Source organism: Polypterus senegalus, chromosome 17 (genome assembly GCF_016835505.1).
Source record: "Polypterus senegalus isolate Bchr_013 chromosome 17, ASM1683550v1, whole genome shotgun sequence".
Classification (NCBI taxonomy): Eukaryota; Metazoa; Chordata; class Cladistia; order Polypteriformes; family Polypteridae; genus Polypterus; species Polypterus senegalus.
This window is the reverse complement of record NC_053170.1, coordinates 24283853-24354582: the sequence shown is the minus strand read 5'-3', so window position 1 is coordinate 24354582 and position 70730 is coordinate 24283853. Positions and strand designations below refer to the sequence as shown.

Here is a 70730-nt window from a genome sequence, read left to right as displayed (position 1 = left end):
ATAAAATTATATGGATTACACCACTTCCATGTGTTATGACTCGGAGCACTCAGAAATGGCTGTAGGTGAAGGGTTTCCAAACCAGAGCCAAAACAGTTTGCCCAGAACAGGCTCACTTTCCCACAGCCCAAGTGACTAATCGAGTGATGCTTTGGGTTCAAAATGTCTGAACACTTATATATTTCAGTAATGCAAAGTATAGCTCAGGCAAAAGGGAAAAAACATTGAAAACACTATAAGCACAAAGAATAGTAAAACACAAGTAAATACTCCACTCCCTAGTGCATTCGAACCGAACCACCATGAATTGCCACCCATCCTATAAAATGAAGGGTTTCTGGTGGTGGATGGCAGGGGGGCCCCGCCTCTTGGGGAACCACCCCTAAAACACATGGTACATAACACCATACAGAAACATAGATAAAACCAAAAATAAAGAATGGACATTAAGTACATAAATTAACAAAACAAAAAAGACACCTTAAACATGAATCCCAGCTAGACGAGGAACTCTGCCTGAGATATGACACAGACAAAGACAGCAATACTTCACTCTCCCAAAGTGCATTCAATGAAACTGAAAGGAGCTCACACTGCCAGCCTCTCGTTAAAGGTTGGGGGCGGTTCCCTGTGGTGAGGTATTGGTGGCCCTGCCTCTTGGAGCTCCACCCACAAAATACATGAAACACAGGAGAACAAGATTATTAATATAGAAACTAAGCAATCAGAAAAAATAAATACATTGGCATACAAAATTTAGAAATAAATTAACATAAAAGAATCAAAAATGAACAAAAAAGAGATGAAAAAGGAAATTTAAACATAAGCCCAGGGAGGACCACTGCCTTAAACATAACAACATGTCATTGTATAGTGATACACCAATGCAGCTCTCCAAAGGAGCAAAAAGTCCATTTAGAAACAACAGTTTGTGGATCTATGATTGCGGTTAAAGGAACACTAAACCCAAAAATGATATGTTTTCATATTTTACTTATCCCATGCACTTTGTAGTGGTGGCTGAGAAAGAATTATAATCTTATGTTTTAATGAAGAATGGAGAGGAAAAACGTATATGACATAATAGAAGCCAATAATAACCAATTATGTACAATGGCATATGATGTAAAAAATGTCCATGGAAAGTAAAAACAAATCTCACATTACTCATGTTACGTAGTCCACATGTCCCCTCCCTGTCTATTCACATGTTCAGAACATACAAAATATATGCTTTTTTGGTAAAAATTTGTGAAATAGCTACTTACGGAATGATTGGTACACATCATAAACAGTAAACTAAAGCCTCATGGGATTGACTTTTTAATTGAAGACAGGACTCTTGAGCAATGAATGACAGGAAGACAAATGCAAATGAATGAATGCACATTTATGTCTATGTGTGTATCCACCCATCCATCCATTCGCTGAACCCACTCATGCATTGTATGCTACTTTCTATCTTCCAGTTTTAAGGCCTGCATGAAACTATACAAAACACCAGAGTTTAGAGTGCTACCTTCTTATTTTACCAGCTTCAGAGCAGCAACTGAATGTAAGGCATAAAATGAAAGTTTCAAATATTCTGCATTATTGCCAAATGAGCACTAGGGGGCAATAGAATGCAAGATTGTGTAGCACACGCTTCCGTAGGAAAGTTTTATGCACCTTGAAATTTGAAAAATGAAAAGTTCAAGCAAAATTTAAAGAATGATTTCATCATTAGTATTATCTATCCATTTTTCTGAACCTGCTTTTTCATTGCAGTTAATTTGAGCCAGACAGACAGCAACCCATGTTGGGCACACTTCTGCACACATGCAAGCATTGAGGACTATTTTAGAGCACCTATGAATCTAACAGGCTCATACTTAGGTTGGAAATCAGTATATCTTGAGAAGAGCCCCGCAGAATACACTACGACCATAGAGACACTGAGTACTGGAATTGAACCCATGTTCTTAGAGTTGTGAGGAAATAACACTGACAACTTCTGTCCTACAGTGCAAATTATAAACCTGTCAAGAATCACTCCACATATTTAATTAAAATTCTTCTCAAGTCTCTCTACCATTCCATGTAGCTGATGTGACAGATAGGGGGCGCTATCGCTCCCTTGAACCCCTGTCCAAGACTCCAGACACCAGGAAAAAGTCCAAAGGTTGACTTTATGTTTATGCAACAGTGCACAAAGCACCCTCTTCTCCACAATACTCATAAACAAACTAATAATAACTACAATAATAATCTCCACCACTCCCAGATGCGTTGCCCTCCTACCACCCTGCTCAGCTCGCCGTCTGGGAGCTCCCACAGTCCTTTTATATTCCCTGACCCGGAAGTGTTCCCAATCACCAGTCCACGTGATTCTTTATCACTTCCGGGTCAGGTACAGGTCCTTTTCTTCACCCCGGAAGTACGTCACTTCTGCCGTTGCTCTGCCTATGGCGCTCTTCCGGATTATAGGGCACATATGACTCTTTGCTCCTCCCTGCAGCTCCCTCTCGCGGCCCCTGTGGTATCCAGCAGGGCTGTGGATAAAAACTCCATTGTCCATGATTCCCTGCTGGTCTTCGGGGGACCTCCATACTGCAGGGAGGGCTCCATCTGGTGGCCTGGGGGTATTGGCCGGGATGACAAGCCGGCCATAGACCACACTGCTCTTCCAAAATGAAAGTAGAACTTACCCTATTGTGATAGCGTTGAGTGAAAGGGAGCAACAATGAGAGAATGCCAGTCCATCACATGGAACACTTATGCAACTATCCATTTTTATGCAGAACTTGCATATTTAGATTTAGCACTTAACATGAATGTCTTAAACATTACATCTAGAAGGTGTAATGCAGCATTATCTACTTAGAATCCTTCTGTCCTTCTGTTGAAATAAGCATTAGATGAATCCATGAGAATTTGCATGAAACATGTTTAGTGTTTACAGTGGATTCAGAAGTATTCAGACCTTTTTATTTTCTGCTCACTCTATTGTGTTGTAGATTTCATTTGCAATGGAGAAATTTGCCATGTTTCTCAATCAGTCTAAACTCAATAACCCATAATAAGATTTGCAAATGTATTGAAAATCAAAAACTGAACTCTCTCTCTCAGATCCTTTGCTGTAATACTCCAAATTGTGGTCAGGTGCATCCTGTTTGCTTTAATTCTCCATGAGATGTGTCAAGAACTTCATTGGGGTCTATCTATGACAAAAATGAATTGATTGGACAACATTTAGAAAGTCACACACCTGTGTAGAGAAGGTCTCACAATTCACACTGCATGTCAGGACAAAAACCAAGCCATGAAGTCCAAGATCAAATCGTGGTGATGCATAGATCATGGCAAGGGGGTCGAAACCATTTTTAAAGACTTGAGTGTTCCCTGGAGGTCAGTGGGCTCAATAACTGTGAAGCATAAGATGTTTCAAACCACCAGGGCTCTTCTGTCTGGCCAAACTGAGTAACTAGGCTAGAAGGGCCTTGGTCAGGGGGGTGACCAAGGACCCAATAGTCTTTCCAATAGAGCTTCATGAATCCTCTGCTGAGATGAAAGAACTTGCCGGAAGGAAGACCATCTCAGCAGCACTTCATTAATCATACATTTATGGGTGCATGGCTAACTCCCACTTGTAGTTTGCCAATTGGCATTTAAAGGACTGTGGGAGCATTAGGAAAAAGATTCTCTGGTCTGATGGGGCAAAAGTGTAACTCTAATCCAAGCACTATGTCTGGCGAAGACCAGCCACTGCTCATCACCTGTCTAGTACCATCTCTACAGTGAAACATGGTGGTGGCAGCATCATGATATGGAGTGCTTCTCAGTTACAGGGACAAGGAGACTGGTCAGAACAGACAGAAGGGTGTAGATGTAGATGTAATTATGATGTACCTTCTCATCCCCCTGAAATTAATTCTTGACTACACCACCACTTCAATTATTTAAAATATTAACTTCTAGAGTCCATCATGTAAGCACCAGCACTTATTTACAGTCAGTCTACACTAGTGATTTGGCTTTAATGTTGCATGTTTTCTCTAATACAGGTTGTATGTTTACATACATGATATCCATTTATGTATTTATTTTTAGTGAGGAATATTATGTGAGTGGTAAGGGGAGTTGGAGATACAACAGGCTGCCTTTTAGACATTATTACACTCTAAGCAAGAATTGCCAGGCTCATCCCTGGTGCAAGAATATAAGGAAAAATTAGTGAAGACAAGACAATCGTGCTATTTATTCCTGACTATTTTTTCAAGCAAGACATTTCAATTATTTCCAGACACCCTAATTTAAAACATAGCTTTTTAATGTAACTCTCTGATTCTTTGGTCGTAAGGATCAGAACCTTGCATGCAGCAACTATAAAAGTGAATCATTCATATCAGTCTAAAGTCGAAGAAGTCACAAGGAAAGGGATATGCAGCACATGACAGTGAGACAGCTGACATGGCAGAGGTGAGATGACATTTGAGCAATCAGACATGTGCAATATAAAGCTGGAAGTGATCTTGCTTAATCATCTGTCAATCCACCTCATACTCAATCTGATGAGGTCGCAAGAAAGATTGTAAGGTGGTAATGCTGCCAGTTTCATATTTTAAAAAGTGTTTCACATAATTGTGGTGGAGTGGTTTAAACCTTCAGCCTGTTGTTTATGCGATGTTGAAATGACAAACCAACAGTGAAGCAAAGCAAACGTCTTCAGACTTCAACCAAAGTGATCTTCTGCAATTACTGTTACATAGAAAAAAATACAAAAGCATATTCTTTTCCAATTCACCAGGCTCCATGCTAACCCATAAGAATGAAAAATCAAAAAAGGGATCTCCTCAATTTCTTTTTGGTTTCTCCAAGACAAAACAATGAGAACAGAAGGAAATAAAATGGAGGCATGTTCTTTTGTTTGATGTTTCTCGGTTTTTTCTCCTGGGAGATAATTGGTATTCTCACAAGTATCTCCTCCTGAGCTTCAGCAGAGATCTCAGCAAAGGCTCCCAAAAGGCTTAGATTTTCCAAGTAGTTTCTTGACATTTTTTTTTAATCTAAAAGTATTTGCATTGTCTACTCAGTAATATGTGATGAAATGTATGGACAGCTATCTGTGGTAATAAAGCACTTTATTTTGATTATAAAACTGAAGTCCTTGCTTCTGAATAATATTAATAGTTGGTCTAATTTATAATTGCTGTGTTCCAATTAGAATATAGTCAGTCTGGAAATAAGGAAGTAAGTATGACATTTAACTTCAAGCCCTAAGGTTATTTGTTTAAATCCCACTGCTGACACCATGTAACTATGAACAAGTCGCTTCATCTGCCTGTGCTACAATTAGAAAAACAAAAGAAATGTAACCAGTTGCATCTCAAAGTAGCTGTCTTCTGTAGCTCTGCCCACATAGTAGTGAAACAGTACAAACTTTAAAAATCAATAAAAAAAAATGTAATTCTGGCCAAGCGGAAGGTAGGTACACTCCAATGTCAAACATTAGCACTGTATCTGATCGTGTTCAGCTCTGATGAGAGAGCATCCCTCTCATGGAGAGAAAAGCACGTGGCCTTGATATCTCTGCCAGTGAGAACCTACCCTCGAAAACCAATGTAGCTGTAATCTCTCTCTCTCTCAAAAATGTCAAATGTTACTCCTTAACCCTCAGTAGATGATAAAGTCTGCTGAACAAACAGGTATTGCTAGCTAAGTGGAGGCAAGGTACACTCCAATACGTGGTGAGAGGCAGAGCACAAGTGAGGATTGTCTCGCCCAGCTTCCTATCCCGCCTCCCCCTCTCCTCGGCCCGCAGTCTGTCTCTTGGATTTGCGCAAATAAATTGGTGCCACAACCAATCTATAATACTCAACGTGATGAGAGAAGTCACAAAATCCGTTAAGTAGTTCTCTCGTGAAAAGCAGACAGACATTGGATTTTATAATATATAGAGAGATGTATACAGATCTACACCCTGTCAAGAAAGTGAACCAGCTGCTGTAGCGCAATGTCTAAAGCTTTGCCTCAGGCGCTGATGTCCTAGATTTGTTCCCCGCAAGGGGAAGCAAAGCTGCATACACCTCATCAGCCCCAATTAGGTTGACACGCGTGCCGTGTACTCTTTGCATTACTAGACAGGTGCTCTATAATATGCCTATGATCTGCTTCTTGCAACTGCATGGGTGGGCAGATGTTTGCTGACTGGTCAACCAACCACAAGTGTTACCCGGTAGGTGACCACATATACATATATATATTTATATGCAGGGGTGCGCAAAAGTAGGTTTACATTTGTGAGTTTGCTGGAATATTCATAACCTGCATGTCTTTTTCAATACAAACAACTGTAAACCTACTTTTGCCGACCCCACAGGGGTCAACTGGAATGTTCAAGCAAATTATAGAAAAAAAACCCAATCTAAATCTGAGCAGTTACATGCATTCAAATCAGTAAAATTACAAGGGTGCCCAAATTTTTGCACAGCCAGTTTTTCACATTTGATTTAATTTCATACAACTAAATACTGCTCCACTAAAAAACTTTGTTCGGAAAACACCCCAGTAACTCAGATGTTCCTAGGAAATGAAAGACATACCACTGATATCTTAATTCTTTGGAGTAGTTCTCTCGTGAAGAGCAGACTGACTTACAGACAGACAGACAGATGTTATAGAATAGATGTTGTATGTCACCTCAGATAAAGGCATCAGTCCAATAATAAGAAAAAATAAGAACTCTTCAGAGCTTAAAACACATCCAGAAAGAGATCTCAAAATATATAACATGCTTTTCAAACCAAATTCTCAAGTTTGACTTCTTTTACCTCAGTTATATCTTATGTCTCCTTTTTGTCTAAAGCTATTTCGGACAAACATCTGTGGCAAACTGCGGTGAGCTGGCGCCCTGCCCAGGGTTTGTTTCCTGCCTTGCGCCCTGTGTTGGCTGGGATTGGCTCCAGCAGACCCCCTTGACCCTGTAGTTAGGATATAGCGGGCTGGATAATGGATGGATGGATCTGTGGCTTAAATGAAACATGAATGAGAATTTCAAGATTAACCTTTGAGCAGTAAACGTTTCCTATGCATTGCTGATCCACTCAGTTTGAGGTGTGTTCATCTTACTCTGTTCCATTATTTCCAGTTGTCAGCAAATGGCTGGTACTCTACCTGTTATGTGTGTCTGCGGCTATGCAACCCTAATTAGCCAGTAGTCACATGATGGGAAAGACAGTAGAAATAAGAAGGAGGCGCTCGGTTAGTGGCATTGCATCATGTGAACACCTAAGTTAGTCCATTGGCAAGTTCTTCTGGCATCTGATTTCAACTTACCGCCTTCAAAATTGAGTTTATAAAAATGGTTCCAATGTTTATTACAATAAGATGATTGGATTCTTGCCACACTCTTGGATGAGAGGGCATTAACAGTCTTAACTTGGACTATTTGTTTAGTTAGGCTTGGTCAGTACTGGAAAAAAATGTAAAGGTTATTTCCGTGCTGAAAAGAAAAGAAGATAAATGATCAAATGTTGTGGCTGTATAGCCTTCATCAGATGTTTCAGTACTGTTCATGGCCAAAGATTGGTTCTGATTATCACAAACACTTGCACAACTGCCACTGCATTCAGAATCCCGTGACTTGATTACTATTAATTACTATTGAAATAGTTCAAGGAAGTTTGATAAAGTGAGGAGGCAGATCTGGAGTGACATCATATTAGCATCAGATAAACAGGCAAACTGTGACATCATATGATTCCATGTCTGTGCATTTAAAAATCAGCTGCATGCAAAATGTCCATCCTGTAACTATTCCAAGAATTTTCCATTATAGTTTCGGAGCAGAATGGGGTGCAAGCAGGAACTAGACCTGACGGGGATGGCTATCTGCTGCATGGTACATTGAAGTGCTCACCTGCTGCAGTTTGAAGTAGAAAATTCATCAAAGTCAAATGTGTGGGATGGGAGTGGAAACCAAAGTATGCAGAAGAAATCCACACAAATACATAAGAAGAACACGCAAACCCAAAACAGGCAATCCAGAGCAGAAATCACATCTCGAACTACCTGGAAACACAAGGCCATAGAAATAACCATTTCACTGATGTGCTGCACACACAAATTAAGAATCATGCTTTTTTAGGGTGTCCTTCATAGCAAAAACACCATCACTTTCCTTTAAATCACCACAAGGAGAGCATCTGGAAACGAAAGGGGATAAAGGAACTAAGCAATAGCTATAACACAAGCCATCTTACAGGACAGAATATTGGAGAATATTTTAAACCATGGTTAGTTTACAGGATAGTTGAGAGATTTATGTGATGAATGATACCCTGAAAATCAGCACCTTTTAGACTTGCTTTTAAAATAAGTGAGTAACTGCAAGTGAAGTAGATTGCAAGCCATTTTGTTTCATTTGCTTAAAAAACATGAGAGAAAAGCAGAGAATTGTATGCTTTTAACCTATCGAGATCTGGGTGACTGCTGGTGCTATAGAGTCAATAGATATGGAATGACAGGCACAGCTGGTGCTCCCATCCGGACATATTTACACTCTCGACATGAATTCTTAAAAACTTATTTTAACATTTGTTTAAATGCATGGGTTTCAAATAATAAAAGTTTTCATAATTAAATTTAACTACATAAAAATTACAGTTTCATAAAAACACCTCTGAACAGCACTGCACTGCAATATTGAGTAGCACAACTAACGCACGCTGGCTGATGTCCATCCATCCATTATCCAACCTGTTATATCCTAACTACAGGGTCACGGGGGTCTGCTGGAGCCTATCCCAGCCAACACAGGGTGCAAGGGAGGAAACAAACCCCAGGCAGGGCGCACACACACACACACACCCACACACATACACTAGGGACAATTTAGGATCACCAATGCACCTAACCTGCATGTCTTTGGACTGTGGGAGGAAACCGGATTACTTGGAGGAATCCCACGCAGACATGGGGATAACATGCAAACTCCATGCAGGGAGAACCCGGGAAGCGAATCCGGGTCTCCTAACTGCGAGGCAGCAGCTCTACCCACTGCACCACCGTGCCACCCACTGGCTGATGTGTGAACAACAAATATGTTCGCATTCAAGGGCAGATGTTTAACTACTGAGCTCACCATTAGAGGAGTTGAACACGACAAGTTTAGAAACTCAGTCTCACTCACCTTGTCTGCCAGGTATTCAAAATCAAGTTTACTAGAATGTCTGTGAAACTGCCTTTGCAGCAGCACAGCTAATGGGTTGCTTTTTCACCCCACACAGTTGTTGTGGAGAAATTAGCAGGAATTTAATTTAGTGGGCAATTATAAAAACAACAAAAAATGTTCATCTTCCCTTAAAAATGTTATTTGCTTTGATTTTCATGACATGCCTGCTGCCTTTAAATGGATGCTTTTTCTCCAGAGCTAGAGGTGTGCATATCAAGATATGTCCAGCTTAACCAGTGCATGTTACAATTAAAAAAGACATACGGACAGGAGCCTCTTTTAGTCATTTTGTGAGACTTTGCACATAAGTCGTCACTATAAGTTGACCAATGCAACATTCCTTTCATTAACAGTTTTGCACTTTTTCTCTCCATTTATGAATAGTTTCTTCTGATATGATATGTTTGGTTTTGCCACATTTTAATTTTTTACTTTTATTATTTTTATTAAAAAAATTCTTGTAAATAATTCAAAGGTAATATCACAATTTGTGAGATGCTCATATATCATAATTTAAATTATATTTATTCTAGCTGTCCCCCGCGGCTCCACCCACATAGTAGTGAAACAGGGCAAATTTAAAAAATCGACAAAAAAAATGTAATTTGTGTTGACAAGAATTTATATTGATAGCTTTCTTATCCGAGGGCCTCTTGATATGCAATATTTTTGATTTTGCTATCAGGGGCGAGGACATATAGGTTTCTTGGGAAACTAACCCGGGATCAAGCAACATAAAGCTGACCATGAGAGAATCACGGTGAGCTAAGATCAACCCCTGACAACTTGAGTGTCTGTCTCTGAGCCTTTTTAATTGACACTGCAAAACAAAGGTTCACTGAGAACTGTAATTTCTTGAATTGAAAGGGCATGTCCGTCACGATTAGAGGAATGTGAGGGATTAAAACCCTCTCGTCACTGCCACATGAGACCGACTCGAACGAAGGCTGGCATGTGAATGAGGAGGGCCCCGGCCACTTCCCGCTCCCCTCGACCCACAGCATCTCTCTCGGATTTGCGCAAATAAATCGCTGCGGCATGCAAACTATAATACTTAGCGTGATGACAGAAGTCACAAAATCAATCGGAATGATCAAGCAAATAATAGGAAAAAACCTGGACTACAGGTAAATACGTTAAGTAGTTCTCTCAAAAAAGTGGACAAACATAGCTATAGACAGATGCTGGATTTTGGCCTCCATTGCTCGCCTACAGCTGGTGCAAAACGCTGCTACTCGATTTTTAACTAGCACAAGAAAGCATGACCATGTGTTTCCGATGGGAGTGTTAGCTCCTTGGAAATATGTTATTTTATATTGCGACATTTTAATAAACTTATATTTAAATAATTATAAATAATAACGGCGATATCCCTCTTTTCAGCGATAGGCGGCGACAAAGTCACAGAAAAGGCAGAATATACTTAGCTTGTTTAATGCGGCTTACGTTGCTGTACAGACAGGAGAAACAGGCCAGTTTCATTTCACCAAGGATTTCTTTTTGGGGACCCGATCGTGTAGAAACTGCTCTTTTTTTGTCACAACGGAGGTGGATTTTGGACCAATCTCTTTTGTCCACACAGTTTCTCAAAGTTGACAAGGCTCCAGCTTCTTTTATATTGTTTTCTACACGATCAGGCTCCCATTACAATTCCAAACAAGGCAAACAATTTCGTGCTGAACATCAAACAGTAGGCTCAAATGACACTTAGTCCTTCTTAGGGCTTACAACACAGCCTTCCAGCTGTCTCTGTCTGTCTTTATGCTTTGATTGGCCCAGCAATTCTGAATGCTGACACTCTATGCTAAATCTGGCTCAGCTCTTCATGGCATGTTACACAGAAAAAGAATGAGAATACATTTAAAAAGATCTAAAACAGACACAGTGACATAATTCTTAATATTATAACAAACTTATTATAACACCATGTTACCCCAATTTTGGCTTCCCTTCACTGGCTTCCAATTCGTTTTCAAATTCCATTTTAAGTTCCTTGTATTTGTTTTTAAATCTTTTAATGGTTGTGCCCCACTTTATTTGTCAGAACTGCTGCACCCTCACGTACCGTCTCGCTCTCTCAGGTCAGCAGACCAGATGCTTTTACGTGTTCCCAAGGCACGATGCAAACTCCCAGGTGATCAAGCTTTTTCAGTTGCAGCCCCAAAACTTTGGAACGATTTGCCATTACACATTAGGCAGGCTCCTTTGCTAGCTGTCTTTAAATCCTATCTAAAACACATTTTTATTCTCTGGCTTTTAACCCAGTATGATATGTTGGCTATCTGTATACTTTTTATTATGAATCTCTTCAGCTCTTATGTGTTTATGTTTCTGTTTAATTTACCCTTCGGTTTTATGTGTCTGATATGTTGGGTTTTTATTGTACAGCACTTTGGTCAGCCTTGATGTTGTTTTTAAAGTTCTTCATAAATAAATAAAACAAATAAATAATAAAATATTTCATATGTGATGAAAAATTATTACTAAGGAAGTTTACTTTATGTCAAATGTTTAAACACTACTGAACATATTTGTCACAGATGGATGTGCTTTTGTGAGTGTGCCATGATTTTCATTACATAACTTTGCAGAGATTCAGTTTTCTGACACATTGTGTCAAGGCTCCTGATAGACAGATAGATAGACAGATAGATAGATAGATAGATAAATAGATAGATAGATAGATAGATAGATAGATAGATAGATAGATAGATAGATAGATAGATAGATAGATAGATATGAAAGGCACTATACAATAGATAGATAGATAGATAGATAGATAGATAGATAGATAGATAGATAGATAGATAGATAGATAGATAGATAGATAGATAGATAGATAGATAGAGTACTTTATTAATCCCAAGGGGAAATTCACAATTAAATGGTGAAGTCAGTGGTTTACCATCTGCCTTTTTGATTTGCTGTAGCAGTATTACAAATCATCCTTGGTGCCCTTTAACTTTATCTCCAGTGAAGTGTTTTGATTACCAAATAGTAATGGACAGTGCATTAATGCTGTTATTTTAGTAGTCTTGTTAGTTGCTTCAATGGTAGTTTAAGCAACAGAAAAGTCATTGTTATATCTTTATGGATATGTTGATTTTTATTTTTTTTTATAATATTTCCATTGTTCTGAACAGTATATTCAGTGCTGTGTGCCTTGGGTTTCTTGAGAAACACTGCTAACTTGTGATAACATATCATATGTTGATGAAGTTTCTGCTTGATGTAGTCTGCTGCTGTATTTGTAGAAAATCAAAAATAAAGTCTTTTTTTTTTGTATTTGGTTTTTCACTAATGCATTAGCAACCCATGAAAATCCAATGATGCACTGCTCAATTTGTTTTTTCACCGACCTTCACGACAAACAGGATTTTCATCAGGTTGGTGTGGATATTCAAACTGGATATGCCAGGTTTAAGCTAGATCAATAACAAGTCTGTGGTTCTTCCACTCCATGACATACTAGACTCAGCATCATATCGGCTGCTCTTAATGGAGATTCTAGGGTTATAGTGGATTTTCTGTAAGACTTGAACTCAGATTTCTTGTCTGTGGTTGTTTTCTTTTACAAGTTTTACTCCAACTCTCTGACCAGCCCGTCTTGATAAACAGGGCCGTAGCTGCACACTTTAGTTTTGTCCAGCATTCTGTTATGCTGAGATAGATCAAGTGGGTGCTGAGTACTCCTGCAGTTGTTTTGGCCTGAAAAGCTCCCCCTATTGAACATGTAACACTGCATGACGGAATTAAGAAAGTTTGATGGCCTATTCCAGATGACAATGGACTTGATGGTAGAAAAGTATGGCAATAAAATCACGATAGGTCAGTAACAAAATAGAAGCTATCCATCCATCCATCCATCCATTTTCTAACCCGCTGAATCCGAACACAGGGTCACGGGGGTCTGCTGGAGCCAATCCCAGCCAACACAGGGCACAAGGCAGGAACCAATCCTGGGCAGGGTGCCAACCCACCGCAGGACACACACAAACACAACCACACACCAAGCACACACTAGGGCCAAATAAAACTAAAGGAGAATATAAGGTTGTTGTCAGAAATATTACAAAACTGAAGCCCAAAGGACAGTCTTAGGTGGAGGTTAAGTTTAAGCAATGGGTAAATACAACTAAACATCTGAGATAACCTGAAACAAGATTTGTGAGATTCAGTAAGAGAGCTCTGAACGACACTATGAGATGGCTGGTATGAGGTAGTCCACTTACACTTATGAATGTGTCCTACAATAGGCTTCCATTCCTCCCAAGACTGGTTTCAATGTCACTGCCCACAACAAATGCCAAATTCCCACAACCCATTAAATTAATTCAGTTTTCCTAAAAAAAATGGATAGATAGTGACAGGGTGCCAGATGTGTTTTGCAGATGACTGTGGAATGACTTTCTGGCAAATAGTTCTTTGATGATCAGTGAATGGTTAAACAATTCAGCAGTTCTCATCCAGCTCTGTGCAGTCATCTCTTCAAACATAAATAGTACCAAATCACACTATTCCTAAATGCAAGTCTACAGACATGAGGAGGAAGTTGTCCTATTTAAAAATGGGATGTATATTTTCACAGAATTAAAAATTATCTTGAAATTTCACAACATACTGTAACTGGGAAGAAAGTGGGCAGAAACAAGTCATTTCCTCTTTTCTTTTTTGTTTTCTTCACAGTCGAATGTGTCATTGAGTTCCCTATATATAGCGAGCATTTTACCAGATGATCCGAGAGAGGGGACTCCAGCCATGTTTGCAGACAGCCTAAGGTGAGTGTTGTTGGTCGTTTCTAAAAATGAATTTCTTCTGGTGTCCACAGCACACTGACGGTGGTACCATTTTCTTCCTGCTTTATTTGGGGCCATTTTCCATTGATGCTGCTCCTTATTGTTTTGGTATATTACCCAGTCTCATATTTTTTCTCTATTATTTTTGCAAAAGCGAAATTAAGGTAGCGTATTAGGTAGTTTTGCTTTGTCTTTGTGGATCCAGCTGTTATGAAAACTCAGAACATCACTTGTTCTTAAGATGTTTTAAAAACACAAGAAGTAAAATGAAGGAAATGAATAACATAAAGAGGATAGTCAAAAACCAGCTTAGTATGAAAAAGTTAACCAAACCAATCATCAAAGGCAAATTACTAAACAAAAACTAAGTTGAAACAAAGACATTGTGAAAAAGCACTGACAAAGCTTGTTTTCTTTGTTTCCTGCTAGATTCATTTTTCATAAAGTTTTATGTTTTGTTTTTTTCTTTGGGAAATCGATCTGAATTTAGTGTAAAAAATTGCTGAAGCCCACCATCTTATATAGGTGTGGTATGATGACAAGGAGTGTTACATGATCTTTAAACTAACTCACAAAAGACAGTAAGGAAAAGTGAAAAGAACCAGGAGACAAACGTCAGTCAAAGTAACAAGGCGAGGCCAAACTAGTGAGTCACACCCATTAAACCAAAAAGGGAAACTGAAATTCAGAAGTCAGGAACCACAGCAAGACTTTCATTATTGATAGGTCAATAAATTAAAGGGTTTTAGTAAATTGCAAAGAAAAGGTTTGATCTGCAAAAATCGTGATATGTAATAGCAACTCCTTCACATAATTGACATTGTCGCTGGCAACCAGAACCTCCATCCTGATGACAGGATCACAAAATAGCGGCGCTCACAAAATATTATGATGGTGCTAAAAATATTCAGTTTAGTCAGTTCATGTTAAACAAAAAATCAAAGTCATAAACCTCTGGTCTTAAAACCCCAAAATTGACATACAGAGTGAATCAATTGCTACAAGATGAGCTGCATAAAATATATAAAACCAACAGATTATAACAATCTTAGTGTCATATGAGTGGTACCGGGTATGGCAACAATAAGCAAGATGGCCGTCAAAATCTCCACAAAATGGTGGCATCTGTGAAACATCCATCCATTATCCAACCCACTATATCCTAATTACAGGGTCACGAGGGTCCACTGGAGCCAATCCCAGCCAACACAGGGCACAAGGCAGGAAACAAACCCCAGGCAGGGCGCCAGCCCACCGCAGGGCACACACACACACACTAGGAGACAATTTATAATCACCGATGCACCTAACCTGCATGTCTTTGGACTGAGGGAGGAAACCCATGCAGACACGGGGAGAACATGCCAACTCCATGCAGGGAGGATCCAGGAAGCGAACCTGGCAACAGCACTACCCACTACACCACCATGTCGCCCTCTGTGAAACATGACCTTTCTAAAAAGCTAATGAAGTGACATTACCATTAAAACAATAAAAATATGAAATTATATTAAAAATAGTAAGAGATCTGTCAAAAATGAGACATTTAACTCTCTGCGGTGTCTTATGAGGATTCAGTACAACAGCATTTTGAGTTAGAATTTTGTCTGGCAGTGTTTTCTGTGAGTACTTCCTGTGGCCATACCAGTTTTTCTAGAGCTACCCTGGATTTCCTTTTCCCAAACTAAACCAGCATAGGCACGGTGGTCCTCACAGCTCCAAGCGAACCTGGCTCTGTGGTAGTGGGAAAATGTTTCAAGACCTTCACAGGGGCTTTCTCTGTAAGTCTATGGAAGGGGTCTCCACCTCCAGTCCTGAAGTGCTACTGTGGCTGAAGGTGTTTTTTATTCTAACCCTCTTTTTTAAAAACATTTTATTAATTTTCTTAAAATCAAATAACATTCCTTACAAACAAGTCAAGTTTAACAACACTAGGTTCGAAACGAATCAACCCCCATCCATGAGAAAGAGAGCTAGGCCAGCAGAGTAAAACTTTAATAACAGTAAAAATATGTAAATAAATAAATGAATCAAAATAAATAGAATAAAAAAGAGGGAAGCGAATCCGCTCAATTTAAATGCTTACCGGTATTCTAAAATGTTATTGATTAGATCCTGCCAAGTTTGGAAAAAGTTTTGTACAGATCCTATAAGTGAGAATTTAGTTTATTTCCAATTTAGATAATACAGATCATCAGTTACCCACTGACTTAAAAGAGGTGAGTTAGGATTCTGAGCAAGATAAGTCTACGTGCCAATAGTGAAGTAAAGCTAATTACAATTTGTTCATACTTCTCCACTTCTCCATCTTGAAGTACACCAAAAACAGTTGTTATTCTAACTCTTTTCTTAATTAGTGACCCGTTTTTGCTACTGATTAACTTCTCTTTCCCTTCATTTTAAGCAAAAGAAGATTAAGAGGTAATATGAAGTGTGGAAAATTATAAAGGGAATTAGTCCAGTGGTTCGAGACTGTAACTTTAAAATGAGTTCATCAAGAACACAGGGACACAGTCGGAAACTTGCTAGGAGTAAATTTCACACAAACATTAGGAAGTTTTTCTTTTTACAGAAAACCAAAGAAACATGGACTAAGTGACCAATAGTGATGAGCAAACATTGCTGAGTTCCCCAAACTTACGGAAATGTTTGCGATATTTGCCAAGCTTGGCGAACTGCATTAAAGTCAATAGTGAAGGACTAACTGAACCAGATTTGACAGGATTATCATAGTGTAGTCATCCTTAAAGTGTCTCTGGGGGTTGGGAAAATGTCTACCAGCTATACCGGGCTGATTATTGTGGCCAAAAAGGTGACTTGAGATGTACAGCAGCCGTGCCAACTGCAGCACCATCGTGCTTCCATGAGATCAAAGAGGAGACAGATCATAGATTTTGTCAAAACAAAGCAGAAATTCTGAAATTGTAGCCAACAGTCTGAAAAATATGTAGGACTTTTAAAGGCAGAAAATTCAAAGTGGCATGTCATGATTGAAGCTGCTGGCTCATTCTGTTTTTTGAAGCTGCACTAAAGCCTCACCAAACTGTCTGTGCTAATGTTTTGTACTTTTGCTTCTATCAAAAAGACACAAACGTAAAAAGTAATAAACCTTTCGTAATTACTGTTATTTCAATAAGTCTCCTGTGTTTTTGGGTGGTGGGTGTCAGGCGCCTTCAAGGTTTCTTTTCACTCTTGCTGAAGCACATGGCTAATTATAATGCACTCATAGGGCATGTGCCTCCTTCTCTTATATTGATGTGGAATTCAAACATCAACCTGCACATTTTCTACAACCATAGATAAAACTCATTGCTCAGAGACGTTAATGCAAATGATCAGTGTTATATATATCTGCGGGTGTCAGTCCCATAAATGTTGGCTGTTACAGTTCTTGAGGATGTCGTACTGGCCTTGCAAAGCATTATGGAGTGCTGGTATTAAAAAAATCTTTTAAACTGGCCGAATTATCAGTAAGTAATTCGAGGAACAAGGGCAAACGTGAACACAACAAATTCACTAAGAATAACGTTTTGGCGAAATTCACTGATCCAAACAAGTGAGCAAGTATTGTGGTAGACAGTAGGACTTTCGACACTCGACTTGATGTTATTTTAGGGGAATTAAATAGCTAGGTTGAATTGCCTGCTCTTGTCTCGACTGTCCTAATGTTCTAATGAGGTCCCCGGGACTGAGTTTGAGAACTACTGGTCTAGTGTTAAAGTTACTTCAGCTAGTCATGTTTGGATTTCATTATTCAGTTTTTTTTTGGAACTACTTACTTAATTGACATGGAAGTTTTATGCACAAATGAAACAAGTGCAGTTTTTTAAGGCATAACTTTTAATGGTGTCCTGCTACATCCAGGCATATTTCCAACAGCCACCGTGACCTTGAATTGGATTATGCAGTTATCAATACTATTGAAGTACAGTGGTAGCACTGCTGCCTTGCAGTAAGAAGATCAAGGCTGCTATCACTTGTCCTTCCTGCATTCAGTTTGTATGTTCTCTCCATGTTTATGTGGATTTCCTCCAGGTACTCTGGTTTCTTCGCAGAGTCCAAAAACATACAGGTTAGGTGAATCGGAAAAGCTAAACTGGACCTAGTGTGTGTTTGGTACATCAGTGTGGTCGTCCTGTCCCATTATAAATATTATATTCATAAACCATAGTGTTCACATGTAAACCAATATGATTTATGTCCTGTTTGCCCCTCATAGTAAGGACTGTCTTAACGTATGGGCAAAATGGGAATTAGCCCGGGGGCCTAGGAGAATAGGGGCTCACAATAATTCTTATGCCTATGTATATTTCTGTTTTGCTATCAAAACAGGGGCCCCAGCGCACTACTTTGCTAGGGGCCTATGAAGCTGGTAAGACGACCCTGTAGTCGTAGGATAGCCTTGCAAACGTATGAATACACATGCAGAGAGTGTGAGAGAGAGGTGCACATTGAAAGAAAAAGAAATGTGGAAACGCCAACTGAGATATGTAAGTAGGATTTAAACAGAACAGAACTTATAGCCAATAAAATGTATTTTTTTAGAGACAAATGCATCCTCTGAGGTTTCTGCAGGAATACTCTGGAAAACTCTAAAGGCATTTTTAAGAAGACCGATTATCTCATATCTCTCCAACAAAAATAAATTGGAACCAAGAAGGCCTCAGAGTTAATCAGTGAAATTACTAGAATAGATCAAGAACATGCCAGGACTCCAAATGAAGCACTTTTTGGGAAAAGACAGACTTTGTATTTAGAACTCAACCTTTTGACAGCCATAGAAACAGAACAACTCAAATTTTAAATCATGACATCATTACTATGAACACAGAGAGAAGACTAATGAGATCTTAGCTCAACAAATCCACAAGCAGGAAGTTCACAACACAATATCAGTAATCACCAATACAGGCGAAGATAGAATCATTTTCCATAATATTATAATGAACACAATTAGAGACTACTATAAGTCCTTATATTCTACTCAGTTTAAAGAATACAAGACACAATCTAATGCACTATTTGATACAGTACAGATACCACAGCTAGATACTCTTAGTGCAGAGGAATTTGATAAACCTCTGACACTATCAGAATTACTAGACACAATAAATTCACCTCAGAGTGGAAAAGCACCAAGGGCCTCATGCATAATGCTGTGCATAGAATTTACACTTAAACATGGTGCAGGAATGTGCGTATGCACAAAAAAATCCAGATGCATAAATCTGTGCGTACGCCAACTTCAACGTTCTTCCGCTGCATAAATCCTGGTCAGCGTGAAAAATAACGCACTTGCACGTGCCTGCCGCCACTTCCCAACTCCTCCCAGAATTACACCTCTTTGAATATGCAAATTAATATAAATAGCACCTTATGTTTTGCCTTCTGTGAAAAGACAATGGCAAAAGCACGGGGAAAAAGAAGAATTTCAGTGAATACCAAGTAGAGGCAAGGTAAAACATACTGTTTATTGGTTTAAGCAGTGATATAAACAACAAAAGAAAGTTGATTGAGTGACAGAATGGCGAAGAAACTCAAAAGTTCAAGTTTACAAAGTTGTGCAGTGCCCGAAAATAAAAAATGGTCAGATATCAAAGTCACTGTGAAAATGCGAGTCGTAGCCCACCGTCTGAGTTTCATATTGAAGCTTATAAGGGTACAGAGAAAAGAAAAAAAAATAGGCACACAGTGGAAAAAACAGTACAGAACTTTAATCTCGAAATTTCCACTTTAACGACATAGTTTATTTTGTCATTAAAGTAGATCATCATAAACTTCATCTTAAACTCTTTAATTTACTAGTTTCTCAAATACCATCGTAACTAAAGTAGCACATTAAATGCTTTGTATTGTATGTGTTCTTCCATGTGCTCTATGTGTGTGAATCACTACGTGCTTCTTAAACGGGCTTTGTCTTCCTCCAGCAGGACACAGAATCCATTACATTTGTGATATTACAGTTCTCTGAATAATTTATATACTAAGATGTATACTTGATACAATTTCCATGATGATTGGAATTAAAGCATGTTATTAAACATGGGAACACAATGGCACAGTGATAGTGATAAGCTGGCACCCCCATCCAGAGATTGTTCCTGCCTCCCGCAAGATGTTTGCTGCACTGTGTGTGACCTTCGATTAAATAATTTACTGCAGCAGTACTATCTTTTTGAAACGTACTAACCCCCAATTCCTGTCCTTCCTTTCCTTTATCCAAGTACCCAATCGCCACACAATCAGCTCTGTAATAGATGTCAAGCCTTCTGTAAGCTTAGAGCACCAATTATTCAAAACTTTTAAGGAACATTGAAATATCTTTGTAGTATATGTTTAATTATTCCATCAATCTATCCATCCACTGTTGCGCCAGTCCCAGCAAGAATACAGTGTGAGGTAGGAACAATCCCTGAACGGTGCGCCAGCTCGTCGCTAACGCTGTGACACTGTGTCCTCATGTTTAATTATTAACAATATAGATTATTTAAATGAAGTTAAAGTTTTATCTGTATAATATAATAAACATATTTTGCTGCATTTCATCTTAAAAATGATATCATCATCATATCTAAATACGAGCTTTATAAAGTGGCTTAGGTTAGGTTGTGCAATATTATAACTGTATCGAAAGTTTACAGTGAGGTGATTATACTTATAAGTACAAAGCGTTCTACAAGGGGTAATTGAAGAACTGATTGAGTGTGTTTAGAGCTCTTGGGATGAAACCGTTTCTGAACGGCGATGTCCCTATAGGAAATACTCTGAAGCGTTTGTTGTATGAGAGAAGTTCAAATAGCGCATGGCTGAAGCAGTGTGTGCTTGATGCTGTATACTGATAATTCTCTTTCTGATCAGCCGCTGTAGAGCTGTGATTCCACACTCAGATACAGTGGAATAAATACTTGAGAGTAAAAATGCTAAAGCAGCTATGGTATTTGGAATAGTTTGGCCATTCTGTGGACCATTATATTGTTGCAGGTTAACTGAAATCAGATGCCTTAAACTAATAAACAATATGTGGTTAATTTCAGTGTATTTGATAAAGCTGCATCACGGATGTGGATCTAAAAAAGAAAGGGAAACCACACTGGAACAAAAGCACTGCTTTGACTCTGGGTGCCGCCTTTTTGCAAAACCGAGCAGAGAACTTGCATACACCAGGGATTGAGCTAGCATGAAAATGTCTGTGGCTTTACACTAAGTTTAGTCTTTATACATCGCAATGTGAGCATGGAAACGGGCATACGCAACATTTTAGTGTGTACACACTGTTTATACATGAGGCCCCAGGTCCTGATGGCTACCCTACTGAATTTTATAAAAAAATGTTCAATCAAGTTAGTTCCCCTTTTATTAGCAACATTTATAGAAGCCAGAGACAATACCAGGGGGACAAGCAATAAGTATTGTTTTTCCTAAGAAAAATAAGGACATATTACAATGTGTATCATACAGATCAATATCACTTCTAAATAATGATGTTAAGATATTCTATAAAGTCCTAGCTAGAAGGATTAGTAAAGTGTTCCCTTCAGTAATATCAGTTTTCCTCACCTACCACCTATTTCTATTCCAGGAGAGATATTGATCAGTCTTGAAGACTCAGACAGCATTTATGTAATATATAAAACAATTTTAAAGTCCCCTCCTTTTAAAGATCCCAGCGTACAGTGGGAAAATGATGTCTGAGTCAACATTTCAGAAAAGGAGTGGAATGCAGCCATGTACAGAATTCACTCGACCTCTATATACACTAATATGATCTCATTTAAAATTGTCCAAAATGTTTCCAGGGCAAGGTCCAACCTATGAACATTGCAATCAAGCTCCAGCTTCAGTAGGCCACATGTTCTGGATGTGCACCAAATTAACATCATTCTGGACAAAAATCTTTAAATATCCATCAGACAGCCTTGGTGTCACAATCTCTCCTAATCCATTAACTGATGTGTTTGGTGGGCTTACAGAGGGGCTTACTATTAGCTCGTAGACTTAACTTGGTCAACTGGAAGAATCCTAACTCAACTCTGTTAAGTCAGTGGGTAATTGATATTATATACTATTTTCATAATATACATTTTCGTTTTTTCTATTAATAAATTTGTTGGAAATTACAAGCCAATTGTGTGTGTGTGTTATTTTCTTCTAACTAAACTCACTGTTCAAAAAATTATCGGAACACTGAATCATCCCAATCTAACACCAAGTCAATGAAGTTTCAGGAATATCAATCTGGATAAGCGACTGTGAATCAACTTCACCTTCTCTGGTACAAAGGAAAGTGACAACAGGTTCACTGGAGAGGCAACAGCAAGATAACCATAAAAAGGGAATGGTTTTCAGGTGGTGGCCACTGACGGTTGTTCTTTCCTTATCCTTCCTGACTGTTTTTTTTTTCTAGTGTGCTTGTAACTACTGCTAGCATGAGACGGTACCAGCAGCTGAATCAGGTTGCACAGGTGTTCCAGCATCATAATAGATGACACATCCATATGTGCCATCACAAGAAGGTCTCGAGCATGAAGGAGATACCAGCTTAACTGACTTGTTGTTAGACTGTGATGATTAAATATTCCCTTAATTTATTTTTGAAAAGTATATATCAAGGACTACTAAAGATAATTAACATTAACATTGGACATTAAGAAGCACACCCTAAAGTTTAAAGTTCTGTTTCATAAACTTCTGATCCACACCTCACTTCACAGACAAATTCCTTACTAGACACTTTGTGCTGTAAAAGAAGCCACTGTGTCACTTGCAAATATGTCACCTACAATACCCTAGTGTGTGGTCCCCCTGGCGAACTCATCATTAAACAACGGGCCTCTTGTCAGTCTAATAATCTCATTCATTGTATTTCTTGTAGGAAGTGTCCGGCTGTCTACATACAGTACATGAAACAGGGCGACAGTTTCAGGAAGAACATTTGAGACGTTAAATTCCAAGACTTTCCACACGGGTCTCTTTGTTTGTGTTCTTTCACAGGGTCTCAAAGACACTTTTCAAAGAAAATAAGAGGAAGCTGTAGCTCATTCTCATCCTGGGGTTCTCCTGGTCTTAATGAGCAACTAACGTTTGAATCTCTCTGATTACTTTTTCTGCCAGATTTTTCTCACCCACTCGCACCTTTTCACCTTCCTTATTCCCACTTACGAGTATGTGAACTGCTTTTCCTTTTCAGTTGCTCACCTGATGAAAACAATACAGCCAAAACCTTGCATCCTTAACATTCTTTTCTTTTCAGTATGAAAACCATTAACCTTTTTTTTTTTTTCTTATTGTCTTTTTATACATGTCAGAGATTTGGAGTTTCCATGCTCTTCCCATTAGCCTAATTTTCATCCCATATCACCAGATTAGCCCGTTCTATTGACTGGTGAGGCTATATTGTGTAAACTGGCACAATGTCAGTGACTGGTTTCTGTCCTACATCCAAAGATGCCAGTTTTTGCTCCTCCATCCAACCCTAATTGGATTAAGTAGGTTTTGGAGTGATTGTAGCTTGTAGTTTTCATACTATCTGTTTTGGAGAGTAAATCCTTTTGGAATAGTGTGTGATATCAATATATAAAATGTTGATTGCTTGCTTGAATTGTTAATGAAAGAAACAATGGCAGAGGACAAAAAGTTTTCTATACGGTAACTCAGTTTTAAAGCTTTATTTTATGAACACGCAGAACATAATGGATTTGTGTAGTCTAACATTTGAAGGCCAGCAGTGAAACTTGCATGAACATTTCAATTTCTTTTTATGTTTCTTCTTATAGGGTGAAGTGCCTTGTGCTTGCTATAGCACTCCTGGTGGCCGTCACTGCTGACTCCGTGTCAGTAGAAGATCAAGAGTTCTATGAATGGAAGATAGAGCATAGTAAGATTTGGTTTGGATTATAAATATATTAGTCCATAGATCACTTTACTCTACTTCTGAGCTATAATTTGCTTTTAAACCAAACTTCAATAAAAAAAGTTCTTGAGTTGTGAACCTGAACACTTAAAATTAAAAATGCAGGTGACATTAAAAATTAAAAAAATTGACTTCTTACAAACTCTTCTGTGGTTCGTCCTGTGTGATGGGTAATAAATAAGTGCATAGATATCTGCCTGATATGATGTGACAAAGTTTAGTACCATGTTCATATGTTCAAAGAGTGTCTCCTCTGCCTTAAAATGACTCATTTTTGGATTTGTAGGTTAGGCCGAAGAGCATACTAGATATTGTGCTGCTCTTCTGCTGATTTAAAATGACTTTTAGTTTGAGTATTAGAAGATGAAATGAGAACTAAAACAGATTACACGTTGGTGTCAAAACCAAAGAGACAAACCGATCTTTCGCCAAGCCAGAAACACAAGACAAGAATCAGAATCGTAAGTCAGAAAACTGAGAACTAAAATACTGAGGCACACTTAAAGTCTTTTAGAATTATCCAAAAACAGCTACCAAAATGTCACATACAGTAATATGATCTTATATATGGCGCTGCGAACAGAGGTGGGTAGTAACAAGTTACATTTACTCCGTTACATTTACTTGAGTAACTTTTTAAAAAGAATGTACTTCTATGAGTAGTTTTACTGCACCTTACTTTTTACTTTTAATTGAGTACATTTGTGAAGAAGAAACGCTACTCTTACTCTGCTACATTGGGCAACACGCGAATCATTACTTTTGATCTCTGCTAAACGGTCACAGTTTCACTGCAGGAAACTTGAGAGCTTGCTGAAGCTTAACCATCACTTCACTGAATGAAGAACAAGCACATTTTAACCAAACATGCACAGACACAGACATTCAGTGTAAAGTGAGACCTCTTGTACGCGCACAAGCTGTCTTGTTCTAGTGTCATTTTCTATCCGCTATGCTATTTGGAGGGCAAGTGAATATGCAGTATTATACTGTCAGTGTACAGGATATCTTGTCTCTGTAAGTAGTTTGCACTGTTCAAACATACATGTTACCTACTGTAGGTATCGGCTTCAAAAGCTTTGTTGTGAAAAACTGAGATTTCAAACTTTGTGTTATTTGTGCATCTTTATTTTGTAAAGATGTTATTAATTTTGGCTCATTTTTTATTTTGTTATTAGGAAATAGCAGAATTTGCACAATATTTTATATTTTTGTCTGTCATTATTACATTTCTAAAAAATAAATCATTTATTATGATCAAACAGTTACTCAGTACTTGAGTAGTCTTTTCACCAAATACTTTTTTCCGCTTACTTTTTTGGGTGACTACTTGAGTCATATTATTTTGAAGTAACGCTACTCTTACTTGAGTACAATTTTTGGCTACTCTGCCCACCTCTGGGTGCTGGTGATGTCATGTAAGTGCACTCCAGGAGAATTGTTATCTTGGCAGTGGTCAATGCGAAACTCATCCAAATGGTGTCGCCCATCCATTGCACCTTGATAAAATGCTTTCTCAGGAGTTAAGATACAACAAAATAAATATTTGTATCAAATTCCTTTGCCTCAGAAGCTCCAGAGTAGCCATCAAGAAGTCCCAAGAATTCCGTAGGAGAGCAAATAAAAATGAATAAGAAAACACCAATCATAATAGCTGCCAACTCCCAGGAGTGCTTCGTCAAATAAAAACTTGAGTGATATTTGTGCTTTCAATTGATTCTTTTAAAGAACATAAATAATCCCTAATGTATAGGAATTCTAAAATGGTTTTTGGTCTATAAATTTTAAAACATATTTTTAACAACTATCTCACCCCAGTTGTTGTAATCTTGGTTTTGGAAGCTCGTATTCTCATTGTCAATCTCTTGACACTAGTAGTTTATTTTAGTAGATAATTTTTTATTTATTTTGAGACTGGCATGTTGTGTTTTGCCACTTTTTGGTGGTCATGTGGTGAATTGTGCCACTTGACCTGCCTATGAAAGATGGAGGTACACAACATTTGTGTAATGGATCCCTTTTTCAGATCTTTTTCAACTGCTTTTGTAGGTGTTAGCAGAAACTAAAAAGCACATCCAAGAAGACATTACTGTTTAGGGTCTCTTGTTAATCTTTTTGATGATGATTCTCTGACAGCTTTTGGTATTTTCAGTTTTCGTTTTTTTTTTTACTACACCTCTGCCTGTTCATTTCCTGGTCGTTAACTTTCATTTGTCTCACTGAAATCTTAACACAGGCAAATTTAGACTTGCTAAGCAAACCAACAAGATGTTTACTACAAAAGAAATCCTTGTAAATGAGTTTCACATAGGAACATGTAAATTTTGACAAATGAAAGGAGACCATTATGTCCCCCAAACTCATTTGATTATCTAATACCTAAGATATCCAAATATCTTGTCAAGATATCATTTTCAAGTTTCAAGGACTTCACCTAAAATACATTACTTGGTAGTTTATACATAGCTTTACTTAACTTTTTGCAACAAAATATGTCTCGGCCTCTGTCTAAATGCATTTCCCGCTACTCTCCACCAGGTTTCCTTGAGTATGTGATTTACTATTTAACTGAAGCAGGATTGATCTTTAGTGTGGACTCCAGGAGCCCCGAGACCACAGCTTTGCTCTTTGTATGCCATGCTATCCATAATCTAAGAATCCATCCTTCTTTTGATTATCTCTCTGCTTTTTCATTACAGTTGCACAGAGAGGAGCCAATCCCACTATTAATGAGCAGAAGGCTTGCACAAATTAAAAAACGGGATGCCGGTCAATCAAAGCCACACTCACTCATGCAATTATTCTAATACATGTGTCACTGTGTGATGAAGTTAGAAAACCTGGATACAAGTCATATGGGTTTTGACTTCCCAACACAGCAAATACGCATAGATTCATTACATCAGGAAGCACTTGAATGGAAGTGAAGCTGGAGATGAGCTTGGATGAGGAATCTGAACCCTGAAGCATTAGTGCTTCTTGAGTGTGGTCAGCATGTGCATTAGATAGATAGAGAGAGAGAGAGATAGATACTTTATTAATCCCAAGGGGAAATTCACATAATCCAGCAGCCGAATACTGATACAAAAAACAATATTAAATTAAATAGTAATAAAAATGAAAAAAATCAAAATAAAAAAGCAGACAATAACTTTGAGTAATGTTAGCATTTGCTCCCCCGGGTGGAATTGAAGAGTCGCATAGTGTGGGGGAGGAATGATCTCCTCAGTCTGTCAGTGGAGCAGGATGGTGACAGCAGTCTGTCACTGAAGCTACTCCTCTGTCTGGAGATGACACTGTTCAGTGGATGCAGTGGATTCTTCATGATTGACAGGAGTTTGCTTAGTGCCCGTCGCTCTGCCACGGATGTCAAACTGTCCAACTTTACTCCTACAATAGAGCCTGTCTTCTTAACAAGTTTGTCCAGGCGTGAGGTGTCTTTCATCTTTATGCTGCCACCCCAGCACACCACCGCGTAGAAGAGGGCACTCGCCACAACCGTCTGGTAGAACATCTGCAGCATCTTACTGCAGATGTTGAAGGACGCCAACCTTCTAAGGAAGTATAGTCGTCTCTGACCTTTCTTACATAGAGCATCAGTATTGGCAGTCCAGTCCAATTTGTCATCCAGCTGCACTCCCAGATACTTATAGGTTCACACCCTCTGCACACAGTCACCTCTGATGATCACGCGGTCCATGAGGGTCCTGGGCCTCCTAAAATCCACCACCAGGATTATACCAAGTCACCAAGTTCTTTTAGGAAACAATAGGGTTAATCCAGCTCATTTTTTTGTTCAGTTACATATTAAAAGTCCTGCAATATCTGTGGAAATTGGTGAAAATTAAGTGTCAATGTATTCAAGACAGAGATCAGGTAGACCCTCTTTTTAAAGTCTTGGAGAAATCTGAAACAAATGAGCCTTCTATCTATCTATCTATCTATCTATCTATCTATCTATCTATCTATCTATCTATCTATCTATCTATCTATCTATCTATCTATCTATCTATCTATCAGGGGTTGATTGACTCCTGATCTATAATAATCTCATTGTTGTTCTGTTGTTTTCTTTTAGGAAAGTCATACACTTCTTTTGAAGATGAGGCCCATCACAAGGAAACCTGGATGACAAATCGGAAGTATGTCATCATGCATAATATGCTGGCTGACAGGGGAATCAAGACCTACTGGCTCGGCATGACCTACTTTGCTGATTTGGTACACTTTTGCTCAATTCTAAAAAATGTTATAGTAAAAGTTCCAAATGACCAGGATCATTAAATTGTTGTTTATCATTGATCAAATCCGCATAAAAACAAGACTTTTTACATATTGTGACATGGAACTAATTGGGACCAAGCATTTAGGCACTTTTGTCCAGTACAGGACAGAAACAGGGGTATAAAATTAAATGAAAAACATTTTTAGCATGTAATAATAATGCATGTACTACTGGGCCACCATCAATAAGGGTCAATAAGAATCTTAATTGGAACAGAGATCTACAGAAATAATTATTTAGCATCTAAATTGATGTCCTGGCAGTGTGCCTTTCGTGATCTAGGCGAGCTACAAATTGGGCCTCACATTGCAGGCTACTTGAACTGTCATATTATTGAAAAGTCAAACCAATTTACCCAGTTACAACAGGTCAGAAACACATTTTACAACTTTATAAACAAGAAAAACCCTTTCAACAATAATTCATAACCTAGGACAAAAGTGCTAAATGTCCAACATATAACAGAAACTAGGGCTTATCAAATAATAGCACACAGTGAGGGGACACCAGAAGGGAGTAAACACATCTGTGGTGAACTATTGTTACACGGCTTTAAGCTAATTTGTGACACTTTCTGTCAAGATCCATAATCGCTTCTGAGGTTAAGGTTGTCAAGCTAAACCTTTCTTGCTCTTTCTCTCTACCTGCTCATGGTATTTCTACCCCCCTGTCATGTCAGCTGCGCCCTTTGTGCTGCCTATTCTTTAACAAGTGCAACAGTGCCTCTTTTCTAATCAGAAACAATGTGAGCATTGTCCTTCCATTATTTCCTCCTAGTTTCACCCCATTTAGGGAGCCTACCACCAGTTTCTCTAGATAACTCCATGTGTTGCCACCTGCTGCCCAGGAGGTCCGGTAACCTTTTGCTAAACTCCCCTGTTCTCCAGCTCATTTGTAGCAGTTTCCCGTTAGTGTGAGCCGACTTCCTCCCCTTTACAGAATTTCTTCATGGTTAATTGAATATATGTAAAGGGAATGACTGTGTCCGAAAATAAATATAGTCCTGTTTAATCAGTTGTGGTCCCAAAAGCAAAACAAGTTCATGTTGGGGTGGAAGAGGAATAAATAATAATGATTAAAAAAATATAGCCTTAAGGCTGGATTAGTCTGTTCTCTTGAGTGGGTCAGATTTGGTAGGAGTTCAGTCCAGTGGTCTGCTCTGTCCACAAATGGATGCCTCCTTCCAGGAGCACCTGGGCTTTATAGGGGTCTCACCAAAAGGGGTGGAGTCAGGTGCCCTCACTAGGCATTCTCTCAGAATTGTGGAGGAAAAGGGAGGCAACACAGTGGCAGACAGCACCATATTCTTGTCCCGGAGTGGTGTTATGAAAAACGAACCTTTGACAAGCATACATGACAATATACATTATATATATAATATAAATATAAATATTTGCTTTACATTTGTGTTTAAAATTAAACTAATATTTCAAAGCTAATTCATTTCTCTGATTTACCAGACAAACGAGGAGTACAAGCAAATCGCCTTCAGGGGCTGCTTTGGTCGCTTTAACACTTCCAAGTTCAATCAAAGTTCTTCTGTCAGGGAACTGTATGAACAAGATCTCCCTGCCTCAGTAGATTGGAGAACGAAAGGTTACGTTACAGACATCAAGAATCAGAAAGACTGTGGTTCCTGCTGGGCTTTCAGTGCAGTAAGTTTTACGCCGCTTTGTCGAACACGTTTAGGTCTGAAATGTACTGACTAGATTAGATGGAGAAAATAATGCCCCAGAAATGTATATACATTTATTGAGCTGAACAACCAAGAGGCTTTGGGTGTCCTTGGTATGGTAAAGAAAAATCAACCATTTCTTTCAATGTGATTCAGAGATACTGTAAAACCTTCCTCAGCGATACATACTCTGCTTATTATAGACCTCAAGGGTTAGTTTATTTAGCTTTGTCTTCTTTTCTTATGAATTTCTTTTCACAATTCCCCTCTGTCTCTCCTTCTTTCAGACAGGGGCACTGGAAGGACAGCATTTTAAGAGAACAAAAACACTGGTGTCCCTGAGTGAGCAGCAGTTAGTGGATTGCTCAAGTAAGTACGGCAACTATGGCTGCAATGGTGGGCTCATGGTCAATGCTTTCAAGTACATCAAAGAAAACGGAGGTATAGACACTGAAAAGTCATACCCCTATAAAGCTAGGGTGAGTGCTCAACATTCTCAAAGTTAGCACAATTTTCATTTAGAGCAAGTCATACTGTAATTTCAGAAGAGAATTTTCTATTCATGGGAAAAAAGTATGTGTGATAAGCAAATATATGGTATGAACAATTAAAAGAACTGAGTGAAAAGATAACAAATATATTCTACAGAATAAAAATTATTTTTACCATAGCAACATTTCATGAACATGTGGAGTTTGCACATTCTTACCATGTCTGTATGAGATTTGTTTAGTGACCCCTGGTTTTATTCCTGTATTCCCAAAGACATACATGTTAGGTTAACTGGAGCTTTAATTGGTGTGTGTGTGTGTGTGTGTGTGACTGGACCCAGCTATGGACTGCTTTCCTGGCCAGGGCTGATACTTATCTTCTGCCCAAAGGTGCTGGGATAAGCTCTGGCCCTTCATGATCCTCCACTGGATTAAGTGGATTTGAGAATGTTTCACTTTATTAGAACATTAGAAATGCTGAAATGAGACAACGTTATTCAGCCCAATGGGCTTGACCATCCTGTTCATCTAAATTGTCCAAAATAACATTAAGTTGAGATTTGAAGATCCCTACTATCCATGCATGAAGAAAAACTTTCTAACATTTGGGGCAGAATCTGCTCTTCTTTGGAACTATGGACACCAAAACTGTACACAGTACTCCAGGTGAGGTCTTACTAATGAGTTATTTAATTTTAGCATTGCCTCCCGTGAATTATACTCTATAAATCATGCTATATACAGTATCTAACATCTTTATGATTTTCTTTATTGCTATTGTATGCTGCCTGGTTGTTGAAAGTGATGAATCCACTATGACTCCCAGGTCCTTCTCACAAGGATTTCCAATTTCCAGTTTCAGACCTTCCATTGTGTATCCAAATCTTAACATTTTTACTTTTTACATGTAATATTTCAACATTTTCTTACATTAAATTTCATCTGCCACAAATCTGCCCAAGCTTGTATGCTTTCCAAGTCCCCCTGCAACACTTGAGATGATTCTACATTATCTGCCCTTCCACCTAGTTTGGTGTCATCTGCAAACGTAACCAACTTATTTATTATATTCTTGTCAAGATTGTTTATATTTATTAAAAAGAGCTGCACCCCCAGCAGTAACCTTTAATGTTAAACCCTATCAAAGAAATCAAGAAATATATTATAATATGCACCTCTCTGATGGAATCATTTTATTGCTTCATAATACAATTCTAGAATATTAGTGAAATATGACCTTCCTTGTCTGAACCCAAACTGACGGTTCAGTAATACTCATATGTTTGCCATGTGTTGCTCAATCTTTTCCATAAAATTGTGTTCATTAATTTGCCTGTGTTTCACGTCAAGCTTACTGGCCTGTAGTTACTTGCCTATGCCCAATGACCCTTTATACACAATGGGATAACATTTGCTAACCTTCAGTCTTAAGGAATGTCCCCAGTGTGCAGAGATTTTACAAAAAATATGCATTTTTTTAATTAAATTTTTTTATTTCTGTACTCTCTAACTTCCTTAAGCACTCAATGATAAATATTATGTGGTCCAGGCGGCCTTAGAATTCTCAAATCACTAAGTATCTACTTAGTAGTCCCTGTTACTTTTGGGAGATTTTGATTACTTGTCCTGAACCATACCACAATGTGTTCCGCCTTATTTTATATAATTTGATATTAAAAATAAACAAAAGAGGGCACATGGAAAGAGGAGATGTTAAACACTATTTCCATATTAAATATGACTGGGTAAGATATGATTTACTGTAGAATTATACAACTCAACCCTTCATAATCAAGTAATACAGCAAAATACTCTATAATGCCGAATGTCTCCTGTCATGTCATTTCAATTGTAGCTCCTTGATATTCTGTTTGTTTCAGTTTTGGACTTTTTAAACATGTTTTCCATTTATCCATCCATTATCCAACCTGCTATATCCTAGCTAAAGGGTCACGGGGGTCTGCTGGAGCCAATCCCAGCCAACACAGGGTGCAAGGCAGGAAACAAACCTCGGGCAGGGCGCCAGCCCACCACAGTAAACATATTTTTCTTGTTGCTTACTATTGTTATAATTTTTCTGATGACATGATTTTGTTTATTGATTTGCTATAGTTGCCACAATTTTGTGCTGATCTTTGCATTGCAATAGTCCTATTGACGCTGATGTCATGTGTCATGACATTGTAGTGCACCTCCAGTTATCCACAGGTTGAAGTCCTCTGTTCAAACAATTTCTTTGTGAGGAGCATACACATTCTCTTTCTGTCCATGTGGATTTAGTTCAAAGCTTTTCAGTTTCTTTGCAATCTTAAATAGATGTGTGTAAATTGTTAGTGTTAGTTAGTGTGCGTGTAATGTGTCTTGTGATGAGCTGCTTCCTGCATTGTGTTTTGTCTTGGCAGAGTTCTATTTTACTCTACTTTCCCCTTTTGTATTATTAATATGTAGCCTTTATCAGAATGCCTCAAATCTCTCAGACTTACCACTGTTTATAAGGTATTGTACCATATAACTTCTCCCCACCTTCCCTTCTACGTTTATAACCTCAATTAGGTGTAGTAAAATACAAGCAGGAGATAAGTTACAATTTAGATAATGTATTATTGGTAATAGTCATAAAATGATAACAATATGCAAAGTACATTTGAATAATGGCAACCGTACAACCTGATAAATAGTGGTGTGTAGTTTCAGGCAGCACAAAGACTTATCTGTTATTTAAAATGTCCCCAATTAAGTCCTCATTTTTGGTCAGCTTTCTTCGAAACAGGCCACATGCCCTCCTTAATATGGCTGCCGACCTGTGCTCTTCATTGTGTTGTCCTTTTCAGTTTATGGTGTGAGATGCTTGTTCATCATTTGGTAAGAAAGAGAGAGGTAGGGGTAAAGCAAGAAAATTTATAGATTCTCTGTCCAACCCCTAGAGCCAATAGAACATCATGGTACTTAAAGGCTTCTGATACAAGCCAGTTCCAAAAAGTCATACTTCAGACCAATGGAGCAGATATTACCTTCACACCTGCCCCCCAAAACCATTTGTTAAGGTGATGCTTGCCAGTTAGGCAGTCTGGCTTTCCTGGGGGGTTTATTGAGAGAGACCAGCAGAGAAATATTTGCCAAACTTGCTTCCCCCAACCATGTCGTAAAATTCACTACCCTGACTTAGTCCTAGGGGGTAAACATGAATGCTTCTCACTAATGAAATACTAATATTACATTGTTTTGCCTAAATTACAAATAAAGAAATCTATACTAATAAAAGGCAAAGCCCTCACTCACTCACTCACTGACTGACTCATCACTAATTCTCCAACTTCCCGTGTAGGTAGAAGGCTGAAATTTGGCAGGCTTATTCCTTACAGCTTACTTACAAAAGTTGAGGAGGTTTCATTTCGAAATTCTACACGTAACGGTCATAACGGTCGATAACAGTCGACAAGGTCCGCCATGTTGAACTTTCTTATTTATGGCCCCATCTTCACAAAAATTGGTAGGTGGCTTCCCTGCGCTAACCGAAACCGATGTACATACTTATTTCGATGGTATGACGCCACTGTCGGCCGCCATATTGAACTTTCCAACGTCACTAATTCTCCAACTTCCCGTGTAGGTAGAAGGCTGAAATTTGGCAGGCTCATTCCTTACAGCTTACTTACAAAAGTTAAGCAGGTTTCATTTCAAAATTCTACGCGTAACGGTCAACAACATCCGCCATGTTGAACTTTCTTATTTATGGCCCCATCTTCATGAAATTTGGTAGGCGGCTTCCCTGCGCTAACTGAAACCAATGTACGTACTTATTTCGGTGGTATGATGCCACTGTTGGTCGCCATATTGAACTTTTCAACGGTCTTTGTTACTTATGGGTCCATCTTCAAGAAATTTGGTACGTGGGTTCCCAAAGCTAACTGAATCCTACTTACGTACATACAGTATATACGTCCATAGCCTGCAGCTCGGTCACCGTGTGAGGCGGCGTTGGGTCCCCATCCCAACGCCTCCCATGTTGTTGGCTTCCTGCCTATATAAGGCCATCCGTCGCTCCAGTCTCTACATTCCCTTTCTTGCTTCACCACGGGATTCACGTCTCCCTGCTGATAACTACAGCCTTTTTATTTAATCCACGGCTTCTCCGCTGTTTTATTGTTCATTTATTACGATTATAGTTATTGTGTAGGTATTTTAGACTTACTTTACATTGTTCAGGTACCCATTTCCTTTATCATTCCAACCGTACCCCCATGAACATGTCTATCGAAGTGATCACCATTGATCAAAGAACTGTCACTTACCGAGTGGTTTCCATGCCCGGAGATGGCACCTACCTTTTCCATTCTCTTTGTTACATATTGCATGGCTATATCAGGCTCATTTTTTAATATCCAGAGGAACATTTTGTCTTATGTATTGAATGACTGGGACAGGTTCAAGGTGTGGACTGATGACGGTAGAGGAGATAATTATATTACACAGGAGCACTAGAAGAGTGAAATGCTTAAGCCCTTCACCTATGCATCTGCATGTGAGTTGATGGCTGCCGCTGAATTGTTCGGTTGTTGCTTTCAAGTGTACCAAAATGGCCAAATATTTTACACCTTTCGACAACCGCCAATGCCTCTTAAACATCTTAGATTGACATGTGACGATTTCAGTAGTGGACACTTTGATGTTTATGAATGTTTAATCTCTCAAAAGCTGGATATGAAGTTATTGATGAAACCGGGTGTATGCTTACAACGCTTGACAGATGCCAAATGTCTCTTCAACACAAGTCCTACAAATACTGTCGTAATTGAAACAAACCATGAAACTCAAACTAATTATGACAGCAGCAATCCAAGCTGTGATATTTGAAACAAGATTACTGTTCACATGGCCAACTGTACGTTGTATGCTCAAAAGTAAGCTCAGCGCACAGCTTGGTCATAGTACAACCGGAGGGCTGAACTCACAATGTGGTATACAAAAAGATCCTTAACAAATAATTATTGGTATATTTTCCCTCAGTTTAAAAAGGTTTAATTTTCTTCTTAATAAAAATTTTAAGGCAGTACTTCGCCGCTGCGAAGCGCAGGTATTTTGCTAGTACAAAATATTTATCAACTTGCAAAATTATGCAAAATTTCACACCACAACACAGTGAAATATCCGATCCCTGTAACACTTAACTCGATTAGGAAATTTTGAAGATATTATATTATATTATATTATATTATATTATATTATATTATATTATATTATATTATATTATATTATATTATATTATAAAAACAAAATCTTGGAAGGCTTGGAAGGACACGATATGTGATTTTCTCAGATACACTTTCATGAGACAAGGATAGTGAGACAAAAGGAAAGCTGCTGTACAGGCTTTTAAATGATCAATACGCAGCGTGACAAGCAGAACATGAAGCTCGACAGCAGCAGCAGCTGATCCAACCGCATCTCCTTAGCGTGTGTTCAGCCCCCATCGCCCCATTCACAACGCGAACGGCAGAGACATAAATTGGCAGGGTTGGGTGAAGTGGGTGGGCAAGTGAAGCGAGCAGGGGCCAAAGCCCCCTAGTTATATTATAATATTAACAGTAAATCAATAACATGCACAGTTTTGTGATACTTTTGTTTGGGCTGGCTATACAATTTCCCTCTCATGATTGTCGAAACTTGGAGTGCCTGTGGTCACAGTGGTAAAGTTCAGTCAGTTTCTCTTGTTTTTCTGTTTTTCCCAGAAGTAAACATGGCTCTTCCACTCTCCATTTGCACAAAAGAAGAACAGAGAATGGTGATCTGCTTTTTATGTGCTGGAGGTGTGCCAGGGTCTGAAATCCACAGAAGGCTTTCTGCACAACAATGCTCGAACAAGAGTTAAGCATGAAAAAGGAGAGGGACTCCCACCCATGTCTGTTAGTGATGTTAACATTGAGCAAGTGTGTATCGTGGTTTTGGTGAACCAGAGCAGATTTCAACCCCTTGTGCACCTTCAGCAAGCTCAGTGCTCTTCTTCAGTGCAAATTAAGAACAGATTGTCCATGTTGATTACTAGAAAACAAGAAGAGAAGTTGACAAATCGAGGTTGAAACTTTACCACTGTGGCCATAGGCACAACATGCTTCTAGATTCACATGGGGAAACAAAATCACTACAAAATTGTCTATTATTGACTTACCCTCATACCATATCCCAGAATGCTCTAAATTTATTTTTTGATGAAGACTAATTAACTGCAGTGGGCTGGCGCCCTGCCTGGGGTTTGTTTCCTGCCTTGCGCCCTGTGTTGGCTAGGATTGGCTCCGGCAGACCCCCGTGACCCAGTTGTTAGGATATACAGTAGCTGGTTGGATAATGGATGGATGGATGGACTGTAATTAAGGTGGAAAGGTTTTACTCTAAGCCATTTGCTATGTCTGTTTTTTTTCTTTTACTCTTAAAGAAACTTTTTTATCACCATTAATAATATGTGAGAAATTAATTACTATCAATACTCGTCAACATTTAGGATGGAAAATGTAGATTCAACCCTCAAACCATTGGCGCCAAGTGCTCTGGCTATAAGAACATCATGAGCAGAAGTGAAAAGGCTCTACAAAAAGCAGTTGCCACCATTGGTCCAATTTCAGTGGCCATTGATGCAGGTCAAAAGTCTTTCCAGCTCTATAAAAGAGGTAAGCCCAAGCAGGCACTAAAGATGTTACTGAGTAAATATTATGATTGTCGTCTTCATGTGAGGTCTGTGTGTCCATTCTTTTATCTTGGTATGATGAGAGAGGTCCTTGGCGGTGTGAGTTTTTAAAAAACAGTGCACTCGGGTTCTGTGGGTGTGTGTGCAGTTGTGGAGTTAGGAGGCCGTGGAGTGTGCGGTGTGGATGACAAGCTGATTGCTTTATTAGTTAGCTGTTCCACATTGGCTCTCTGCAGCTTGCAGGTAATTAGAATGCCGTAACCATGAAGCTATAAGAGGTGAGCCTGAGCAGAAGAGATGATTGAAAAATGAAATGGAAAGAAAAAAATGAAGGTTAAGAGGAGGAAGAGGGTTGGGAAGGCAGGTGCAAGAGTTTGAAGGAAAGAGGTTGAGATGAGGCCCAAAAGGAGTGATCAGTTGCCATTCGTAGGGCACCCTCATTCCTGCTGAGTGATTGGGGCACAGGAGCATCTAACCTTTTTGAGTAGGTCCTGTCTGAAGTGTGGGAGCAGACGGGAGATGGAGCAGGACTTTTGGGTCACTGCAGATGCTGACGCACAAGTCAGGCTTGGGGCACCCCAGCGGTGACTGACAGAGGTGTTTGGGGTACAAGCCATGAGAAGGTTGGCTGCACTTGTTTGTGGGCATCTCTGCAGGCTAAGAAGGGGTGAACAGCAGGGATGTGGATTTAGAATGATACACCAAGGCTCACAATGGATTTTAAAGAAAAGGCCCTGGCAGATATTTTACCCTCTTTTTTATATGCATTTATTTATTGATTTTTTATTGACTTTTAACCTCCATGAAGGCACTTGTTTTTATTGAGAAATACTTATTTAGAAGAAGACTGCACTGCACTATATTCTGTTTTCTTTGAACATTTTAGGTGAAAATAAAAGCACTTTTGCAACATATCTCTTATCTCTTATATGTCTGGCTAATCTCAGTTATGATTATTGCTGGTTCCGGGTTCAAAGACGTTGTGGAAGCTGGAGCCAATCTCTACCGTCACATTAGGAACTAGAGTTCACACTCCTAGTGATGTTTTACAAATACCATGTGTGCAAGCACTTCTCCAGCTTCGATTTTTCAAATTTGATCTGATCAACTGCCCTGAAAGTGTGTAAGTCGTTTAATTGTATTCTTTTAATACACCTTAGGGCTTTTTCTGTGGATTTAGACAACATTTTAAGCCCTGGCTCTCCACATTCGGATTGTGAGTTTAAGAATACAGTGGTGCCTCATACTTCAAACAATTCTAGCTTTGAACGTTGCAGGGTTCAATCGCTAAATTAGAAAGAAATTTGATTTAAAGTTCGAACAATGCTTTTGCGTTTGAACTGCGAGTGGAGTGAAAATAATTCAGCAACAAATGGTGCTTACGTAACGAGCATAAACCTCATCTATTGTGCGTCCAAGTTGTCTCTCACTTTTACTGTAAAAGCATCTCTTGCATTACACTTGTGTGCTTCAGTGCCTTTTTCACTTTATTTCTGGTGTGTTTGGCTATATGTACACGTAAAACCGTTAACTACTAACCATGGCATCCAAGAAGAGTGTGGAAGCAATAAAGCCTAAGAGGAAGGTTGCAGTATCAATGCCTGAGGTAAAAAAGAGGAAAAGGTCATCAGAGCCACTTCCAGTTGCACAGTATTTCTCAAATGTCATATCTCTTTGCTTCTCATCATAACTAATTGATAATATTAATATACAATCATTTATCTCTATTTATAATCAAACTTTATATTAAAATGATAAGGTTGAAAACAGTGGTGGATTTCTTTCATGATTACATATGCATTACCTAGATTACATGCAAAGTGAGAAGAGTTATAGTCGCCTGAAAACAAAGAAAAAGTGTTAGTATTATATAATACTTGTTACAATAAATTGCTAAAGGTAAAACTGAATTTAGCTACGTTTAATTATGATAATGATGGCGGAAATAAAAACAAAATCATAAAATGAAATGTATTACCAGGAACATGTTAGGAACGTAGCAGCTTTTTATTCATCTTACATCTTTATATTTATATGGCATGTTCAATGTTTACACGTTATTGTTAAACTGGTGATGTATAAATTAAAATAAAATGAATAATAGTTATTGATAGAATATGTGTTATATGGAATACAGTTTTTAATATCGTGTATGTAGTGATCTCTTAGGTTCGTAGTTTAATCAATACACAGGATTGAAAGATATAATAACTTTTTAATAGACAGACTTTACAGACATTTACTGTACACGTTGCTACTCGTTCTTTTGTCTCCTTCTAACATCCGCATACAAAGGCATTACTAATCATTCTGTAAGTATCCCTTAATAGACCTTACTAATCGACTATCATTACAGTGTACACATTTATATTTCCATGATACAAAAAATTTGGATGGTTGTTTAAATAAAATTCTGCTTACGGTTGAGTAATTCCTCTCAAATTTCATATCTTTCTGCTTTTTATCATTATAAATATCTGTACGAAATTTGAATCAGCTATCTGTAATTATAACCATAGTTTACTTGAAAATGATTCAAAGTATTCATTTAAAGTATCACTTTGGTTGCTGGAAGTGGCCCAAAAGTTGATAGGATTTCTTATTTTTGATATGTGTATAAAATCTCACTTACCGAGGTCAAAGCTTTTTTGAGTTATCGTGTTTATACACAGATACACAGACAATTTCAAAAATGGTATTTTCGAACTCAGGAAAGTCTAAAACGTCAAGATTCATCAAAATGTCAAGGTCGTATTTTTTCACAATTCCTATACTGTCTCTATACTATGTATACGAGGAAGTGAAAAGGGAACTTATTGAGAAGCATGTTTATGGAAGGTGACTCCTCTTCCACACAGTAATCCTTCTCTTCCTCTCCACCAGACATACGGAACATTAACACTCCTGACTAAGGCACAGTAAATGTAATTTTCATTTTATTATGCATCATTTATGTATTTTATTTATTGTTTTCATGTTTTAAATTATTATTTAGGGCATTTAATTGTATTTTTGTACTTTAAAATAGGTGTATTTGCTGTTTACATTTATCAAAATGGGTATTGTTTAGGGTTTGGGAATGAATTAATTCACTTTCCATTATTTCTAATGGGGAAACCTGATTCGGACTTCGAACAATTCAGAGTTCAAATGGTTCACTGTATTATGTTAATAATTAATTTTATTATCTAATTTGACAAAACAAAATGCATACATTTCAGTAAAGATGCAGCTGGATATCATAAGACATAGCAATAATAAAAGAAACCATGGAACAGGATGAGGTGGCCTAGTGAGGAGGTGTATATAGAGACCCATGCTTGCCCGGTACAACCTTGACATCTCTCCTCTGCAGGACATATGGTAGGATCTGCCAAAGAGGTACGACTAAAACCACCTGAGGGCAGTTCCAGTGATGCCAACGTCAGAGAGGATGGAATTGGGGATCTGATGGTTGATCGTGTTGAAGGCAGGGGAGAGATGTAGAAGGCTGAAGACAGATGACATGTTGGTAGCTCTAGCCAGCTACAATGCGCCAACAACAATGAGTAGAGCTGTCTCGATGGATTGCCAAATCTTGGAACCCAGGGAATGTGGTAGAAGTCAGAATATTCAGAGAAAGTAGAGTGATGTAGAGAGAACACAAAAGTGAGGGCAGATAGTAGGACTTGAGCTATGTTCCACCTCATCCCCTAAATTCGATTGTGCAGAAGCACTAATGGATGGAAGTAGTATGTTGATATCACTGTCAGTAGCAACATGCTTGTTAGTTTAACTAGTGACCTCACAGCAAAGCAGGGGCTCATCTTTGGAACTCCCACTGAGCAGTAATGAAATGTGCTGTATTTAACTGCTAAATGTGCTGGATGAAAGGAAGGCATTGGTGCCGTCTTTGCAGCAGTGCTCCATTTGGTATGTTTAATTGGTAACCATCATGATAGTGGACAGAGGATGGCTATTTTGAAGACGGGCACACTTGTCCTAACCTTTCATTATGCCCCTAGTGAAGATGACATAATTTTTGTTATAAACAAAACACACCAAAAGTAACAATCAGCACTGTAATGTTCATTTGGACTGTTGTGCACAAATGTGAACTGGTAATGTCAATTTACTAGTAAAATAACATGACAGAGACGTGAAAAAAGGTTCCCTTTCTTTTTCAAGTGGAGGGTGGCTCTATGGCTAGGGATCCACACTCGCAATCAGAAGGTTGCCAGTTTGAATCCCATCAACGTCAGAAGTGATCCTACTCCATTAGACCCTTAATCTGCAATTGCTTCCTCTTGGTTATGATGTTAATCTGCATCCATCCCAGCAAGCAGGTCCTCCAACTTGCAGGGAAAAATTGGGGGTTGGTGGCAGGATTGGCACTCCAGCCACCGTAGAAAACCTCATGCTCTTCAGTGTGATGCTGAGTTGTCACCTGCTGCACTTTTGGTCCCAATCCAGGTGGTTTGTCTTGTGGACACTATCAGCGCATGCTGCCAACAACTCTCTCTCTCTCTCTCTTTCTTTTTGTCATGAAAGGAATCTACAATGAGCCTGACTGCAGTAGCACTGATTTGAACCACGGTGTCCTGGCTGTTGGCTATGGGACAGAAAAAGGCCGTGACTACTGGCTGGTTAAGAACAGGTGGGCCATCACTTCCTTAGTTTTCTCTGTTGTTTTAATACTCATGTCTTCCATGTCTAACCAGAAAACATTTATGTCTCCTGTGGAAACCAGCTGGGGACTTCGTTGGGGCAACAAAGGCTACATCCAAATGAGCAGAAACAAGAAGAACCAGTGTGGGATTGCCACGGATGCTAGTTACCCAGTTGTCTAAAACTGATTGAAAGAGTCATTGTCACAAAGGGGCTTTGTTTATTTGGACCTGCAGTCATTCAAATAAATTTCATAAGCTTTATGTGCTAAATTGTTGATTACATATTCAAAAAATAATGTAATACTGAACATTGAGTTTCATGAAAAATAAATAAAAGTGGAGCGATTAATAGGGATTTCTAAGCTTGGTTCTGACACTCTGAGTTGGGACAGGCTGTAGGCCAATCCTGAGGCTAGAATGAGTACCCAGGAGGCCAAAGTACAACACAAAAAACTTTGTTTGAGAAAACCAACGATTAATCAGAATAATTATAATGCCTTGACTCATCTCTCATCTTGTTCTTTCATGACTCTAGCCTATCCGCCCCTAACCATCAACTTCTTGCCTTCGATATTCTTTGGTGTCTGTACACTCTGTGGACTGTTCTTCTGACTTGGCATTATGTTTCTTCATTGGATCACTTCAAGTCCCACTCTGTATTCCTTCAGGGTAATTTGCACTAATAAATACCATAGTAACAGTCCACCTAATGGCTCCTGATATCCCTCCTTCTTGCTTCTGTTAATAAGTTTGAAGAGCCAGGACTCCAAGGTAGCTCCCCAGCTGCTTGTACCTTAGAATGGACAGCACGGTCCCATAGGATTGTTTTGGGGACTGAGTGTCCTCTGTCACTCTGGAGGTGTCTCACCTTCTGCCTTGAATTTCTTCTTTCAGATAGCAGAGAGCCACGTGACCCTTGCATCTGTGGGGTTGCCTGCCCTCTAGTGTTGTGAAGGACTACTACATGGCTCCTTACACTTACATATCCAGGGGTCTCTGTCTATTAGATGTCTGTGTGGTGTCACCATTTTGCATGAGTATTATGTTATTATCTATAGTGGTTAGCAGTGAGTATTTTGGTGAGTTTATTATATACAGTACAGGCCAAAAGTTTGGACACACCTCCTCGTTCAATGTGTTTTCTTTATTTTCATGACCATTTACAGCACTCCATCACTCTCCTTCTTGGTCAAATAGCCCTTACACAGCCTGGAGGTGTGTTTGGGGTCATTGTCCTGTTGAAAAATAAATGATTGTCCAACTAACCTGACTTCTGCACAACACAACTGCTGGTCCAAAATTGCTGCAAAATTAAATTCATTAATTGTCATAATTAAAAACATATCAACCAAATCGATTGCTTTTCACTACAGCATGCAATTTTTGTGTCACTCGGCTCTCAAGACAGCAATAATGATTTAAGCTTCTGAAATGGGTGGGCTGTCCACACATTACAAACTGGTAGCCGCTTGTTTAAGCTGACAGGGCCTTGTGGGGCTCTGACCACGTCCTGGAGTCCACCAGGTTCCCTACTGTCCTATGTTCAACACATCCTATAAACGGATTAAATATGTGCGTTCTTCGGCCCATAAACTGGAGCAGTAATTTCACTAAACCTATTGACATGTTACATTTTGAGTGAGACACACATGTATTTCAGTGGACTCCATGTGACAATAGCCTTGCTCTTCTTACATTTCATTTTAAATTTTTAATGTAAAACACCCCATCAGGATTTGTTTCCGACTTCTTAGAAATCCAGAAAGTCCTTGTGACAGTTTTGCTCTCGTTCTTTTCTAAAGATCTATTATTAAAGTGGCCACCTGATAATTGAGCACACGGGTGAAAATGGAAGTGCAGGAGCACCTCCTGTTAAGGGCACTTTGTCACTTATACTGATGCCCGCTGTGTGTTAATTGCCACTTTTAAAAGTAATGATTTAGAAGCAATTAAGGGAGAAAACTGTTAACATAAAAGTGACAGCTTAAGTTGAAAGGAAAGTGAATAAAAAGCATAAAATGAGTCCTGTGTGCTAAAAGTCTCTGCAGCAAAGTAAGGACCCATCCATTTTGTGTACCTGATTTAGGTAGAATGAGAATAGAATAGGAAAACTAATTAAATGAAGTAATTGGCTTCTGGGTGTGCTAAACTGGATGGACGACAGCGCAAGGGTTGGGGTACCTCCCAGGAAAGCCCCATTTAATTCTGTAATGAAAAGAAAGAAACTAAACAAAACTAATGGTTATTGTCATGATTCAAGTCTGTCTTGCTCAATTAGAGTACAAGAGCTCTATCTCTTTCGGTCGTAGGCCCCAGAATGAATGATGAATTCCTGTGAGCCGCCTGTATACATAGTGCTCACCCCAGAAGAGGCATGTGGTGTTATGGATCCACAGCTCGTTGAGCAAAAGCCATTCGTTTTAAATAAATGATCGCCGCGCTCACAGCTTAGCGAGGGGACGTTGGGCCATAGTGGGCCGCGGGGCGATCCGTAGGGTGGGCGTTTCTCACCTAGTGCACAGGTGAGGAACTGCCCACATTCGTGATTGTCCCGTGGCTAATGCTGCAGCTGCTGTGGCCCTCGTCATTTTAAAAAGAAGCGCGAGTCAGTTGTGGGGAGGAAAAAAGAACGAGTTCAGGAAAGAAAGGAAAAGAGAGGACGGAGTTTACAGGGAGCGAGGAAGCAGGCGGTGCAGGAGAGACAGACACGCGGTGCGTGCGTGTGGTGAGCGCGCAATCGAGCGCTCGAGGGCAGCTGTGAGGAAGCTGGGTGTTAGGCCGACACCCAGGCGTTTGCGTTGATGTTGCTCCCGCTGAGCGACCATGTAGCGGGAGTGCCCAGAGGAAAGCGACGAGCCACAGAGGGCCACGGAAAGGCAGCGGAAGTCGGGAGGCTTGGTGGTGGAGTCCCCAATGTGTGCGTCCTGGCCATTGGTGGAAACTAAGTCTCGGGGACTGGGATGAGTGCCAGACCGAAGCCAGGGATCGGGAGGTGTCCAGTCTCGTGTGTGTGTGTGTAAAAGAGGGCAGCTGCAGAGAACGTCTTGCCTGCTGCTAAGCCCAAACGGGATAAGCAGGTGAGACGCTACCAGAAAAGCACCAGACTTGTTGTTTTAAGAACTGCTTCCTAAAGAAGATTTTAATCTCTGGTTTTTAAGGATTGTGTTTTTCTATTGGTTTTAACCTCCACCTTTTATTGGATTATTTATTGAAGAAAGAACTGCACTTTATATGGAACACTATTTTGTTTTTGATTGTTTCTTTTAAATAAAAGCACTGTTTCACTTTTAACCATCCCCTTGCTCAGATGCTCAATTATTGCCTTCACTGACTAGCTCACTGGATTTCATTATCGACGGTGTTGGGTTCAAGGGTTCCTAAAATCAGATGGGAGTGTGGAGCCAGAACCTGCATTGTCACAAGGCTACACGGGAAGTCAGGTCAGGTGTCTTCTGGGATTTTCCCCTCAGATCTGTGGAAAAAAACCAATGAGGTAGTTATCTGCAGCGCCCCCCTCTCGTCTCAGAGTGGAAGTGCTTACCGAGCAGAAGCCTTGAAGGTGCCTCCTAAGCGCACCAGTGTGACACAGGATAGAAAGAGACGAGAGACAAAGACACTGTGCTCCAATAATACCTGAACCATCGCTTAAATTTTATTATTTTTTTTTCCCCGCATTAGAAGTAAAATCCTGCAGTACTTCTTTGTATTCCTTGCTCTGTGCTCCAATAAACACACGTTATCGGCAATACACTAATAACCGAATTGTGCTCCACTCACTTAGAATCTGGAACCAATGTAGAAAGCATTTTAAGATGGAGAAGCTTCTATCTGTGGCACCTCTGCAGGAGAACCACCTCTTTCAACCTTCACAAACATATGCAGTTTTTAATATCTGGAAAAAATTTGGAATTAACTTGCTTACAGATCTTTATGTAGACAACACCTTTGCATCCTATGAACAATTACATTCCAAATTTAACATTCCAGCTACACATTTCTTTCACTATCTTCAAATCAGGAACTTTGTTATACAGAACCTTCCAGATTTTCCTCATCTTGCACCGTCATCCATGCTGGAAAAAATATTGCTCAATCTCAAGGACTTAGACACCATCTCTACAATATATAAAATCCTTTTACAATTCCTCCCTTTCAAAGATCCAAGAGTACACTGGGAAAAAGATCTCTCAATTAATATATCAGAAAAGGAGTGGAAAGTAACAATGCAGAGAATTCACTCGAGCTCCTTATGCACAAAGCATACAATTATACAACTCAAAATTATATATCGAGCACATCTGTCTCGACTAAAACTCTCCAAAATGTTTCTAGGGCAAGATCCAACCTGCTAACGCTGCAATCAAGTTCCAGCCTCACTAGGTCACATGTTCTGGGCCTGCACCAAATTAACATTATTCTGGACAAAAATTTTTAATTGCCTCTCAGACAGTCTTGGACTCACAATCCCTCCTAACCCATTAACAGCTGTGTTTGGGGTTCTTCCAGAGGGGCTTAAAGTGGAGAAGGACAAACAAATTGTGATTGCATTCACTACACTGTTGGCACACAGACTCATTCTGATAAACTGGAAGAATCCAAACTCTCCTCTTTTAAGTCAGTGGGAAACCGATGTCTTATACTATTTGAAATTGGAAAAAATCAAATACTCAGTTAGAGGATCTGTAAAGACTTTTTTCAAAACATGGCGGGATCTAATCAGTAATATTTTAAAATAAGTTTATAAAGCACAGAGAATTTATTAATTTAGGTATGTTTACAAGCCTTAAATTTCACGCCGTTTTGCTTGCTCTCTCTCTCTCTCAGGGGTGGGGATCGATCTGTTCTTAACTCAATTTTTCTTTTTGTAAAACTTGATTGCTTTGTATGGATTGCAATAAAATTAATAAAGAAAAAAAAAATTGCTTTTTTTAAACAGCACAGTGGAGCCTAAATGGCAGAATCCAGTATTGTGGCTTTGACTAGTTCTGGTGCTACAGGACATTTTTCAGGATATTTAGCCTATACCGTGACATAGTGCAGCAGAAATTAGAAGATAGAATTCTGCCTTGTTCTGCTTCACAGCCATGCATTTGCTTCAAGAACCTATAGGGTATCACAAAGTAAAATGTAGATAAGTGTATACTAAAACACAGGGAAAACTCTCCTCAATGGGAATAATAGCAAAGACTCCAGAACTAAAAAGTAGAATATAAAATAAGGGAGAATTCAATGTATAATTAATGATAATTAATAAACAAAAAAACAGTTTCCTCACTTGGCCTTATTAAAAGAATACTTAACCCTAAAAATGGTGCATTTACATTTAGTGCACCTATTGCGATAGCCTTGTCTGTCTGTCTGTCTGTCTGTCCACATGAAACAACTCAGGTGTGTAAGCCATTGTGCCCAGAGCAAATGAACATTTAGTCAGTACTATTTACCTATTAAGCCCACAGCTCCATTATCTATTATAATCTATTATAATCATTATAATGATTTAGTATTTCACTGTCACCATAATCTACTAGGCAATGCATTGCGATAAGTAACCGAAGAATATCAAAATACCCTGGAACTTAACCAGCTGTCCATTTAATAATTCCCTATTCTATACCCTATACCCAGGAACCCAGTTTGATATAATAAACTAATATGTGTGGTCAAAACTTCAATGTGGAACGCTTAATTAAGAACTTGTGTTAAATTTGAAAAGCATTACCAAGACGACCAAGAAGCACACCAAAACAGACAGCAGTGTCATTTTTTGTTTCCACTCCAAGCACTGTGTGGAATCCTCTATGTTCATTTGTAAAAGTGTTTTTCTTTTTTTCCATTCTATGCCCTAAACTATTGGTGTTGAAAATGAGGTAAAGCAAGCATTAAACAAAACAGGATGGATTTTATGCATGAGCATACTTGCAACATAAGTATCCTGGTTAGGGACTTTGAAAATCTGGTCACCCTATAATTTCATGTACTGTATTTGTTTAATTTTTTTTTTTTTTTTTGAGACCGTGGAACTTGCCATCTGCAAATTGTCATTAAGGGTAAATACGGTGTGTGTCTGTCTGTCTGTGTCTGTCTGTCTCTGTCTGTCTGTCTGTGTCTGTGTGTATGTGTGTCTGAGAGTAGTCCTTGTGATTGACTAGACTCCTGCCTAGGCCCGCTTTCAACCTTTTGCCCAGTCCTGGTGAGATAACCTTTGGCCTTGACAACCGTGAAATAGACTGAGAAGCTTGTAGAACCTTCCTACTGAGCTCACTCCATTGAAGGCAGAGGTGTCTGCATAGACCTCAAACACACCTAGATGTTTCGCCATGTGTACATTTTCTAACTTGTTATATACGTTACTTGCCTCATATACTTTGTAGTGATGACTAAGAAAAAAATTTAATCAGGTATTTTAATGAAGAATCGAGAGGAAAAAATGGCTATGACATAACAGTAGTCAATTGTTACTAGTAATGTACAATGGCAAAAAAAAAACCACACATCTCACATTAACCATATTGTGTAATCCATATGTTCGTTATCCTTTTGTTTGCTCAAAAATGCAATACTAGCTAACTAACTAATTAATATTTTAGCAAAAGAAGAATCTGTTTTGCATGTTTTGAGCAAGCAAACAGAAAACAGACTTGTGGACTATGCGACAGAATTAATGTGCAATTATTGCAATGGCTGCAGGTTTTCATTTTAACCTGTTTCTAATTAGTGACCTGTTTTTGCTGCTGATTAACTTATTTTAAATTCATTTTAGTTGACTTGTTCTTGAAGACTCAGACCCCTCAATTGTTTCTTTTTCCTTAATTAGCAGCAAAACAACAATGATATACAAAATGAGCTAAAGCAGGACCACCAAACTGTGACCATCATGCACTATCCGAAAATAAAGAAAGGTGAACAACAACAACAACATTTATTTCTATAGCACATTTTCATACAAACAGTAGCTCAAAGTGCTTTACATAATAAAGAATAGAAAAATAAAAGACACAATAAGAAAACAAAATAAATCAACATTAATTAACATAGAATAAGAGTAAGGTCCAATGGCCGGGGGGACAGAAAAAACAAAAAAACTCCAGACGGCTGGAGAAAAAAATAAAATCTGTAGGGATTCCAGGCCATGAGACCGCTCAGTCCCCTCTGGTCACAGAAATGCTGATCTGCTCTTAGAAAACAGAAAATCCATAATTTTGGAAATGTCTGCTATTGCACAATGAGAGCAGCAACAATCCATGGAATTAAAGAACGAGTTTAATTAACGACAAAACTCAACGCCTCATTAAGCAGCTGGTTGGAGTGAAATTGGTTGGAGTTTGAGGCCCTGACTTAGTTGGTCTCCTGTTGGCTCACTCACTTCACATTTCACTTGTGTTCAGGTGCCATTTAAGGAAAGAAATGAAGCAATTCAGAGGAACGATGAATAAAATCAGGGAAACATTTCTTAAAAACCAAGTCAATTAAAATTAATTCAAAAGACGTTACTTAGCCACAAAAACAGATCACTAATTAAGAAAAGGGTTAGAATGAAAACCAACAGCCACTGCGGCCCTCCAGGACTGGAGTTGGACACCCTTGAATTATTGTTTTTACTACTTTCTATGAACATTTTTCACACTCTTTGCCATTGTACAACAGTGGCCACCATTGAGTTCTGTTATGTCATGAACATCTTTATCTCTATTTGCATGAAAACATGAGATTTGGCTTTATTTCTGTCAACACTACAAAGTACATGGGGTAAGTAATATATTTAAAAAGTATCATTTTTGGATGGAGAACTCCCTTAAATCAGATCCTATCTGTTAAGTACAACTATACCTACTACTCCAGTACCACCAAAACACTGTAACATCTCACCTCCTATTTTTCTAATTTTATTGCAATCCTGCCCCTGTTACAAATAAAGTTTTATATATTTTTTTGTTTTTTTCTTCTGGTATAAAAATCATCAAGAGTGCATTTTCTGGGGATTTTATACTCAGGGAATTCAATACAGTAGCTCTTTTCTTGATTTAAAAGCCGAATTTTATTTCATGCATTTTGTTTTGATGATGGATATCTCTACTTGACCCGGGTTCGCTTCCCGGGTCCTCCCTGCGTGGAGTTTGCATGTTCTCCCCGTGTCTGCGTGGGTTTCCTCCGGGCACTCCGGTTTCCTCCCACAATCCACAGACATGCAGGTTAGGTGGGTTGGCGATTCTAAATTGGCCCTAGTGTGTGCTTGGTGTGTGGGTGTGTTTGTGTGTGTCCTGCGGTGGGTTGGCACCCTGCCCAGGATTGGTTCCTGCCTTGTGCCCTGTGTTGGCTGGGATTGGCTCCAGCAGACCCCCGTGACCCTGTATTCGGATTCAGCGGGTTAGACAATGGATGGATGGATATCTCTACTTTGTTTCCATTATCATGGTGCAATTCCTGGTTGCTAGGGGTGTGGCCTTCAGGCTTCATCATCAAGTGATCGTTGGTGAAGGGTTAAAAGGTCACCTTGACAGCCATTTTGAATCTAAGACTTGGATAAAATGCTACAATTTTTGATTCTTTTTATTTTTGATCTCTGGCTCTTGAAATTAATCTGCTCCTTGTATTGTGTCAGGAAGCTGATGAGAGTTTGGAAGCAGAAGAACTAGAGAAGAGAAGAGTAAAGCACTGAAAAAGAGTCAAAACAGAGAAGTTAATGAGTATAATCAACGAGCGATAAATGAGATACTAATTTTGAGGACAAATATTTGTAAGCATAACCAGAGTAACATAAAACAATTAGATTGAGCAAAAAGTTGTTTGAGAAAAAGGTTTTCTATGTAAAACTCAGATGAGGCAAAGGTTCTCGATTTCCCTTAGGTCAGAGGACACGGTCATAGCCTCCCACATAGGCTGTTGTCCTAACAGCAGGACTCAAACATAGCAGTGACTGCTATGAAAACAAAATGGTGGATAAAATTGAAAAAAAACTAACAAAATATACATCCATCCATTATCCAACCCACTCTATCCTAACTACAGGGGTCTGCTGGAGCCAATCCCACCCAACACAGGGTGCAAGGCAGGAAACAAACCCTAAGCAGGGCACACACACACACTGGACAATTTAGGATCACCAATCCACCTAACCTGCATGTCTTTGGACTGTGGGAGGAAACCCACGCAGACACGGGGAGAACATGCAAACTCCACGCAGGGAGGACCCAAGACGCGAACCCAGGTCTCCTAACTGCGAGGCAGCCGCGCTACCACTGCGCCACCATGCCACCCAACAAAATATACAGAAAAATATAAAATAAATTTCAGAATTAAATTTAGGACCCAATAAAAAAGTGTTAAAACTGCATGAGATAAACATATAAAAAATACTTAAGGATTTCAAATGATTACACCTTGACTTTGATATTTGGTTTATATTACACCACACTCCTTTTTCACTTCCAGTTTTTCTTCTCCATTCTTTCTCCTGTTCCTTATTCTACCTTTTTCTTTTACTGCATGGTTCAGTCATTATGCCATATGTCCCCTGCCAGTAAGCTTTTCCCCATATTTTCATCTCCTGTCTAATTTAATTTCCTTCTCAGGCAAGAGATGGCTTTAACACTATTCTCAGGGTCACTTTTAGGATCAGCCTGTGGTTTCAGAGTCACCAAGCTTGCACTCTTCTTAGAGATCTCTGAACCCATGAGGTGCTCTGCCCTGAATTCAAAAGGCACTAATAGTCTTAGAAAAGGAGCAGGAGGTAAGACGTGAAAGGAAGAACAGGAAAGATTCGCAACCAGGACGTTGGTAACACGGTCGTCAAAGCCAAAGAAGAAACCCTAAATCATAAGTAAAAGTCATTGCACTAGAACCATTAACCAAAACAAATCTTAGACAATACCCAATTGAAAGTCTCTTTCTTTTACTCTAAAAACTCAGAATAATAAGAAGTGTATCATCATCATTATACCCATGACCACCTGATGTCACAGTCACTCACTTCTGGGGCATTTATCTAGCAACATGGCAACAACTGCTCCACCAGAGGCGGCTTAGGGGTGTGCAGGGCCTAGGGCTGACCAACAACATGCGGGGCCGGTTATGTGTGGACTGTATCAACTTGCACGCAAATTTAATAAAAATTATTAAAAAAATCTCATTACAGTATTCAGCTAAATTTGTGCAAGATAATGTGCGGACTTAATCAAAATATAAAGTTATAATCTGCTAAAAAGTGCAATTCTTAATTCATGACAATACCACGACTGTGCGAAATGCGATGCTGGCGTCATGTGGAAATTAGCAGGGCCTCTTCTAGAAAAGGACCCAAATTGCGAGTATACTCTCAGACTCGATATGCAGGATGTCATAGTCATAACTCACGTTGATGTCATGTCAGCCAATTATCATTAGCGATACTGTGCATGTTTTTGTGCATTAATATTCGGACTATGGAGTATTTTCAAAGACGTCCATGTACAGAATCTGACCTTGAAGAGGGATTTTTAAAAGGGTTCCTCTTAGAAGCATCTCAAATGTATGTATATACTGGAAAATATAACTTGACAAATCTGCTTGAACGAGGCATGCGGACCTCAAAAGCGGGGTTCCCCTTTGGTGCGGGGCCTGGAGCGGTCGCCCGACTTGCCATCTCCAAACGTCACTCTTGTGCTCCGCAAACTGGTAGTGCCCAAGATAAACAAAATGGTGTCATGGAAAAAAAAAAAACTGTAAAATAATTCAAACTTTTAACAAAATTCTCTAGATGCAAAAAAATGTCACATTCAGAATCCCTGAGTTAGAAAATCCATTACTAAGCATGTATTGCTTCATGTTTTAGTATTCAAAAATTAAAGAAAAATCCATCCATCCATCCATTCTCCAACCCAGTATATCCTAACTACAGGGTCATGGAGTCTGCTGAAGCCAATCCCAGCCAACACAGGGCACAAGGCAGGAAACAAACCCCGGGCAGGGTGCCAGCCCACCGCAGTTAAAGAAAAATGCAAATCATAATATACAATACAATATTATGCAATTTATTTTTGTATAGCCCAAAATCACACAAGGAGTGCTACAATGGGCTTTTACAGGCCTTGCCTTTTGATAGTCCCCCAGCCTTGACTCTAAGAAGACAAGAAAAATTTCCCAAAAAAACCCTTTTTGGGAAAAAGAATGGAAGAAACCTTGGGAAAGGCAATTCAAAGAGAGACCCCTTTCCAGGTAGGTTGGGCATGCAGTGGGTGTCAAAAAGAAGGGGGGAAATACATTACAATACAATACACAGAACAGAACACAAGTAATCCTCAATACAATATAATAGTACAGAGCAGAATTCAATAGTAGATGATATCCCATAATATGATTTGGATTTGTTCAGCCACCAGAAAATAAGAGCCTTACGTTTCCTTTCAAAGGCCAAATCTCTTCAATTGCACCAGGGTTATCTTCTTTAATGGGATGGCACAGCCCACTCACCCCACTTGAAAAGGGCACTGTGGTCCTGACTCTTTTAACCTGGCACCTTACATTGTCCTGGACATGCTGTAAAGAGTCCCGCCTTTGCCCACCCTCTGTAGCGGGACTCTCGCTAGCTATTATATAGTGCATTTCATACTGTATATCCTGTAACTGTGTATCCTCAATTCATGTAGTACTCTTCATATCTATTCAAATATAGATACCTATTAAAAATAGATATAAATGGGATTTTAATACACTTGAAGTGGACTGATATCTCATTGAGGGTTATTTCCTTCCTCTTGCCTAACCTAATCCTTTGCCACCCTACATTAACATAGCTTTAGAAAATGAATGAATGAGTGGATTTAAAAAGAACATTGGCAATGCTAGTGTAGGAAAGTTCTGGGTTCAAATCACAAGGAAGGAATCTTTGTATTGGTATGTGGTGTAAGGTTGTCTGTTGAACACTAGAGGGCAATAGATATCAAGGATTTAGCAGCCCAGACACTTGCATGGCTTTCCCTGCCTATAGATTTATGTTTTATTTGAATTTGTGTGTAAATGTATAAACATAAATGAAAATACAGTATATTAACACTGTTGGTGGTGTTGAAATTTCAACTTCCAGATTTTTAATAGATTTGCACATTTTAGATATCTCTAAGTACAGGTTACCCACTTCACTTGAGAAGTCGAAATGCATGTTCAAAGAGAAATTCATATGTATAAATGTGTGGACATGATTACTCAAAAATGAACAATTCAATGCAAATCAAACTTTTAGAATGAAAAATATGACAAGCTTTGAACAGATTTTTCTCTACTGAGGTAAGCTGTGTATACCATAGGCGTGTGATGGGTAACATACTTTGATGGGGTCAAAAATTCAAGTTAGAAATTTTCAGTGATTTGCATGTTTTGGTATTCTCGGCCACTTTTAGAGAGAAATCAGTGAGTGTTTTGGAAGTGAAGTCTGTCTCTACAATATGTATGTGTGTGTATTAGAAAAGTGAAGTCTGTCTCTACAATATGTATGTGTGTGTATTAGAAAAGTGAAGTCTGTCTCTACAATATGTATGTGTGTGTATTAGAAAAGTGAAGTCTGTCTCTACAATATGCATGTGTGTGTATTAGAAAAGTGAAGTCTGTCTCTACAATATGTATGTGTGTGTATTAGAAAAGTGAAGTCTGTCTCTACAATATGTATGTGTGTGTATTAGAATATGGATCTGCAGACATGACAGCTTCAAAATGAATCCTACAGTCCCAATGAGACTAAGCACTGTTATTCATTTTGAAAAAAGCTACAGTTTTATTAATTTTGGCCAAGACTGATTGAGTAGATCTTGCTTGACAGAGATAGCTACACATACAATAGGTACATACAAGGAAAGTTCTATGACAGAGATACAGTTTCAAAGTCGTATCTTCAAATTGAGATAGCCATGTGCTGCACGCCACAGATTCTTCAGAGTAGAAATGCCTCATCTCCAGCATGGCTGCAGTTAGGAAAAATAACGTCTGGTGGACAACAATTCATCAACCATTAAACTAAGACATTTCCTGCCTTTGTTTCTTTAGATTGTCCATTCATTTTTGATCCCAAATTCTCCACAATAGTATTTTTGGGGGCTGGAGCTGATCCAAGTAGCAGCAGGTGCACAATGTCAGCCTAGGAGAAGATGTCATTTGGTCACAGGGCACAGACAAACCCATTTGCTTATTCACATTCAAGACTTTAAACTTTAGAACGTTAGAACAATTGTGATGAGAACAGGCCATTCAGCCCAACAAGCTCACCCATCCTAGTCACCTCAATTATCCAAAATAACATCACGTTGAGATATGAAGATCCCTAAAGTCCACCACACTACATGGTAATTTATTCCATGTGTCTATGATGTTTTGAGTGAAGCATAACTTTCTGGCATTTGTGCAATGCCACTTTCAGCCATGTCTCCATGTTCTGGAAGCAGAATGTATTCTAAATTAACATGTGGGATCCTCTAACTCTCTTCGTGATTTTGGATACTTTGATCATGTGACCCATTACTCTCCTGTTTGCTCGTCCTGCACTTCAATACAAGCCCACACTCATGCTGAGCACACATCAGATGTGCCAGTTAACGTGTCATGAGGGTTTGTGAGATAAGGATTGCACCCACACAGAGCTCATTTTGACACAAGGAGGGATGGCGACAGAGCCCCAGTCAAGTGGTACTAACTCTGGGCCCTGAAAGTCAAGTCATGAATGAAAAAAGCTCAAGTGCTGGCATTGTCTGGGCATTGAGCTCATTATCTATTCAGATTAAAATTACATTCCAAAATGACCTTCAGTCTCTGTAAATGGTCACAAAAATTCAAGACCGATAACACCGAATCATCAGTGTAGAGTTAATTTCTGCAGAAAGCTCTCTGTCGCACTTAAAATTGTGTTTAGTCTTTATTATCAATGTTTTGAAATGTGTTTATATTTAAAGGGTAAAGCTGTGCCATGTTGCTGGAGTCTTAAATTGTGAATAATTCGACCAGACAAATGGACATTTACAAATACCTCACGGCAAAGAAAATTTAAAACCTCCTTAGGCAGCCAATGACATGATTCCAGAGCAGGCCACGTTCAGCACCAAAGGCAGGCATGGGCCAGACCTGTGGGCACTCGCCCATCACACCAATCCATCCTACAAGCCCAGCTTCAGTGTTCGGAGGCCACACAGTTTATGAGCTTCAACCTTTGGTTCAGTGAGTCCCATCCTCTGCCTAATTGAATGCTTCCAAAGTTTGCTGTCCTTCTCAGCTGATGCTGGACACTCCAAAGGGGACCCCAGAAGGTGACGCACAATCTGTTTAGCTAATTTGGGTGTACGGGCAGCTGAAACATACACAAGCAAGCAATGAATGGGGTCAATTAGGTGTAAAATGCAAAAGATGAGCTGCTTTTGCTGACATCAGGCCGACCCTCACTGAGCCACCTCAGCGCCAATTAAATGTTACAACAGTGGCCTCCTGCACCAGACATTTCATTTAAATGTCTACTGTTAATTGTGGTATTTTTTTAAAAGGGAAGAAGCTTTTGAAGTAAAGCACATTTGATTTGAATGTTCTTTCATTTTTCTGGTATGGTTCAGGTTGAAGAATCCATTTTCTTCAACTTTTATTCCTCTGTGTTTGCCCGACTGTACCTTGTGGCGGTGCCTATAGAATTTCTAGGCCTTTCTTTGATTCGTACTGTGTTGGAGCTATTTGATGTTTGTTGCCAGTCCTGTGCACAAATGCCTTGAGAAATGGACGATGTTTGCAGGACCCGATGGTGTGTAAATTGAGTCACATTTACTTTAAATCAACTGACTGAGAATGTAGAGAATTAACATGGGCACATAAAAATAATATTAATATTTCTTAACATTTATATAGCACTGTTATCACTACTCATAGTGACTGGGGAGCCATTTTAACAATCACTAATGTGTAGCATCCACCTGCATGATGTGATGGCAGCCATTTTGCACCAGTACACTCACCACACATTAAATATTAGGTGGGGAAGTGGTAAGAGAGATCGCCAATTAGAGACAGGGATGATTAGGAGGCCGTGGTGGGCAATTTAGCCAGGACATCAAGATACACCCTATTCCTCATGAGGGATGCCCAGGGATCTTTTGCAACCAGAGAAAGTCAGGACAACTCCATTTTTAGAGCACAGTGTCCCCATCACTGCACTAGGGTTTTGGGAACCACATTCAGAGCACAGAGTAGACGCCCTCTACTGGCTTAGCCTACACCTCTTCTAGCAGCAGCCCAAGCTTTTCATGGTTGGTCTACCATTCAAGTACCAGCCAGGCCTAAACATGCATAGCTTTAGATGGATGACCTGTTCTAAAGTACATGTGGTACTGTACCTGTGAAGATAAAAGGCCAACTGCTGGTCAACAAAGAGGCTATCTGAATGATGATGCAATGACCACCCAAGAGGAGACCTAGAGGAACATCCTCATGTTTCAACGTTTTGACCTGCGCATGTGGAGAAAACTCATGTTTCTATCTACATTGAATTTGTTTTGGGATGCTACATCCATGATCTGACTGTTTTGTCATGTATGTAGTGGCAGGATGGGAAAATGGTTTCCTGCAGAAGAACCTACATTGGCACGTTGGACACCTTAAACCATTTGATACTGATTTAATTCTTGAAAACCTGGATGCATCTGTCTGTTCTTCTTTCTTCAGCATCCAGGATGTGCATCCTTACATTGCTACTGGGAAGACCAAGGCTTTCATCAATGCAGCTTCATGGTGGTGCTGACCAACTTAGCTTTCCATACCCTATTCAATTTAGCCATCCCTTCCATGTCAATGGCCAGCCTCGGCTTCACCTCATCCACACAGTCAGCACCCTGTGTAACTCTGCTCCCCAAATACATGAAAGAGTCCATCCTTCCCTTCACCCACCATGATCTCACATACCAAATCAATTTTTTTTTGGACACCTTAAATTGAATTAAAAGATAGTGCCTGATTTCTTCAAGTTTAACAAAGTTAGCTTGTAGATTTTTTAATGAACTAAAATCTAATGCCCTTGTTATATGCCTGTTTCATTCCAGCTGATTTGTAATGTGAGCTTCTACCTCCTGAGTCACAGTGCCATCTCTCTGTAGCTTCTATTTTGAACATTTGGGCTCATCACAGAATTTTAATATTTACATTAACATTTATTCACTTTTATCCAATGCAGCTTATAAAAGGGTTCAACATAATCGAGAAACATCTAACTGGGTACTGTGTGTTACACTGCTACAAAACTGACCATCATAAGTGAAGAACTCCAAACAGAATAAGACAAGACTGCTTGTTGTTAATCACATCAAACTTCTTATTAATAGAAAGATATTCACAGAGCAAGACTGCTTTCAAATGCTTCTTTAAGGGTGTAGGCAGTTCTGATGGAGGTGGGCAGCTCATTCTACCAGTGAGAAGTTACCCACGAAAAGGGTCTGGATTGAGATTTGATGCCACGTTGAGGTGGTATCACCAGACTCCCTACACTTGTGGACCCCGGTGGGCTTAAGAAGAAGAGGATCTTATAAATGCCTCCATATAAATGACTTTTCTGTAGGCAAGCATCAAGGACTTTAACGCGATTGGTGCTATTACAGTGACCCAGTGGAATGAGAACAAATGAGGAGTGACATCAAATCCATCTTACTTGGCTAATTACAAGACATTCCGCTGCATTTTGAATCATCCATGACAGTTGGATGGCATGTGCAGGTATTCCTGTTAGTTAAGTAGTACAGACGTGACAGGATCAATGCCTGAACAAGAAGTTGGGCTACATACCCCATCACATATGGCTAATCTTACAAAAGTTCTACAGAGTCTCTCTCCAACATGCATGTTGAGTGAAATGGCCATTTGAAAGTGGCCCCCTGTGGGCGTGTGAGTGTGAGTTGGCCCTGAGACAGACTAGGACCACGCTCAGGGCTGTTTTCAGCCCCCTCTAGCTTGACTTGAATTTCATGGACTTGAGGATGTTCTGTTATGTAAAACATTTGGCCCACTGCGGCAAGTTTAGCATGTGTCACTGCAGATGGTGAACTCACTGGTGTGAAGTGTGAATGGGGCCTGCAGAGAGGCTGGAGGCGGTCCTGATTTTTGATTTTCTCTTTTGTTGACATGTCTACTATTTTTCACGTTTGAATGCAGAGCCAGATGACTCGGAGGCAGCCGCTAAGGGCGACCCTAAAGTTTGTGCTGACTTTCTGACCATTGCCTGTAAGATTAGAGAGCTCTCGGAATACACATCACTGTTTAAAATAGAAATTTGAATTTGTCCTAAGAGCAGTGACATACTGTGCTGTGGGGCACTCTGCTGTTGGTTTCCCTCCTCTAATTTAAAATTATTTGACGGAATTGAAAATGTCATACATGAGAGCCAAACAGAAATGTAATGTTGGCAGGCTGAGTCACCTAACTGCATTGCACGTATTTAAGCTATAGGCCACAGTGTGAAAACTAGCATCAGATGACAGGGCCTAGTGGAGACATTATTAGGAGCAGGTGGTAAATGTCAGAGGGGCAAGCCCATCCCATATTTCACAGCACTAGGGAATATTTAAAATAATAATGACTTTCAGGTATATCTTGCCTGAAGAAGGAGCCTGAGTTGCCTTGAAAAGCTTTCATATTGTAATCATTCTTAGTTATCCAATAAAAGGTGTCATTTTGCTTGACTTCTCTCTACATCCATAAAAGCTAACATGATACAACACTTGTGAGAGATGGCTGGCAGCTCAACTCGGCCGGGATGCCCAAAAGATGGAAGGATGGTGGAAGGCAGATACTTTTGGGCACTGCCTCCACTAAAAAGCTAGATGGCAGCTTCCCTGGAATGTAGTGATGCCCTGGATTCCTGCAGGACATCCTGGGACTTGGAGTTTGGTTGCTCAGCCCTGTTGGGTGCCGTGGGTGCCACCAGGGGGAGCTGTAAAGTGACAGGAGGACTCGTGCCTTATCTGGAGTCCGGAAGAACTCACAGGTCCACGAGGATGGAAGCTCCAAAGTATTTCCGGGCTGCAGAAAAAAGCCAGTCAAGGACTATTTAAAGGAATGCTGGAGACCCAGCAAGCGAGCCAGAGTTGGGATAGGCAGACAACGCTTGCTGGGAGATGTGGAGGAGAAATACATTTTATTATATTTGTGCTTAATTTACCATTTATTTACATGTGCTACTGTGGCTATGGTACTTAGGCACTGTTACTAAGAAGACAAAGAATTAAAATACTTCTTGGGACTTTTATTCGGTGTCTATTGGGGTTAACGGGGAAACAGCGACCCCTAGCGTTTAAACAGCCTAGTACTGCGGGTAATATAGTGGTGATAACATGATTGATTGGAAACAAAATGGACAAGTGTAAGTGTCAGGGCATACCATTCAGGGTTGGTTCCTGACCTGCTGCTAAAACTCCTGAAATGGCTTCTAACCTCTACAATCCAGACTTGGATTAAGCAGGTTTAAAGAGTTGACGGAAAGATGGAGTTTGTTGATCATATTGGTGAGCCCAGTATGAATGTCAGTTTGTGAACGATTGTGCCATGATGTTCCTTTCTGTTCCGTCATTGCTCATTATGCAGCCCACACAATTATTATAGTTCAATGACCTCAGTGATTTGCTGCCATATGTCTCTAGGCAGGCCTGGTTTGGCAGGTCAAATGTGTGCACGTTTTTGATGTATTGACATCCCCAGTTGGTTCCTGCTTTGCTCCTGGTGTTCCTCATGTGTGCATGCTTGCCATTGTCCTCCCACTACTGCTTCAACATCTTTCTTTACTTGGGCCCTTGTATACAGTAATATGAAAAAGTTTGGTAACCCCTCTCAGTCTGCATAATAATTGACTCTCCTTTCAACAAAAAAGATAACAGTGGTATGTCTTTCATTTCCTAGGAACATCTGAGTAATGGGGTGTGTTTTCCAAACAAAGATTTTTAGTGAAGCAGTATTTAGTTGCATGAAATTAAATCAAATGTGAAAAACTGTTAGTGCAAAAATCTGGGTCACCTTGTAATTTTGCTGATTTGAATGCCTGTCACTGCTCAATACTGATTACTTGCAACACCAAATTGGTTGGATTAGCTTGTTAAGCCTTGAACTTCATAGACAGGTGTGTCCGATCATGAGTGGTAAAAGGTATTTAAGGTGATCAATTGCAAGTTGTGCTTCCCTTTGACTCTCCTCTAAAGAGTGACAGACAGCATGGGATCCTCAAAGCGACTCTCAAAAGATCTGAAAACAAAGATTGTTGAGTATCATGGTTTAGGGGAAAGCTACAAAAAGCCATCTCAGAGATTTAAACTGTCAGTTTCAACTGTAAGGAATGGAATCAAGAAATGGAAGGCCACAGGCACAGTTGCTGTTAAAACCAGCAGGTCTGGCAGGCCAAGAAAAATACAGGAGCGACATATGCGCAGGATTGTGAGAATTGATACAGACAACCCACAGATCACCTCTAAAGACCTGCAAGAACATCTTGCTGTAGATGGTGTATCTGTACATCGTTCTACAATTCAGCACAATTTGCACAAAGAACATCTGTATGGCAGGGTGATGAGAAAGAAGTCCTTCCTGCACTCACGCCACAAACAGAGTCGCTTGTTGTATGCAAATACACATTTAGACAAACCAGATTCATTTTGGAACAAAGTGCTTTTGACTGATCAGACAAAAATTTGGTCATAACATAATTTGTTATTTGGTCATAACAAAAAGTGCTTTGCATGGCGGAAGAAGAACACCACATTCCAAGAAAAACACCTGCTACCTACTGTCAAATTTGGTGCAGGTTCCATCATGGTGTCGGGCTGTGTGGCTAGTTCAGAGTCTGGGGCCCTTGTTAAAGTCGAGGGTCGGATGAATTCAACCCAATATCAACAAATTCTTCAGGATAATGTTCAAGCATCAGTCACAAAGTTGAAGTTATGCAGGGGTTTGATATTCCAACAAGACAATGACCCAAAACACAGTTCGAAATCTACAAAGGCATTCATTTTATCATTGAAAATCTATGGGATGATTTGAAGCATGTTGTCCATGCTTGAACTGGAGAGATTTTATATGGAAGAATGGTCAAAAATACCTCCATCCAGAATCCAGACACTCATCAAAGGCTATAGGAGGCGTCTAGAGCCTCTTATATTTGCCAAAGGAGGCTCAACTAAGTATTGATGTCATATCTCTGTTGGGGTGCTCAAATTTATGCACCTGTCTAATGTTTTTATGATGCATATTGCATATTTTCTGTTAATTCAATAAACTTAATGTCACTGCTGAAATGCTACTGTTTCCATAAGGCATGTCATATATTAAAAGGAAGTTGTTACTTTGAAAGCTCAGCCAATGAGAACAAAAATCCAAAGAATTAAGAGGGGTGGGTGGCGCAGTGGGTAGCACTGCTGTCTCACAGTTAGATGACCTGGGTTCGCTTCCCGGGTTCTCCCTGCGTGGAGTTTGCATGTTCTCCCCGTGTCTGTGTGGGTTTCCTCTGGGGGCTCCAGTTTCCTCCCGCAGTCCAAAGACATGCAGGTTAGGTGCATTGGCGATTATAAATTGTCCCTAGTGTGTGCTTGGTGTGTGGGTGTGCATGCCCTGCAGTGGGCTGGCACCCTGCCCAGGGTTTGTTTCCTGCCTTGCTCCCAGTGTTGGATGGGATTGGCTCCAGCTGACCTCCGTGACCCTGTAGTTAGGATATGGTGGGTTGGATAATGGATGGATTAAGAGGGGTTCCCAAACTTTTTCATATGACTGTATTTTCACCACTCCTGCTACTGTCGGGGTGACAGTCTTGATATTAGGAGGCATGTTTGTAGGTCTCTGAGCACCATGTATGCTCCAGAACAACCACTGCCAGTAGTTCTGAGTGCCACCAAGGAATTGTTCATAATGAAGTGAGTCTTCCTGCATGAATCCCATTTCTGAACCTTTAAATAATTACATTGACTCGTCCCAGTTTTGAATCACAGCTGTGGGTTCTGTCTGCATGGAGGATGGCCATGAAAGTGCTCATGAGGTCCAGTGCCATGCCACCACTTTGACTCTTAAATCACAAACCTGGGTGACTGTGCCCTGTGCCGGACTCTCTAGGGTGAATTCTATTGCTGCCAAGTTGGGCTACGGCTGCCAGCGAACACCAACGGAAAACTGTTTCTTTTGCAAAAGATGAAAGGCACCCAAGCCGTGTTATTTTGAGCCACACAATCTAAAGAATTTTTTTTTGCCTCAAGGTCTCTGCTTTCCTGCCTGCCTAGACTGGCATGTGGCTGTGGCTGATGTCTGCTGGGAATAAAGTAAAATCCTACTGGATTCACCCTGAATGTTCTGAGGCCTAAAACGTCCCATAAACCTGCCAAGACTACAGCCCGGCATTATAAGAGTGAACTTCCACAAGTCTCCTGGGATTCACTGCTGTAGAAAATTTCCCGAAAAATGTGCATTTCTGCCTGCGCTCCAGTTATTACCAGAATGTCCTTTTTTTTTAATGTAACACATCTGCTGTTAATCAGCGGCACACAATAAGAACTCCGTGAATCTAATTATTAAAATTGTTTTTAGCAGTTTTTAATTTGCCCTTCTGAAGTCTTTTAGTCGCGGTTGCTCTGAGGTGGAAAGAAAATGAATTAGAAATTAAGAAGGAGTAATCAGATTATGTGTATGTGTGACCTCGGCGGGTGTCAAAAACCAGAAAGCAGCTGTCGTTTGAATAGAGGGACGGCACCCCAGAGGACCACAGGTGTGCAGACACATGGACGCCAGGCGAGTGTTACTCTGGCCTCCCATATGTGCTGTAAAGGAGCGCAATAAAGAAGGCAATGATAAATGAAGAAACGCTCCTCTCGGGAATGGTATGGGCAGCATGGCCTAGTGGCTGAGGTCTTGGTCAGGACACTTCAAAGACATCAGTTCAGATGTCATGTGTGAACTCTGACTGTTAGCCACCTGTGTAAACACCAAACACCCATCCATCTTCTCTTAGCTTGACAGTAACAGGCAAAAAGTAGGATGCCACTTTATCGCAGAATGTTTTCACAACACAAGTATCTGCATGCACTTAGACTGTGAATCTGCATTCTGTGAAGGCATGTCAAACGATCACAGGGTAGACATTTAAGATCCACACTGAAGGAACTGCAGCCCAGATCCATATTGGGGCCTAATAGCAATCCACTGAGCCATCGGCCCACATGTAGATTATTGAAGTTTCTTAAATGAATGTTGTTTTAAGAATATTGCATTTCTCATTCTGCCTAAAGAATTCTTCTTAAACCTGACCACAGACATATTTTATTATGTGTAAGTGGTCATCTTATTCTCAGTGACAGAAAATTAGACCAGCAGTTTTCAACCTTTTCAACTTGTGGACAACCAGATGACTGAGAAAATCTACCGACTGAGGAGATGGAAAATGAATAATTTAAACTTATTTACCCGGTGTCATAATTTGCCCAACCAGTGCCTAAAGTGGAAATATATAAGTGTTGGTACTCTCTTCATAAGTCTGATTACTAGTGCTACTGACCAGATTTACTAACGCTAGATCAGCAAGTGTGGTCCCCCCTGGCAGTTTCGAGTGTCCAGTTTTAATAACCCAAGATCAGAGATGCAGCTCCTCCGCCAAGTTTCGAGCGTCCGGATATACAGTGCTAGATCAGAGGCACAGGGGTTCTTTGAGGTTTGAGAATCCAGATTTACCAACATTAGATCGGAGACATGTGTCCCTCTGGCAGTTTCAGGTATCCAGACTGACTAACACTAGATTAGAGGTCCAGATCTTTCTTCAAGCTTTGAGTTTTGAGCAACCAGATTTACCAGCATTAGATCAGAGGTGCAGGTTCTCCTTTGAGTTTCGATCATCTAGTTTGACTAACACTACATTCAAGTGTGAGTCCTCCAAATCTCGAGCATCCAGATTGACTAACACTAGATCAAGTGTGGGTTGTTCTTCGAGCTTCAAACATCCAAACTACTAACACTTGAGGCGTGGATCCTTCTTTGAGTTTTGAGAATCCAGATTTACCAACATTAGATCGGAGGCATGTTTCAAATATCCAGACTGACTAAGAATAGATCAGAGGCGCGGATCTTTTTACAAGTTTCGAGTTTTGAGCAACCAGATTTACCAGCATTAGATCAGAGCTGTGGGTTCTCCTTTGAGTTTTAATCATCTAGATTGACAAACACTGCATCCAGGTGTGTGTCCTCCCTCAAATTTCGCGCATCCAAAATTACTAACACTTTATGAGAGCCGTGGGTCCTTCTTTGAGTTTTTCGAATCCAGATTTACCAGCATTAGTTCAGAGGCATGGGTCCCCCTTGGATTTTCAAGCATACAGATCAGAGGCTTGTCCTCCTTTGAGTTTCAAGCCTCCAGATTTATCAACATTAGCTTGTAAGTATGGGTCCTCCTTTGAGCTCCGAGCATCGAGATTAAATACGATTCAGTACAAAAGGGGGAGGGAAGGTGGGTGGCTGCACCTTGGAATTTCAAGCATCCATACAGAAAGTGATGTAATTTTTTTTTGATGGAAATGTTACCGGAAGGGTGTTTACAGCATCCAATCCTCTACACATTTGTGAACTTGCTTAATTCAGTTCATAGTGGTGGGGTGGTCAAAGTCTACCAGGTTGCAATAGGGTGTAGAGCAGGAGTCAAAGCTGGAGGGTCCACACATGGCGTACTTACAAGCACTCCCCCAACTCTTCACTTTTACAAGGCCACTTTGAGTTGTCTATTAAGCTAAACTTCATGTCTTGTTGATGTGTACCATGTGTACTCGGGGTGGGGAGCAACAGTACGTGGACATAAGGAGAACATGCTAACTCCCCAAAGACAACAACCAATTCAGAGAGTCTGGAGCTGTGAAACAACAGTGATAACTACTGTACCATCTCCTGAAGCCCAGCACTCAACTTGTTTCCATAATATGACGTCTCATAACAGTTTTGAATACAGAGGCTGAAACCTATGCTACCGACATCGGGTAAAAGCTAGAAATTCATTCTGGATGGGGCACCAATCTATCACAGTTCTTCTTATTATTATACTAGCCATATTGCTTGTTGCCCAACATGTACCTCCAGTGCCTTTCCTCAGTATCCTCCTGTATCAGAACCTCTCTTGACCAGCACTCCCTCTCTCAAGACCCTTCCCATAAAGCCTGCTTCTAACTCATTTTGAAGCTCCTGGCTCACCTCCTGTCCACTGTTATGCTTCCCATCTTTCTAGGCAACTCTCTCAGAATGCCTCATATGCCTTTATTCCTATCTGTGTGTTTCACACTCGCACTTCCTGTGCTGGTCACGTCACCAAATTGACCGATCACACCAAAGCCAAGCTGACCAATCAGATTGCTCCAAGGGACCAGGCCCACACACATACAGATCTCAGTATTATATTATATAGTAGATTGCTATAAAGTATGATGGGTGCACCGTAATTAAAGTTAATGAACTTCTTTTCCTCAGATTCCTTTTCTTTCACACTTTTTATCATTTTATATTTCGTAATGTATGTTTTACTTATTTTGTACTGTAACATCGACTTTATTTTACTCACACTTTACAAATACAGTGCTTGTTTAGAGTAGCATGGTGGCTCAGCAGATAGTAATAAAGTCTCACAGTATTCTGATGCCAGTTTTATCTACATTCTGTGTGGAGCTGGCATGTTCTATCAGCATTTCCTCCACCATCTCTGGCTCAAGGACATGCTAATAGGTTAAGTCTAAACTGGTCCAGTACCCTTCCAGTATAGACATTGGTTTCCTATGATTTGAAAATCTACAGATAAACAGATCCATCGATTTACCTGATATGTTTGAAAATCATAAGTATTCATTACAACAGGGATCAAACAATCAGCAGATCTATATCTTATACAGCACCTTTCTACAATTTCTGCAGTTTTTCAACTGGTACATGATGTGACCTCCTTCAACATTTTAGTTGCTAGGCCAAACTGAGTAAAAGGCACTATAATGGCATTCACTCTGTGGAATCAACACTTCATGCCTGTGACTATCTGATCTTCTGGAATGTGAGACGCACAGCTGAGCTTTGGCTGTGTTTGTAATGGCAGTCACTTCACTAATGAATGTTTTGCTCTGGCACGTAGGTCGCCTTTTGATATTTTGGAAACAGCTGAGAGATTCTAATTGGTCTGTTACAGGATGGCCTCTGTTCTTTCTAAGTTGCCTTTTTTTAAATCTCTTCAGAATAGCTACCCCCACACACCAGACCCCAACTCCAACTCATCGCATGCCACTGCTACTGATGGCCAGATAAACAAAGCAATGTCTTTCAAGAGGTTTTCACAAAGTGAGAGAGTAACAGTCCACAGAAGACAGGGAAATGAATTTGTTGCAGTTACCTCATTTAAGTGATAGATGGCAGCAAAGTCAATGCTATAAATAGCAGGAGACCGCTGACCTACAGTAAGAGTTCAGTGAACTTCTACTGATGGGAGAGAAGAACTACAATATACACACATAGCACACGGCCGTGAGGGACTCTAAAGAATATCATATATAAAAATATTTTCTCAAATGGTTGTAGTGCCATATTTACCACTTATTTGGCGGCAAGTAACTAAATCAGAGGCATTAAAGCTGAGCAAAGCACTGAATGTAGGTGAGTGAGTGAGTGCACTGGATTAGCACTCTAGTCAGAGCTGATGAATTATAATCTACAACATTAATCAGCAGCATTGGCCTTGCTGCTATGAATAGGCCACCTCCCCATGACCCTGTAATTGGTTTAGAATAAGGATAGATAAGAGTTAAAAAAATAAATAGAAACAGTAGTGGATTCAGAAAGTATTCAGACAATTTCACTTTCTGTGCTTTACTATTAATTTACTTGTCATTTTTGCAATTCAATCTATACTCAATAACTCAAAATGACACAGGGAAGACATGTTAACAGAAAAGTATGCAAATGTATTAAAAAATCAAAAACTGGAATCTCTTCATCATACACTATATACAGTGGGATGCAAAAGTTTGGGCAACCTTGTTAATAGTCATTATTTTCCTGTATAAATCGTTGGTTGTTACGATAAAAAATGTCAGTTAAATATATCATATAGGAGACACACACAGTGATATTTGAGAAGTGAAATGAAGTTTATTGGATTTACAGAAAGTGTGTAATAATTGTTAAAACAAAATCAGGCAGGTGAATAAATTTGGGCACCGTTGTCATTTTATTGATTCCAAAACTTTTAGAACTAAATTATTGGAACTCAAATTGGCTTGGTAAGCTCAGTGACCCCTGACCTACATACACAGGTGAATCCTATAATGAGAAAGAGTATTTAAGGGGGTCAATTGTAAGTTTCCCTCCTCCTTTAATTTTCTCTGAAGAGTAGCAACATGGGGGTCACAAAACAACTCTCAAATGACCTGAAGACAAAGATTGTTCACCATCATGGTTTAGGGGAAGGATACAGAAAGCTGTCCCAGAGATTTAAGCTGTCTGTTTCCACAGTTGGGAACATATTGAGGAAATGGAAGACCACAGGCTCAGTTCAAGTTAAGGCTCGAAGTGGCAGACCAAGAAAGATTTCGGATAGACAGAAGCAACGAATGGTGAGAACAGTCAGAGTCAACCCACAGACCAGCACCAAAGACCTACAACATCATCTTGCAGCAGATGGAGTCACTGTGCATCGTTCAACCATTCGGCGGCGCACTTTACACAAGGAGATGCTGTATGCGAGAGTGATGCAGAGGAAGCCTTTTCTCGCCCACAGCACAAACAGAGCCGCTTGAGGTATGCTCAAGCACATTTGGACAAGCCAGCTTCATTTTGGAATAAGGTGCTGTGGACTGATGAAACTAAAATTGAGTTATTTGGGCATAACAAGGGCGTTATGCATGGAGGAAAAGAGCACAGCATTCCAAGAAAAACACCTGCTACCTACAGTAAAATATGGTGGTGGTTCCATCATGCTGTGGGGCTGTGTGGCCAGTGCAGCGACTGGGAATCTTGTCAAAGTTGAGGGACGCATGGATTCCACTCAGTATCAGCAGATTCTGGAGACCAATGTCCAGGAATCAGTGACAAAGCTGAAGCTGCGCCGGGGCTGGATCTTTCAACAAGACAACGACCCGAAACACTGCTCAAAATCCACTAAGGCATTCATGCAGAGGAACAAGTACAACGTTCTGGAATGGCCATCTCAGTCCCCAGACCTGAATATAATTGAAAATCTGTGGTGTGAGTTAAAGAGAGCTGTCCATGCTCGGAAGCCATCAAACCTGAATGAACTAGAGATGTTTTGTAAAGAGGAATGGTCCAAAATACCTTCAACCACAATCCAGACTTTCATTGGAACCTACAGGAAGCGTTTAGAGGCTGTCTACTAAATATTAATTTCATTTCTTTTTTGTGGTGCCCAAATTTATGAACCTGCCTGATTTTGTTTGAACAATTATTGCACACTTTCTGTAAATCCAATAAACTTCATTTCACTTCTCAAATATCACTGTGTGTGTCTCCTATATGATATATTTAACTGACATTTTTTATCGTAACAACCAACGATTTATACAGGAAAATAATGACTATTAACAAGGTTGCCCAAACTTTTGCATCCCACTGTATATTCAGATCCTTGATTCGGTACCTTGTAGAACTCTTCTTGGCTTAATTTTTACAAACTTTGCACACCTGAATTTGGGCAGCTTATTTCAGTCTTTCTGACACATCTTCTCAAGTTCCATTAGATTGCTTGGGAAGCATCTGTAAACTGCCATCTTCAGTTCTCCCCATAGATGTTCTATGAAGGCTTGGCTTTGGCTAGGCCACTCAGGTACACTCAGCAACATGTCCCAAAGCTACTCCAGCATTGACTTGGCTGTATGCTGCAGGGCATTGTCATGCTGAAAGGTGAACTGTTGCCCCAGCCTGAGGTTGTGTACACTCTGGAGCAGGGTTTCTTCCAGGACCCCTCTGTATTTGGCTGCATTCTTCCTTCTCTCACTTCTGACCAGTCTCTCTGCCCCTGTCACTAAGAAGCACCCCCATAGCATGATGCTGCCACCACCATACTTCACCGTGGGGATGGCATTATGCAGGTGATGAGTAGATCCCAGTTCTTTACTAGATGTAATGACTGATGTTCAGTTTTTTGCTCTCTAAACTGATTGTCATATGTTTTTACCTCATGTGGCTTCCGTATAGCCACTCACCAAAAACTACAACAACAGCATTTATTTATATAGCACGTTTTCATACAAATGATGTAACTCAAAAAAAATATTAGGCAATACTAATTAATATAGAATAAAAGTAAGGTCCGATGAACAGGAGGACAGAAAAAAAAACACTCCAGCAAAAAAAAAAATCTGCAGGGGTTCTGAAGCAATGAGACTACCCAGCACCCACTAGGCATTCTGCCTAACATAAATGATCTCAATCAGTCCTCATGGTTTTCATGCTCCACATGGAAGAATTAGACGATGGTGGTCATGTGGACCTCTGGCCTTCAATTCATCAATGTAAGGACTAAACGGTGCTTTGATCAGGTGGTGGTGGTGCAGATCGCCACACCACAGAAAAGCAGAAAAAGAACAGCAGAGAAAGTAGGGGTTAGTACAGATTTCGGAGCCACCATGAATGATAATGAGAATTAAATGCATATACAGAATATCAGGATTAAACTAAAATGAAGCTATGAGAAAGTTCACTACTAATTGATTGAGTACGGCTGAGATGGATACCCTTCTGACAGGTTCTCCTGTCTCATCATAGGTCTTCTGAAGCTCTGTTAGAGTAACAATTGGGTTAATGTCACTCACCACCTTGACCAAGGCCTTTCTTACCTACATACTCATTATGGCCACATTACCAACTCTAAAAGGAGTCCTGGTGGTTCCAAACTTCTTCCGTTTCTCAATTATTGAAGTCACTGTGAACACTCAAAGCTTTAAAAATTGTTTTAATTTCTTGTCCTGATCTATGCCTCACCAAAATTTGTTCGAGGAGGTCTGCAGAGAGTTCTTTGGACCTCATGGCTTGGTTTTTGTCCTGCCATGCAGTGTGAATTGTGGA

At 39.7% G+C, this 70730-nt stretch overlaps 1 protein-coding gene across 1 annotated transcript; it reads left to right on the top strand.

Annotated features, from left to right (window-relative positions):
- The first annotated feature begins 13904 nt into the window (after positions 1-13904).
- Positions 13905-42399, top strand: LOC120517858 (procathepsin L-like). The gene is made up of 8 exons (XM_039740358.1): positions 13905-13989; positions 23781-23881; positions 27996-28138; positions 29663-29857; positions 30165-30356; positions 36865-37030; positions 41578-41683; positions 41777-42399. Exons 1-8 carry the CDS (start codon positions 13970-13972, stop codon positions 41874-41876), a joined length of 1023 nt encoding a protein of 340 aa, XP_039596292.1. The 5' UTR covers positions 13905-13969; the 3' UTR covers positions 41877-42399.
- The last annotated feature ends 28331 nt before the right edge of the window (positions 42400-70730 follow it).

Bases quoted from the DNA above. Each gene is read 5' to 3' on its own strand.
- LOC120517858 (XM_039740358.1), top strand. From the start codon at position 13,970: ATGTTTGCAGACAGCCTAAG. The intron at 29,858-30,164 runs GTAAGTTTTACG...TCCTTCTTTCAG, and splicing joins CCTGCTGGGCTTTCAGTGCA to ACAGGGGCACTGGAAGGACA. The intron at 37,031-41,577 runs GTAAGCCCAAGC...TTGTCATGAAAG, and splicing joins TTTCCAGCTCTATAAAAGAG to GAATCTACAATGAGCCTGAC.